The sequence below is a fragment of the Homarus americanus genome, unplaced genomic scaffold (assembly GCF_018991925.1).
Source record: "Homarus americanus isolate GMGI-L3 unplaced genomic scaffold, GMGI_Hamer_2.0 scaffold53233, whole genome shotgun sequence".
Lineage (NCBI taxonomy): Eukaryota > Metazoa > Arthropoda > Malacostraca > Decapoda > Nephropidae > Homarus > Homarus americanus.
In genome coordinates, this window is record NW_024751660.1 from 5,916,644 (window position 1) to 5,979,779 (window position 63,136).

The 63,136-nt window shown below is 42.4% G+C and overlaps 1 protein-coding gene across 1 annotated transcript; it reads right to left on the reverse strand.

Moving 5' to 3' along the window:
* Window positions 1–32,313: 32,313 nt before the first annotated feature.
* LOC121854783 (lachesin-like) lies at window positions 32,314–60,685 on the reverse strand. The gene is given in 11 exon segments (XM_042349559.1): window positions 32,314–34,272; window positions 35,001–35,066; window positions 36,293–36,367; window positions 40,305–40,373; window positions 41,469–41,621; window positions 42,156–42,296; window positions 42,621–42,749; window positions 57,479–57,637; window positions 57,946–58,113; window positions 58,116–58,151; window positions 60,576–60,685. Coding segments are annotated over 11 exon segments (1,191 nt in total). The 5' UTR covers window position 60,685; the 3' UTR covers window positions 32,314–34,186.
* Window positions 60,686–63,136: the final 2,451 nt, after the last annotated feature.

Sequence of the window (63,136 nt, forward strand, 5' to 3'; positions counted from 1 at the left end):
TATTGGGTTTCCCGCCAAGATAGCATTGTGTCTCGCGCCAAAATGAGGAGCTTTGTTTCCATGTAATTAAGATGTGTTGCGCGCCATAATAAGCATTGTTGTCTCCGCCATAATGAAGAGAATAATGTCCAGTTTAATTGGTTGTCACACTCGTTTACTTTGTTTTATTATTCTACATTGTTTATCATGTTTGTGTCTTATTGTCTTCTTTATCACGGATTGTTTATGTGTTAGGGTTATTGAATTAAGACTTTGTGTTATATTTCAGGTTTTTGGGAATTGATTTTTGGGGTTTTTGTTTCATGTATTTTATTGAGGGATAATTTTCTCTGTCTTCCTCTCCCTTCTGTCCTTCCTCTTCCCTCTCTCCCTCCTTCCTCCCTTCTCTCCCCCTCACTCTTCCCCCACCTTCCTCTCCAAAGCAACGAAGAGATTGACCAACACTGTTACGCTTCCCTGAGACTACTATCTTCTCTGTGTATGTATGTATGTATGTATGTATGTATGTATGTATGTATGTATAAACCATAATTCAGTGTAAAGCGCAATAGTTCACGCGATACCTTCAAACGACTAAAACACACACACACACACACACACACACACACACACACACACACACACAACACACACACTATCTGTTCTTCATCTTTATCCATTAAGTATCAAATATATAAACTAAAATAATATATCCAATGTTTTATTATCCTGACCAGATCAATCACTCAAACACACCTCCAACACCTTATCCAGTAACCAACACTATCCAAAACATTAACCTAACTCCATCTTTTACTCATTTTCACCCCTTAGTCATCTCTCTAAGTGAAAGTAAAATCTCATTAAATCAGTGGTGATCCCTATTTGGTAACTATTCATCAGCTGATTGAGTGAGTGGGGGAAGAGAGGTGGGGGAGGGGGGTAGAGGTAAAGGTGTGTAAAGGTGTTGGTGGTTAGACGCGGGGAAAAACCTGGGCTAGGTGATCGCACTTAATCGCTCCCTCCAGGTGAGACTGTTACCGTTTGGGGCAATTTTGTAGCACATGAGGGGACCTTAACTCACCGCTGAGAGGAATGGCTAGTTGTGGGAAGGAGAGGAAGGGAAGGAAGAGGAGAGGAGGAAGAGGGAAGAGGGGAGAAAGAGGAAGAAAGGAAGAAGGAGAGAAGAGAGGAATGGGGAAAAGACGAGTGGAGGAAGGGAAGAGAAGGATGAAAGGAACGAAAGGAGGGAGGAGAGATGAAAGAGGACGAGGAAGGGAAGGAGGAGAAGTGGAGGGAGGAGAGGATGGAGGAGAAGGGGAAAAGACGAGGGGAATAGAGGAGGGAAGAAGAGGGGAAGAGAGCAAGTACGGTGTTCTGCATTGTAGTGAGAGAGGATGGTGAAAAATCGTACGTGCTTTTCTGAATTAAAACAGAGAGAGAGACAGAGAGAGACAAGAAAGACAGACAGACCAGAAACAAATATAAACACTTAAAAATAAACAAAGAAAAATAGACATCCATAAAGACAAATAAAAAAATAGACTGAGAAACAATTAAAAAATAAATATAAAATAAACATACAATAACAACCTAACCATCACTCCTTAGATCATAACCAAAAAAATAAAAAAACGTGATTTATTACCAAGAGAAAAAAAATATATATTCGTAAAAAAAAAAAATTGTCCAGTAAAGTCATTAATATAAATGAAGTTTTAAAATTCAATTATCATAATCAAATCATTTTACACAGACAGTAGAAAGTCGTATTTTTATCATAAAGCTTTTTGACAAGTTTTTCATTAAGCTTTTCCTCATCTGTTAATACCAGAGAAACTTTTCATTTTTAAGCTTTGATGATATTTTTGGATGTTATTTGCTTTTTCTCTAATGTATTTTAGTAAATTTTGTTGGGTAAAAATATGTTTTAAGTGGATATATGTTTGTATGTATGTATGTATGTATGCATGCACGTAAGTACAGTATGTATGTATGTATGCATGTATGTATGTATGTATCCATGTGTGCATGTACAGTATGTATGTATGTATGCATGTGTGTATGTATGTATGTATGTATGTATGTATGTATGTATGTATGTATGTATGTACAGTATGTATGTATGTATGTATGTATGTATGTATGTATGTATGTATGTATGTATGTACAGTATGTATGTATCTGTGTGTGTATGTATGTATGTATGTATGTATGTATGTATGTATGTATGTACAGTATGTATGTATCTGTGTGTGTATGTATGTATGTATATTCTAAGTATGTTTATAAGATATATCTTAATAGCTACATGACCCACAGCGTTTAAACTTGGTATATACAGTCACCATGGCAACCTCTTCGGCGTCCATACAGTATATATTCAATGTCAAAAGATCAAGCTTCAAGGTCGCATAAGACTGAAAAATGTTATGCAAGCTTACCTGAAGATTAGCCACTCCAAGATTATTTTTACCTGATTTGGAGGTTAGCTTAGGTTAGGTTAGGTTAGGTTAGGTTAGTTAGGTTAGGTTAGGTTAGGTTAGGTTTTAAAGTGTTTAATCATCACACTATATTACCTGTGGGTGCCTAATCTTCAGGTGATGCACTATACATCTCCCAGTAAACACCATAAAACACTATAAAGGCACACCATCAAAATAAGTCACTTGCATTATAGTGTATTAAGAATCATCATCTGGCTAGTAAAAAAATCTCTCTCAGTAAACGAGTCAGTCAGTAACACAGTGTTGACAAAAACTACTTCCTTTGATATGAGTGAATACCAACTCTCTATACTTTGACTTTTTCATACTTTAATATACTGATATATATTTTTACTCTCATCAAAAGAACGATCTATTAATACTCGATTTTAGTCTGTGAAATTTAATTGTAAGAGGACTGGTATTTATGTTTTAATTTGGAATAGATAAAGGTGTGAAAAAATTAGGTTAGGTTATTTTTTTGGGGTGGTGTGTTGGTTGGGGTAGGGGTGATGGATAGGGGTTGGGAGGTGGGGGGGGTGAGGGGTATTTGAACGAATAATTATGGAAACTTGGATGAAAAATGTGGTATTGATTTATAATGTTATTGTGTAAAAGAGAGAAATAAAGGCTAATAAATAAGGAATAAGGAGAGAAGGATTTAGATAAGAGAAAATAATGAAAACACACACACACACACACACACACACACACACACACACACACACACACACATAACTTTAGACGAGGATGAAACTTGTCTCGTTCTGATCTTCAGGATAGGCAACCCATCCCACAAATTCACCCACAGAGTATTAACCTCCCAGATTAACTAAGTTGGAGCATAACGCACCTTTAATTAGAAAACGTGACCCCCCACCCTCTCCCCCACCTCTCCCCACCCCTCTCCCACCCTCTCCCTCCCCACCCTCCTTCCTATATCAGAGGGTGTGTTCAACGATACAACGGTTAGAACACATGGTTGGGATGTATGGCTGGGATGTATGGTTGGGTATGTGGCTGGGATGTATTGGCTGGGATGTGGCTGGGATGTATGGCTGGGATGTATGGCTGGGATGTGGCTGAGATGTATGGCTGGGATGTATGGTTGGGATGTATGGCTGGGTATGTATGGTTGGGTGTATGCTGGATGTATGGGATTATGGCTGGGATGTATGGCTGGGATGTATGGCTGGGATGTATGGCTGGGATGTATGGCTGGGATGTATGGTTGGGATGGGATGTATGGCTGGGATGTATGGCTGGGATGTATGGCTGGGATGTATGGCTGGGATGTATGGGATGTATGGCTGGGTAACAAAGGTAGCAATCTAGATGTCAGAGGATTGGCGACCATAGCTCTCCACTGCCAAGATTTTTAACCTCTCTCTACTAATCTTTCTATGATGCCGTGATGATGATGGTGTAGTGATGATGATGGTGTAGTGATGATGATGGTGTAGTGATGATGATGGTGTAGTGATGATGATGGTGTAGTGATGATGATGGTGTAGTGATGATGATGGTGTAGTGATGATGATGGTGTAGTGATGATGATGGTGTAGTGATGATGATGTTAATGGTGAGTTGGTGATGGGGTGTGGTGATGGTAATGGTATGTATGATGGAGATGGTTTAGTGATGGTGAATAGGTGGTGATAGTGATGGTAATAGTATGGTGACGGTGATGTTAATGGTGATGGTATTGTTATGGTTATAGTGTATACAATAGGCAATACACGGCTAATATACACCATACACAACCAGAATACATAACAGAAACTGACGGGTGATGAGGGGTGGTGACGGGTGATGAGGGGTGGTGAGGGGTGGTGAGGGTGGGAGATGGAGTAATAACCCCCTCCCCCCCTGCTGTGTTATGAGGGGGATAAACCCACCTTATTACTATTTAACGTTCTGGTGAAATTAAGGGGAGGTGGGGGAGGTGGGGGGGGGAGTAAGGGGAGGTGGGGGAAATAGGGAGAATGTGGCACTTCCTCACCACACTACTCTCCCCCTTTATCTCTCCTCTCCCTTTCCTTTTTATCCCACTTTTCCCTCTCTCTCCCTTCTTTTCCTCTTAATCTCACTCTCCTCTCTATCTCCCCTCCCCCTTTCCTCTCATTCACAAGCTCCCTCCTTCTCAGCACCATCCATCTCACCTACACCTCTCCCCTCTTCCCTCTCCCCTCTCTCCTTGCTCTCCCTCTCCCTCGGGACCCGTCAGCCACCTCAGGGAAGCCATAAGGCATTAGATAAGCAGTAAAGAGATGGGGAAGTCGACCTAATGTCATCGCTTGTCCCTCCATTATAGACGAGGGAGGGGGAGGGAGGTTGAATAGTCCCTTTGATTTCCTCCTCTACTCTTCCTACCCCTTAGTTCCCTTACTTATTACTCCAACTCCCTTCCCCTACTTTCCCTTATAACCTTACGTCTTCCTAGTTCCCTTCCTTATCACTGTAACTTCATCCCCTATTCTCCCTTCCCGTCCTCATTCCCTCCCTTACCACTCAAACGCCTTCCTTTGCCTTACCTTCTCCCTACCTTTCTAATTTCCTCACTTACAACCCTCCTCCCTCCCTCCCTCCCTCCCTCCCTCCCCCCTCTCCCTTCTTCTTCACCCTCTGCCTTAAGTACAGTGTTATGTATGTGATCTATGAATGAAGACAAAATTTAACTTCACACGAACAGATACACATCCTACCCACGAACCGTTACCATGGCAGGATAAAAAATATCAAATTAGTTACCCCTGAAAACTGTCTTGTGTCACCGTTTTCTTTAACTCCCTAAAAAAAACTGTTACCATGGCAACACTTTGGTCAGTTTGGGAGCGATTTGGAAACTGGACCTTTACAACTGTTGATCAAGTTTAACAAGTTTGGTGGTAATACACAAACCGATTTTCGTGTTATTCTGAAGACAGACAGACAGACAGACAGACAGACAGACAGGAACAAAAACTCCACCCCAACAAAAACTATTCCATTTTAGTTCCCCTTTAAAAGAAAAACGGAAACAAGTTTTCTGTGATGAGTATTTACTGTGTTGTTCCGGAGGTTCGCTTATATATTAATTACTTATGAACACCAAACTAGAAACAGGATCTAGAGAAATGACAATTACAGTGAGAGAGATTAGAGACACAGCCATGAGACAGAGAGAGAGATAGAGATAGACAGATGGACCGTCTCAAATCCTGTCTTCAAGATTACAAGCTTCAAACCTATGAAAGCTTGAGCGATCCGACACTGTTTCTGAGACAATGAAAGGGATTCGAAACAGCTTGTGACTCGAGGAGGGAATTGAAACAGTTTGGGACTTTGTGATGATATATACCTGAGGAATGGTCTTTGATATATACCTGAGGAATGGTCTTTGATATATACCATGAAGCTCACTGTTCTCTCATGGTCTACAACTGGATATACATCTATACTTAGTCCATATTTTGGAATTTTAGGGAGAATATACCGTGTTAATATATCTACAAACACATTAAAACACCTTTACAAACACACACATACACACCTTACAAATACGCACCAACACCTATAAATTCCCTTCACAAATTCAAACGCTGAATGAATCTTTGACGTGAAAATTCGAATACATTATGAAAGAGATATATAGTGGCTCGAACAAGTCTGGAATAGACCTCAAAATGGGCTTTGAGTACACCTTAAAGGGGAGGGAACAGGTCAGAGGAAGGATATTTGTCTTATGGGATATTCGAAGCTGGTTTAAATATTCGAAACATATTGGTAAGGGAAGCAGTTTGAGTATTTAGTTGAAGCAAAGTGATGAGTATTCCCAAAATATTGAGTATTAATTTGAGGTATTTGATAAATATTCAAAATAGGGTGAATATTTCAATAGATTTTATAAGTATTCAAAGCAAAATTATAAGTACCCGAAATAGGACGAGTATTCGAAGCAGGGTGAATATCGGAAGCATTACGAATATTCCAATAGGATTGTTATTTGCCGCTACGGGATATTGACTTGATATTTATAGTAAAATTTACATATAATTCCATTTAGATAAGGAATTATTGTAATTATTTCTCTCTAGTTTTATATACACATACAAACATTTATACATATATACGTCGACTATGTATCTGTGTATGTATAATCTCAACTTTACGGTAACTCCTATATCTATCATCATAGTGAGTCTGTCGTAGTGATCAGAGAATAATGATAGAGACGCAAATACTTATGGTAACTTGCGGGATTTTTTGACCTGTTATTGTTTCTGCAGTACGATCATTTGGGCTTGGTATCGCTGCCACCGTCAAAGGAAAACAATAATTTGGGTCAATCTATGGTATAAAAGATTATGGTGTATGTTGTATTGGTAGTTTATATAAGAATAATAATGCTTAAATGGAATAAAAATCTTCTGCCAGACGTATAAATCAGGTGTAAGAACAGAGTGTAAGAACGATATGTTGTGCTAAACGTCTCTGCCAGGCGTATGATCCAGATACAGTGTTATTGACATATTGGTCCGAATGAACCTCTAAATTATCCCCCAAGACAACTGCTAGACGGAGGAGCCAATCATAATGTCGGTCTACAGGAAACTAAACACAGATAAGCTTCTCATTGGACTGAACACCACTGGCTGAAGCAGACCCTGACGTACCACAAATTGGCCTCAGAAAAATATAAATCAAAACATCTTTGCCGGCAGCCACCTGGATGAACGATAAGTTGGGCCCGAAAAACGTCCACTGCTGCCAGACCACCTTTCTCCCTCCCTCCCTTACCTCCCTCATCCTTCCCTCCCCCCACCCTTCATCTCTCCGCATCCCCTCCTTCACCTCCACTCATCCCTCCTTCATCTCCTTCATCCTCACCTCCCTTGACCTCCTTCCTCTCATCCCTCACCTCCACCCTCCATCCCTCACCCTCACCACCTCCCTCACCCAGTCTCCCTCACCACCCTCACCTTATCTCCAGCAAGTCGTCCCTTAAGCAGAAGTTCCTGGCAATATGGCACAATAATCCAGTTGGTAAAAATGGCCTTGTCTGTTTGATCCAGAACTGTTAAATGACGAGGCGTAGGTAAACATAGCCAGCTCCTCTCTCTCCCTCTCTCCTCTCCTCTCCTCTCCTCTCCTCTCCTCTCCTCTCGTCTCCTCTCCTATCTTTTGGTTTTTATTTGCTTTCACCTTCACTTTCTCCTCTTCTCATCTATTTTGCTTCGTAAGTCATTTGTTTTCATCCCTTTCTATCCTTCTGTTTGCCTTTCTCTCACTTTCACTAAGTCTCCCAAGCACACTCACTCCCTCTCTGTATCTCTCACTCCTCCCCTCTTACTTCATTCCTCTTTATCTCCCTTCTCTATCCCTCTCTTTTTACTCCCCTCTCACCCGTCTCATTCCCTCTCCTCTCCCACAAATGCCTTACTTCACACCTCATCTCTCACCATATAATCCCTCTCCCTTTCCCATCCCTCTTGCCTTATTCATCTCCCCCCTCTCATCCCCCCTCTCATCCTCCTTTAACTTCGCTATCACACGCCCCTCCCATTGACCTGTTCCTTGATAAGAGTCAGCGAATCAGGGAGACGTGAGCTTCTCTCTCCCTCTCTCCCTCTCTCCCCCTCTCCCCACCCTCCCTGCTTCTTCCTCTTCTCTCCTTAACGTTCTCCTCCCCTCTCTCTAGGTCTCCTAAGGTCTTCCCTTCCCTCTAGTACACCTCTTCCCTCTCTCTCTCTATCTCTCTCTTTCATTCCCTATTCTCTCTCCCTCCCACACTCCCCACTCTCCAAACTCTCCCTCACACTCCCTTATACTCCCTCACTCACTATTCTCCCTCACTCTCCCTATTTTCCCTCACTCTCCCCTCCCCCTCTCCCTCTCCCAGATGTGTGGCGGAAACTCTTGTCTTTATCAGGGATTTGTGAGCGTCTGGATGACTCTCTCTCTCTCTCTCTCTCTCTCTCTCTCTCTCTCTCTACCTTCTTTCATTCATTTCCTGGTTACTTTTTTCCATAGATATTTCTCCTTTAATTACTTCCTATGGGGATGGGAGGGAGGGGGAGGGAGGGAGATGGGAGAGGATAGTAGAGTGGAATGGAAGAGGAGGGGAGAGAGAAGAAAGAGGGGGTAGTGGAGATGAAGGGAAAGAGAGATAGAGGATACGAGGAAGGGAAAGGAGGGGAAGAGAAATAATGGGGGACAAGAGGAGCTGGGAGACGAAGGAACTGGGAGAGACAGGGGGAGACAAGGGAGGAGACAAGGGAGAGGGGAGACAAGGGAGGGGGTGACAAGGGAGGGGAGACAAAGGGGGGAAGGGACAAGGAGAGACAAGGGGAGGGGTGACAAGGGAGGGGGAGACAAGGGAGGGGTGACAAGGGAGGAGACAAGGGGGGGGAAGGATCTACTTAACTAGAAATAAAAAGCCAATAAGAGTATTCATCAAGACACTATCAGATGACACAAGACGCCAGACAGACAGACAGACAGACAGATAGACAGACAGACAGACAGACAGAGTTTCCTAGATAACACTGACCCGTCATCTCCAGGCTCTTCTTAGGATGGGTAAAGAGAGAGAGAGAGAGATTCATAGATAAGATAAAGCTGTCAACACAATATTTTTCTCACGGAGGTCAAAAGAGAGAGAGAGCCTTGAACAGTGAGGAAGAGAGAGAAAGAAGGTGAGAGAAGAAAGAAATGAGAGAGAGAGAGAGAGAGACAAAGAAAGAAATGAGAGAGAGAGAACTTTACAATTAATCACAGAATAAAATAAGAAATCAACCGCTAAAAATAAACTCCTAAATAAACCCGCCCTTATTATAAGTTAGCGTAAAACGTAAACAAACCCGCGAACTATAGACGCACGACTCTCCTCATCCCGCCACCCTCAGACAAACAAAAGTGAAACGGGTGTTACCAGTGGGTTGTCGTAGCCAATCCCTTCCCCTGTGACGATCAAGGGGATCCGACACGCTCTGATCAGCACTTATTGCTCGGGAAACAAAAGAAGATCACACTTGACGTTTTTCGAATGATTCTTCTTCCCCGTCTTGGTTGCTCGTTTTCTCTGCTTTAAGGGAGACATTCGTTTGTTTGTTTTGACTCCGCCCGCTTGTCGTATTTGGTTTGTGTTTTTTATATATCAACACACACACACACACACATACGATACCTATAGTGTAAATATACGTAAAATACCACTACTGTTACCACTATTACCACAATCACCTACCGCCATCACCACCACCACCACCTACCAGCACCTACCACCACCACCACTATCGCCACCACCATTACAGCTTGACTAACGGCCCTAGTGCTTAAGCCTCCATAGCTCTGTGGTAATCGACATTTTCTCTCTCTCTCTCTCTCTCTCTCTCTCTCTCTCTCTCTCTCCCTCTCTCTCTCTACGAAGGAGGAATACAGGAAGAGGAGATAAAAAGCAACAGTCCGGTTAGGTCAAGATAGTGAGAGTTTTTTTTTTACCTCCCATGTCAAATAAGGTGTTAAGGGGCTGACCTGACCCTTGACCTGTGATATACACGAGGCGGGGGTACTGAGAGAGACAGAGAGAGAGAGAGCAGGGGGTGGTGATGACACATACACACACACACATCCTCAATTTCTCCTTGTCTCTCATACACACATTCTCTCTCTCTCTCACTTTTTTCATCTTTCTCCTTCCCCTACACGCACATGTCATCCATCTCTCTCTCTCTCTCTCTCTCTCTCTCTCTCTCTCCCCCGTCCTGTCCCACAATCTGCTTCAACTCAACAGGCAAGAGCGTTGTTGATGGCCCTAAGCCCAAGTATGACACACCATTACCATATTAACTCCATTACCTGAGACTTAGGCTACTCTGGCGAAGGATTGGATTCCCTCTCGTAATACTTCCCGATCCTCTTTCGTCTGTCTGTTCAGAAAAACACTGGATTTGTAGAGTTTATATATTTTTTTTATTATTATTGTTTAAGTGTTTTGATGCTACTTGGTAAGGTGTTTTATACTTTATTGATTACATTGGATGGAAATATAGGGGATTTAAGTGTTTATAGTCGATATTGAACGTAGAAGTGGATTTTATTTACCTGGTGATCCGGTATTACACTCACCCGCCATACTTTTTTTTTTTTACCTTTCCCAGCGGTAAAATCAGGTAGCCCTTCACAGCCCGGTGAACTAGAGGTCTCTTGGGTGTGAACGAACGACCCTAAGGAAAGAATGTGAACGTTGTATCCACTTGACCACCACACCACCTTAAGATCGATTCTACTCGTGCTTGACTTTGAACATAATGTTTTGATATCGTTCAAGTCCATCTAGATACCTCATCTGATTTGTCTTTTGTTATGGATGGAAAACCTTCGAATAATAACTTTATTATTTCGATGCTCTCTTATTTAAACTCTATTCTATACCTTATTGTTTTCATGTTGTTGTTGTAATCTACGCAGTGAGTCATTACTAAGTTTGTTTTATTACATATTTATAAACTACTTTGGTCCAATATTGTTTTGATCGAGTCTTTAATACAGTACCTCAGCAGAAAGGGTTTTAGAAATTGTTTGGTTTTGTCACTTATACTCCGCCTGATCTTCTTTTGTCTTAATGAAGAGTAAGTATTGTGATGTAAAATTAAATTATACTCGGTTATGATATTTGTCGAAGTATTTATAAGCTCTCTCTCTCTCTCTCTCTCTCTCTCTCTCTCTCTCTCTCTCTCTCTCTCTATCCTCTATCTCTCTCTCTCCTCTGTCCATGGCCAATACCCTGCGTCCCTCCCTATCCCTGACCCCCTCACCTCCTCCATCCTCCATCCCTGCCCCTCAACAACCCCATTAACCCTGCCCCCACCTAAGTAACTTAGAGCTCGGACGGGTTCCATAATAGGCGCGATCCGATTATTTTAACAAGGATTTAAGGACTTGGGTGATGCATCAGTGTTTTTTTTTCAGGTCTACTTTTCTACGAACATCTACAAGCGGTTTCCAATACTCTCAAGGTCTTGTTGTTGATATAAACACCCCCGATAGTCTTTTGTTTTGAAGGACAACCCAGTGTTTTATTTATTTATTTTGTTTATAATTCGATTGCATCTATAAACTACGCTTCGCTCAATGCTACAAGGGTAATTATTCAATATGTAAATAAGGAAAAAAGTATTTAGGGGTGTTTTTCTTTTTATTTAGCCTATAAGACATGCTTCGTGAACTGTGTAAATAACATTCTCTGTGATGTATTTACCAGCGCTCCGATTTTCATTATTTTTTTTTATTGAGGTTAAAGTTCGTCTATATTTATTTTCGTTTACGTCATCTATAGTATAAGTAACTAAATCTTATCCAAACAGACGTCGGTTTTGATTTATGAGAAATATAAAACTTATCTTTTAATACGAAACACCAGATTAACATAAGCTTAAACTTATCACCAGAAAGGCTTTATTTCGCAGATATGTAATAAGCTTAGTCATCAATACCTAAAATCAGTTTGTGTTAGGTGCCAAGTTGAAAATCTGATCCTCTTTTGTTTGTCCATCCCGGGGAATCCAAGTCACGGTGTCTATAATTCATGTATAGCCAAGTGTGAGCTGAAGCGCTTTTATTTATCCTTCATTTGTCACATATTTATCAAGTTAATCGGATCTTCCTATACGAGAATTTAATGCATCTATTACCGATTCCCGGATGTAAATATTTATTTTTAGAGAATTTATTGCAGTTGATGTTTATTTACGATAACCCAGGAATAATCTTTAACAGAATTTAGTGTCGTTAATTAAAGCACAGGTAGTTCTTTAAGCTACACCAATGCTCCACTAATATTTCATGCTCCATTAAGGTTCCAGTGAAATGATGGGTGTTTCATTAGAGGTTCAGTAATCAACCGATGCTCCATTAATAATCTAGGCTTCACTAATGCTCCACTGATACTCTAGGCTCCACTAGTGCTCAACTATTGCTCTTGGCTTCACTGAGGCTCCACTATTACTCTAAGCTCCACCAATGCTCCACCAATGCTCCACCAATTCTCTAAGCTTCATCAATAATCCACTGACACCATTACACTCCACCAATGCTCCACTACTACTCTAACCTCCATTAATACTTCACTAATACTCTAGGCTCCACTAAGGCTCCGCACCCCATTAATGCTCCACGCTCCGGGTTTCTTCATGAGAGGAAGATGGTGAGGCTGCAGAGTTATGGCCGGCAGCCGGAAGTGACGGAGGAAGATACTAGAGTGCTCCCTCCCTCCTTCCCTCCCTCACTTCCCTCCTTCCCTCCTACATTCCCTCCCTCAATCCTTCCCACTTCCCCCAACCTCCCCCCAATCTTTCCCTCTTCCCTCCCCCTCTCCCTCTCCCACCTCATTCCCACTTACCCCTACCTGCCTCTAATCTTTCCCTCCCTCCCTCCCTCAATCGTTCTCCCTCCCTCCCTGCCACCGTTCTACCCTCCTCCATCCATCACTGTACACGTCCCATTAAACATTTACCTGTACACGTCATATCAACATTCCTTTCTTAACACCTGAGCAATATGTTTAGTACGGATCACTTCCATAAACATTACTTTAAACATCAATAAACATTCAGACACATCATAACACGTCATCACTCGTCACACACACGCAACACGTCATCACTCGTCACACACATCACAACACGTCATCACTCGTCACACACACAACACGTCATCACTCGTCACACATCACAACACGTCATCACTCGTCACACACATCACACACACGTCATCACTCGTCACACATACACGTCATCACTCGTCACACACATCACAACACGTCATCACTCGTCACACACACAACACGTCATCACTCGTCACACATCACAACACGTCATCACGTCATCACATCACGCTCAAGCTAAACATTATCTATCCCACTTCTTCCTCTTCTCCTAATTCCTCTTTCCTCCTTCTCTTGTCCCCCTCTCCCTCCTTCCATCCCCCCTTCCCCTTTCTATCCCTTCCCCTGTGTCTCTTCCCATTCTCCCCTCAAGCATTCTCCTCACCTACCTCCCTCTCCTTACTCAATCCTTTCATTCTTAACTCCTCTCCCTCCCACCTCGACCCACCTCTCCTCCCCCTCCCACCACGACCCACCCTCCTCTCCCCTCCCACCTCGACCCACCCTCCTCTCCCCTCCCACCTCCACCACGACCCACTCCCACCCCCCCTCCCCCTCCACCCGACCCCCCCCTCCCCCCTCCCCCCTCCTCCTCCCCTCCCCACCCTACCAAAACATTCATTCGGTGTAATAAAGATTCAGCTCCCAATAAAACACCATGTTATACCCCCAGAGTATATCAAGGTACAGGTTATATCCCCTCGTATAATGTGCTTCGTTTTACTACCCAGTGGTCCATTAAAACAGGTCATGTTATGTGGTTTAGTGTTTTAAACCAGCCCTCAGGTATATGGGACGCTTGGTTGATTTGAAGGCTGTGTGTGTGTGTGTGTGTGTGTGTGTGTGTGTGTGTGTGTGTGTGTGTGTGATAGCTGTTTGGCTTTTTGTGATCTCTCGAGTGCGGTAACAGACAGACAGACAGACAGACAGACAGACAGACAGACAGACAGACAGATAGACAGACACAGACAGGTAGAGAGAGAGAGAGAGAGAGAGAGAGAGAGAGAGAGAGAATAACTTTTAATCACTAATTTAGTTACAAGAAATTAGTCATTCTATTCCAATCCTCTCTTTCTCCTCCATTCCTCTCTCTCTCTCTCTCTCCCCTCTCTCCTCTCTATCCATCTCTCTCCATCCCTCCCTTCCCCCTCTCTATCTCCTCCCCTATCTCTTTCCATTCCCTACCCTTCTCTTTCTCCCCTCTCTCTCTCACCCCTACCCCTCTCCACCCTCTCCTCACCCCCTCCTCCCTCCATCTATACACACACACTACAATGATGCAAATTACAATCGTTACCATTTGAATTTATTCCACGTTAGAACAAACTCCGTAACGCTATTGTAACACTCCAGACCAGAAAAAATGTACTCCTGTGTACTCTGTGGAAATGTACACCCGCCTAGTATGTACATTTTAATCGTATCCTGAATTCTATCCGAGACTAGACTAGCTGAAGAGAGACAGTCACTTAAACCGAGAGAGACAGAGAGACAGTCACAGGGAGATCGTTGTACACTAACAGACAAAGAGACAGTCATATAATTAGACAGGTGTGACAATAAACACGACAGGTGAGACAGAGTTAGGGTCAGTCTGTCAATGTTATACTTTCACTGTCGATATGTTTTAAGAATTTGGTTAGGTTAGGTTAGGTTAGGTTAGGTTAGGTTAGTGTTTGGTTAGGTTAGGTTAGGTTAGGTTAGGTTAGTGTTTGGTTAAGTTGTTAGGTTAGGTTAGGTTGTGATTAGGTTAGGTTAGGTTAGATTAGGTTAGGTTGGTGTTTGGTTAAGTTAGGTTAGGTTAGGTTAGGTTAGTGTTTGGTTAAGTTAGGCTTATATCTACTTTCTCTCTCTCTCTCTTTCTCTCTCTCTCTGCATCATTTTCGTCAATCTCTACTCTCTTATTCTCCGTTATTCCCGTCTCCTCCACCTCCTCATTCACTCTCCGTGTCTGGTTGACTGTGAACCTTCAACAAGCAGGAAGTTAATGACGTTAAGAAGTGTTATTGAGTTATCTTTTAATTTATGCTTTTCATGCAAATACCTTCCCCAAAAATGACACGCCATAATTGATGTTTATATTGATATTTTGATGCAATAATGTGCAATACTTTGGCTGTTGAACTTATTGCAATATGCTAATAGATGTAATTTAGCTTAATTTTCGATATAATTAGATTTCAATATGTAATTCATTTGAGCTGTTCGTTGAATTGTTGTCCTGTTGAATTTATTTAATTAATTTAATGGCTTTTAATTGTGATATTAGTAAATGATCGTGTGCTGAGAGACAGACAGACAGACAGACAGACAGACAGACAGAATGAGTGACACTTAGAAATTAAAAACATCTAGAGTTTTTAGTTAATGGTTGCAGGCTGAGAGACAGACAGACAGACAGACAGACAGAATGAGTGACACTTAGAAATTAAAAACATCTGGAGTTTTTAGTTAATGGTTGCGAGCTGAGAGACAGACAGACAGACAGACAGACAGAAAATAAACACCGTACTTATAAATATAAAAAAAATCAACGCCAACTTAAGTCACTCTGTCCTTACCGAAACTCTCCACGATAGTTGAATAAAAATTGTACGATCATTTTATTTACTCCACAAACACTGAAAAACCCGCCTTGACAAAGCACCAGCTGGGGGGGGGGGGTAAACTCTCACGTAGAATGATATATTAGAGAATGGCGACACGTGGCGGGGTATAAAGGAGGCAATATTGCTAAAATGAGTCTTCCTTTACGTATAACAAACGCTTCTTCATTACCAACCTTAGGCTATCAGCTGATGCTACCGTGTTGTTGGTGGGGCCGCTCAGTGAGGATGGGGGCCACTCACTAGAAATGGGTCACTCAGTAAGCATAAGTCACTAGGGATGGGCCACTCAGTAGACATAAGTCACTAGGGATGGGGCCACTCACTAAGCACATGTTACTTACAGATAGGTCACTCAATAGGTATAGTTCATTCAATGATGGGCCACTTACTAGGCACATGTCACTTGCATATCGGCCACTCACTAGACATAATTCACTCAACGATGGGCCACTCACAAGGCATAATTCACTCAACGATGGGCCACTTATTAGGAACATGTCACTTACATATCGGCCATTCACTAGACATAATTCACTCAACGATGGGCCACTCACTAGGCATAATTCACTCCAACGATGGGCCACTCACAAGAAGACCACCAACGATGGGCCACTCACAAGGCATAATTCAGTCAACGATGGGCCACCACAAAGCATAATTCACTTAACAATGGGCCACCACAAAGCATAATTGTTCACTTAACAATGGGCCACTCACAAGGCATCCACTCAACGATGGGCCACCATCAGGCATAATACACTTAACGATGGGCCACCACTCAGGCATAATTCAGTCAACGATGGCCACTCACAGCGCATAATTCACTTAACGATGGGCCACCACAAGGCATAATCCACTTAACGATGGGCCACCACTAGGCATAATACACTTAACGATGGGGCCACCACTAGCATAATTCAGTCAACGATGGGCCACCTACAAGGCATAATTCATCAACGATGGGCCACTCACAAGTACATAATTCACTTAACGATGGCCACTCAATAAGGCATAATTCACTTAACGATGGGCCACCACAAGGCATAATTCATCTAACGATGGCCACTCACAAGGCATAATTCACTCAACGATGGGCCACTCACAAGGCATAATTCACTCAACGATGGGCCACTCACTAGGCATAATACACTTAACGATGGGCCACTCACTAGGCATAATTCAGTCAACGATGGGCCACTCACAAGGCATAATTCACTTAACGATGGGCCACTTACTAAGGATAAGAAAGTCAATAAAAAAAGTCACTTCTACACCCAATGGTTACTTAAGTTCTTCTATTTATCAAGCTTAAGTAATGAATTGAGTCGGAACAGGACTATTCATATCTACTTAATGAACTTCAAAGACAACCTTATAAACTTTACAAACTTAAAAGATCAAAAAAAAAACACACAGAGTTTTTCTTCCCGAGTTAAAACTAAAAAACAAAAGAAATTCGAATTTACTTCTCAAAGTCAAAAGTGTCAAACAAAGCAAGACTAGTGTGTGTCATGACCGCCATCAAGGGAGTAGAGGGAGTGGGAGGGAGTAGAGGGAGTGGGAGGGAGAGTGGGGTGAAGACTGTACATGAACCAGGCAGTAACATCGACTCGGAGCTGCTTCTATCACCGCGTTTTATATCCATGTGTCTCGTATATAACACTTTTATGTCACGCTGTCTCTCCAATGCAGGTCCTTACAACCAGTCGTACGCCTTCTTCGGGAGGGGTGAGGAGGGGTGAAGGGAGGGGTGAGGAGGGGTGAGGGGAGGGACAGAGGTCTTATAATGTAAACACAACCTATTATATATATACTCCCCACTCCCTATTAGTGTGATGGGAGGAAAGTGTCAAGCCACAGGGGGATGGATGGTAGCTTAAGGTAGGGTTATTTCTATGGGGTTTTCGACTTTGTGTGTGTTTGTACTGTAGGTTTGTGTTATTCCTTTATTTCCATCCAGTGATATATTCCTGAGAGATATGCCTTCCTCCTCCTCCTCCTTCCTCCTCTCCTTCCTCCTTCCTCCTTCCTTCCTCTTCCTCCCTGACCCCTCCGTAACCGTTTATGCGTGACGTTAACTGCGGCAAACGGGACTTGACGCTAGCCTCCTCCGGCACCAAAAACAGAACTATGGGAAGAGATAAAGGGTAGGGGGTGGGGATTGTTGGGTCCTCCTCCTGCCATCATCTCCCCCTCCCCTTACCTCCTCCTACCCCTACAACCACCTATCCCTCCCTCTACCACAACCTCCCTCTACCGCAACCTCCCTCTACCACATCCTCCCCCTACCGTCATCATCTCCACAAGATTTTCCGCATTTGCTTTTTCTTCCCTCAAATTTTGCGCTGCCAAAGTTTGATGCTTCTGGTCCGGAGTCTTATTTATAATATTGTGTTGACTTCCTCCTGGACCTTGTGGGAGAGAGAGAGAGAGAGAGAGAGAGAGAGAGAGAGAGGTTGGTAGGTGGAGGGGTGGGTGTGGATGAGTGAGTGGGTAGGAAGGTGAAGCAGTGAGTTAATAGGTAGATAGGTGGTTGGATAGGTGGGTGGATGGTAGTGTGGATGGGTAGGTGGTTTGGTTGGTTAGGTGGATGGCTTGTTGGGTAAGTGGATGGCTGGGTTGGTGGATGACTGGGTAGGTAGGTGAGTGGGTCGGTGGGTAGGTAGGCAGGTAGGTAGGTAGGTAGGTAGGTGGGTGGTGGGTAAGGGTTGAAGAGCTCAAGAGGAAAGGAGGTGGGTTGGGGGGGGGGGAGTAGAAAATTTACATACTGTGTACAGGTTCAAGGAAGTGTGTTTGATTATTGTTAAAACACAAGACAATGGGCTAATTATGGGTGACACAGCTGACGAGGATAACTACCACAACCACGACAACCACGACAATAACCAAGACAACCACGACAACCACGACAACCACGATAACTACAGCAACAACCACAACAACTACAGTAACAACCACATCAATCACGGCAGGAACCACGACAACGATAACCACGATAACTACAGCAACAACTACAGTAACAACCACATCAACCACGGCAGCAACCACGACAACGACTCACCACGAGACCCCAGCGCTAATGGCCCAGCTTGTCTTCACATTAGCATTTTGATATAGATTTCGACTCCGTGGGAAGGAAGGATTATGATGAGGCTGTCCTGTGCGTGTGGCAGCCTCATACACAGTCATACATTATACACAGTCATACATTATACACAGTCATACATACACATAATACTCATACGTGGACGGTAAGATGATCATAATACCAAATGTCTCTCTTACAATGTCCTTGTTATGTTTCATTCTCTTTAATATCTCTTAAATATCTCTCTTAGTGACGGTGGGAAATGTCTTTAGGGAGAATATCTCTTTTGTCTTAGGCTCGTTGTGAGAGATACCACCTCCTTATTCTCTGCTCTCTCTCTCTCTCTCTCTCTCTCTCTCTCTCTCTCTCTCTCTCTCTCTCTCAACACTCGTTAGAGAGGAACACAACACTCAGGACATAGGCATCAGCTATTGTCCAAAGTTTAATTGTAAATTCACTAGTTTTGTAAAGGTTCATCAATACTTATTATGTAGTTTGATAAGTAGTTTTTGTAGTGTTTTAGATTAATGTGTAGTTTCTGTATTTTTTTTTTAAGGGTTTGATAAGTTTGCACTGGGTCACGATAAGTTAGGTTAGGTTAGGTTAGGTTAGGTTAGGTTAGGTTAGGTTAGGTTAGGTTTAGGTTAGGTTAGGTTAGGTTAGGTTAGGTTAGGTTAGGTTTAGGTTAGGTTAGGTTAGGTTAGACCATAACATAACATAACATAACATAACTCCTTCATATATAATGTTAAAACGTTAAATCACCAGGTGAAATAAACTAAGGTGGTTAGGTTAGGTTAGGTTAGGTTAGGTTAGGTTTAGGTTAGGTTAGGTTAGGTTAGACCATAACATAACATAACATAACATAACTCCTTCATATATAATGTTAAAACGTTAAATCACCAGGTGAAATAAACTAAGGTGGTTATTCTTCATGTGATCGGAAACAAAACAAAATAAAATATTCGGACTGTAAGAGAAAGAACTAGTATTAACCTTAGAAGTTTTTACAAACAAAATGACGGGAAAATTCTACATCAAAATACCGTTTGGAGTTGAAATTTCACCCCAATACGACCTCAAACACGACCTCAAACACGACCCCAAACACCGCCATTGCCAGTACACTATTCCCCATCTGCTTAGCCGTAAACACATCTTAACCTCCGTTTTCTTCCATCCCTGTAATAAAAAACGGCAAAAAACGAGGGTAAACTCAAGTAAAGAGAAAAATACTTTAAGACCTTCACAGCTTCTTGACGGACTCTCTGGTGTTTCTGAGCCCGCCGCTGGAATATACGTCTTTTACCTTCGTCGGTTTGAATTCTTTATCACGAGGATATTTGGAACAGGAGGGTAAACTTCAGGAACGTCTTACTCCACCATAAAAACACCGCAGTATCCCCTTGGATCTCTCAGCCTTCGTGCATGTACTCCCAGGATCAATTCGAGGCGGTGTAGGACCTATTTAAACTCTCCTAGGAGCTCTTGAAAGCCTCTGGGGATTATTAAACCCTCCTGGGGAACCTATTTCACACCCCTAGGACCTAACAAAGCCTTCCTAGGACCTTGTTAAGTCCCAGGGCTTTGGATCTACAAAATCTCCTTAGACCTATTGAAGTTTTCCAGGGTTCTACCGAAGTCTTTATCAAGGTCGCTATTGGAAATAAAAAACATAACAGAACCCTCTTCAAATTCTACCCGAGTTCTGTCCGTGTTTTCTAGAGCCTCTTTAGGATCCCTCTAGTGGTGTTAAATCAAGAGCTACAACAGGTTCTCCTTGACCATCTCCAAACTCCTCAGAGTCTCTCACGTTCCAACAGACTTGCCCAGCTCCTTTTGGATTCTTCAGGTTCTTGACGATCGCTTCTTAATGGACTCTGAAGGCACCTCACTCTTCTAAATTGCCTCTAAAAGGACTTTGGAGGCACCACACTCCTCAAACTGCGTCTAAAAGGACTTTGAAGGTACCTCACCCCTCTAAACCACATCTAAACCGAATTTGAAGGGATCACACTCCTCTAAACAGGGACTCAAATCCCCATGAGCAATGTCCAAGTACTCCTCCGGGGGCTGGGGCGTCTCCGTCAAGCAGGTCGCCGGGGGAGAGTCGTGAATGCGCGACCTGGGTTTATTGGTCGTAACGCGCGGCCTCCAGGACACTGCCGACGCTTCATTACATACAGGGGCGTCACTCCGTCAGGGAGGACACGCCTGGGAGGAGGGAGGCGAGGAGGGAGGGAAGCAAGTAGGGAGGGAGGCGAGGATGGGGGGACGCGAGGAAGGGGGAGGGGAGAAAGGGAGACGGAGGTGGGTGATAGAGAAGGAGGGTGAAGGAAAAGGGAGGGCAGGAGAGGAAAGGGTGAGGGAGGGGAGAAGAGGGAAGATGGTGAGAGGATGGGGAGTGAGAGAGAAACGGGGGCGAAAGAATAAGGAGAATTCAGTAGAAGAGATGGGAGAGGGGGAGGTGAGTAGGAAAGGAAAGGAGGAGAGAGAGGGAGAGGGAGGAGGTGGTGGTAGGTAAAGGAGGAAGAAGAGAATAAGAATAAGGGTGGAAAGGATATGAAGAGTGAATAGGGGGGAAAGGGGAAAAGGAAGTAAGGGTAGTGAGGGTAGAAGAAAGGGAGTGGAAGGGAAAAGAAGGAAGTGGATGGAATGGAAGTCATCTCACACCTTTCCTTTTCACTCATATCACTTTATTCTTATTTTCCTATTCTTCCATTACGTTTTCTGTTCGTTTGTCAATTATTCCTTCTTTAATCTTTCATTACATAGTTACGATTGTTGGGATCGATTCCGGGGCTTTAACTTTTACTAGTCGAGTCCTGGACCACTACGCCATTAAACTATATAAACCTTCATCTAATTTTTCTTTTTTTTCTACTGCTCACAAAACAATAACTCACAAACAACAATCTTACTCACAAACATCAAGTAATCCCATAAACTTCTCAGGAGATTGACTCATAAATCCCCCTCCTCCCCCCCCCCCTCACACTATCCTCTCGTCTCCCAGTTTCTTTCGGGGATTACAGCACCTCGTTAGTGGGATTACCTGTTCCTTCGGCCGCCTCACCTTTGCTAGGACATGGGGAAAATAAATCCCTCGTATCCGGATTAACGAGGTAGAAGTAAAATCCCAGTTTTAACCTTGTTGGATTTATTGTATATTTCCTCCTTTGGAATTATGATTAGGTCTTTGTTAGGTCTGTCTGTCTGTCTCTCTCTCTCTCTCTCTCTCTCTCTCTCTCTCTCTCTCTCTCTCTCTCTCTCTCTCTCTCTCTCTCTCTCTCTCTCACAACATGTAACTATTAATACAAATACAACAGTACAACGCGATACAATGACATACAACAATAAAATGCCAGATAATGTATAGAAATTTAGCAAATACAATAGGAAGCAATATACGAAAATATATCAAAATACACGAGGCACAATACACTATAATACATGAAAATACGCAATTTAATCCAACTTAATGCAACACAAAACTACTTAAGCATAACACAACACAATGCAACAACACAACACAGCTGCGCTAGCCACAGCACAACACAACACACAACGCAACATAACACCCCTTACAATGCAGCACAACACAACACAACTGGCAGCTTACAACACAACACAACACAACGCAACATAACACAACACAGTACAGCATAACATAACACAACACAACATAGCACAGCACAACACAACTGTACATACAACACAACACAATATAATACAACACAACACAATATAATACAACACAACACAACACAATATAATACAACACAACTCAACACAACACAACACAACACAATATAATACAACACAACACAACACAACACAAAAACACTACAACACAAAAAATATCCCATCCACTCAACGTAAAAATTTTCTCTTTCCGGATAAAAGAAACAAAAATAAAATCGAATAAAAAAAATATACAACAGGAACCAAAAACCCTGCAGCCTTTGACACTCCCATACCTCGGCACTCAACCCTCCCTCTCCGTGTCGGGTGTCAAGGCGCTCGTAGGTGTACATGACACAGTAACACACTTGATTCCTGTGTGACACTTGAGACGGAACAAAACTCTCGAGCAGTTGCCGGTCTTCTGTTTGGTAGTGAGAGGGGGAGGAGGGGGAGTGGGGAGGTGGGGAGAAGGTAATAGGAAGGTGGGGGAAAATGGGGGTTTTTGAGGTGAGAAGTGAAAGGAGAATAGAAAGGGGAAAGGGAATAGGGAAGGAGTGATGGAGGGAGGGTTAAGGAAGGAGAGGAGAGAAGAGTAGGTGAGAAAATAGGGAAGTCTGTATTTGGTAAGGGGGAGAGGGGGAAGGGAGGGAGAGCTGGGGGGAATAACGAAAGGATGGGGGAATATAAGGGAGAAGAAGAGAGAACAATGAGCACAATTTCAACATTTTATACAGCACCTTACGTTACAGTTGAAGAGAATTTTGGTAATCGAGTGCACAGTGCCCCCTCCCCAAAAAAAAACAACTACCCCCTTTGTATACCTTTAACCTATGGGAGCCGGACGTGACGTAGGTACAAAGGTCGTAGTGTGAGACCATAAGGGAGGCTAGTGTGTTTACAACTTTCCCCAGTCTTGAAAAAATATTGTTCTGTTTTTCACTTGTCATATAGACGAAGTTAATGAGTTGTTGTGGAGGATAGACACACACACACACACACACACACACACACACACACACACACACACACACACACACACACACCATCTGTGAGGGAATTACTACGCCACATCAGGCCCCTTATAACACCACCTGTGAGGGAATTACTACACCACATCAGGCCCCTTATAACACCACCTGTGAGGGAATTACTACGCCACATCAGGCCCCTTATAACACCATCTGTGAGGGAATTACTACACCACATGTCCCTCATACAACATCTGTGAGGGAATTACTACACCACATCAGGCCCCACATACAACATCTGTGAGGGAATTACTACACCACATCAGGCCCCTCATAACAACATCTGTGAGGGAATTACTACACCACATCAGGCCCCTCATAACACCATCTATGAGGGAATTACTACACCACGTCAAGCCCCTCACAACACCACCTGTGAGGGAACTAGTACTCCACGTGATGCCCCTCATAACGCCATCTGTGAGGGAGTTACTACACTACGTGTCTGCTGTTCAACACCTCAGCTCACATGATCAACGTGTGTAAACATTAATCTGTATGTTCACTGTATGTTCCTTCACCTTCCTCTAATGAAGGCTTTTGTTAAGCCACCAATGTATGTAATAAGTCATTTATGTCCAATGTATATTTTCAGCCTTCGGGCTGCAGAACTTTTTCAATAAACCGTTTATTATTATTATTTATTATTTACACACACACACACACACACACACACACACACACACACACACACACACACACACACCTTGGGATCAACAGACAACCAGGATATCACTTATTTAGAACGTAGACAAAATAACTAGAACACATTCAATTCAAAGTTTTTAATGGTTAAAACTCTCCCGGTGGCTCCTGCTGAACTATTGAACGAATCCAGACGAACTTACCACAGAAAAAAATATAGTGTTTATGGTTTTTTATACATGTGATTAGTGTCTTGAAAGGCATGAATTAGCATAGAAAAGAATAGTCGACGAATCCATTATTGAAAAGCTGTGTGTGTGTGTGTGTGTGTGTGTGTGTGTGTGTGTGTGTGTGTGTGTGTGTGTGTGTTTTCATGTTGTTATGTCCAAACTTCCACTCATTTGTTCGTTTATTTAGCGACCGTCCGACAGCTTCTCTATCTATCTATCTATCTTTCTATCTATCTATCTATCTATACAACACCACAGAGGCCAGCTAGAAAACCACAGAGGCCAGCGAGAACACCACAGAAGCCAGCTAGAACACCACAGAGGCCAGGTAGAACACCACAGAGGCCAGCTAGAACACCACAGAGGCCAGCTAGAACACCACAGAGGCCAGCTAGAACACCGTGTTGATATCTCTGGGTTGGTCCGCCCGCCGTCCCCTGTTATATACCGTCCGTAATTGAGTTTTGCGGACGCGGGAGTGGACGCTCGTCGACCGTCATGGCCAAGTGGCGTCCATGGCTGCCTGCTGTACCAACACATAGCCAGAGTCCCCTGGCATTTCTTCATTAGAATGGCTTTGGGTACGTCGTAAGTCGCAGATGTCTGGCTACACTACAACAGAGAGGGATGTTACCAGATAAAAGTTGAGATTATTAATTAAGAGACTCGATTTTAATAGTGAATGAAAGGTTTTTTTTTTTTTGATGCCATGGCTGTCTGGCTATACTGCACCAGAGACGGATGTTACCAGATAAAACTTATGATTATTATTTAAGAGACTCGATTTTAATACTGTGTGTAAGGCTTTGTGGGTGCATTGGGTGTCTGGCTATAATGCTTCAGAGTGGGGTGTTACCAGATAAAAGTCGAGATTATTAATTTAGAGAATCGTTTGCAATGTTGAACGTGAATACAACACTACATACATATAGATTCTAAAAAGTCTGCAAGAAAGGTTAGCAATGTCATGGTTGTCTGGCTAAATTGTGTCATTCTTTAAGGGATTATGTTACCAGATAAAAATCAACATTAATATTTACAGAACCTGGTTTTAATACTGCGTACGAGTCTTATAATGCCATGGGTTTCTGGCTACGTTGATTCAGATAGAGAAGCAATGTTACCAAATAAAGAAGCGGTACTTGTGAACACGAATCCACACTACTGTCTGTGGCGAACAACACTACACAAGCTGGTAACATTGTTTCAACCCCTCTCACTAATACGGAAGGTTCCTGCTGTGTGTGTGTGTGTGTGTGAGTGTTTATCTATGTGTGTGTCAGTTTATCTGTCTGTGCGTCTCGTCTGTCTGTCTGTCTGTTTGTCACATCCACTGTCTACGTATTGTCACTCAAGGGACTAGAAATATGATCGATACAGTATGATACGGTCAATGGTAGCAGAAACAACAGCAACAATAACAGCAATAACAACAACAACACCACCACCAACAACAACAACAACACCACCACCACCACCAACAACACCACCACCAATTAAATGAAGAAGGAAAGGAGCAATAATCATAAACAAGGGCTGGCACCATAACCTCACTCCCCACTCACCACAAAACACAAGGCCAGTGAGCATACATCTTGCCGGCACTGCTTTTAAGAGACCTCCCTCCCCCACTTCCACACCTCACCGAACACCAAAACTCTCTCACCTGGAGGCATAAATCATTAAAAAATTGCTCCGAGAATCCTACAAATCTGTCGTTTAATCTTTCTTTTTTTTTCTCATTTTTTGTCTCATATTGGATATATTTTATTAGGGGTCTTATATTCTCCTCGTGGTCATTGGTTCTCGAGCTCGACCAAGTGGCTCTCTAGTGGTCTTAAGCGGCGTAATGTTGCCCACTGTGTTATGAGAGGGTCGTGACGTGTGTGTGTGTGTGTGTGTGTGTCATTACTTTCTTGACTTTTTGGCTGATTCTGATTAATTTGCATAACTAACATTATTAATAGCATAACTACCCCTTCCCTCCTCCGCACACAACAACACTGCCACTACCACCAACCCCCTTACCCCCACCACCACCATCACCACCACCATCACCCCCACCATCACCCCCACCACCACCATCACCCCCACCACCACCATTTCCACCCCCCACCTCACAAACACCATCACCCCACCATCACCACCTCCCCCACCATCACCACCACCACCACCCCCACCCACCCACCATCACCACCACCACTCACACTCCCCACCACCCCACCATCACCACAACCATCACCCCCACCATCACTCACCACCCTCACCACACCCCCACCACCCCACCATCACCACACCACCATCACCCCCCAACCATCACCGCCTCCCTCACCACCCCACCACCCACCATCACCACCACCACCACCCCACCATCACCACCTCCCTCACCACCCCTGCACCCCAACATCACCACCACCATCACCCCCACCACCACCCCCACCACCACCATCACCCCCATCACCACCATCGCCACCCCCACCACCCCACCATCACCACCACCATCACACCCCACCCCACCCCACCACACCCCACCACCACCACCCCACACCACCCCACCACACCCACCCCACCCCAACCACCACCCCACCCCACCACCCCACCACCCACCACAACCATCACCCCCACCACCATCACTCCCCATCACACCCACCATCACCCCACCCCACCACCACCCCACCCATCACACCCACCATCACCCCCACCACATCACTCCCCCCCACCCACTCCCACCATCACCACCACACCCACCATCACCACAACCATCACCCCTGCACCATCACTCCCCCACCATCACTCCCACCATCACCACCACCCCACCATCACAACCATCACTCTTAACACCCTAACCATCAATATCACCACCCCCACCATCACCAACAGTAGGGAGGGCACAGTGGTCGTCGACAATGGCAACACTTCACACTATAACCAAATATTTGCTCAGCTCTCAGTCGTCACCCCAAGTGTAGAGCAGCTGAAGGTAGAGCAACACACGGTTAATCTTGTGGCTTTACGATGCATTTTGGCAGCGGGTGCATCCTTCCATCCTACTGGGTCTAATGTAAACAATCCTTCCATCCTAATGGCCTATGTAAACAAGAGCATCCTTCCATCCTAATGGCCTATGTAAATAAAAGCATCCTTCCATCCTACGGGGTCTATGTCAACATTATAGGATGAAACTAATTAACAGCACTCGAAAGTCATCCTCCATCCCATCCTGAGGGGCGTGACCTTTGACCTGACCACAGCTAGAGTGTATCATGATCAACGCCTCCACCTAGTCTGCTTTTGATAACAGACAGACAGACAGATTGATGACAGACAGACAGACAGACAGACAGACACACAGACAGACACACCAGATAGACAGACAGACAGAGAGACAGACAGATAGATGACAGACAGACAGACAGACAGACACACAGACAGACACACCAGATAGATTGATGACACACACACACACACAGACAGACAGACAGACAGAGAGACAAACAGATAGATGACAGACAGACAGACAGACAGATAGATAGACAGATGAATATTTCGAACCAACAGACTAATAGATAAGACGATTGAAAGGACAGAAAGAGGAGAAATAGACAGACGTACAAACAAATAAACAGAGAGAATGTCAGACGTTTAGACAGACAGATAGGCAAAAATGAATATAGGTAGACAGGCAGACAGACATTCTCACAGACAGACATACAGATAACACACAAAGATATCAAATGTCTCCCTCCCTCCCTCCCTCCCTCCCTCCTTCTTCCTTCTTCCCTCCCTCCTTTCTCCATCCTCCTCCCTCCTCACCATCCTTCCCTCCCTCACCCTCAAATACAACGCACCATTAGCGGGTCCCAACTAAGTCACATCTGTTGTAATCACCTCCACCATCAACAAACATAAGGGTACCAGGTTTATCGTTCTGTGGCCCGGGAAAAAATACACAACACCAATACAAATAAATAGACAATGTGAACTCTGATTTGTATTGTATATTTCACAGGTAATACACGGTGAGGTGATGATTACCTTGATGTGAGTAATTAGGTGAAAGTGTTCATCTATTTTACGGTATTAAATTGAGAGGTGGGAGGGGTGGGAGGGGATGGAAGGGGATGGAAGGGGAGGGGGAGATAATATGAGGGTCGAGTGATAGTGTTGAATGTGTGTTTATGTGTATATATATTGAGACTTTTTTAATTTAATGGATATAGTTATGAAATTATAAAGCACACACACGCACACACACACACACACGCTCATCATCTTCTCAAATAAATAATTAAAGTTAAGTAGCTGAACCAAAAACCTTATTAAGAAATAATTATCCACGAAAGACTTTATTGAGAAAATATCCCTTAATACAACCACAGGATAGAGTGAGTAGAGACGACCCACTCCATGAATGTTATACGTAACATAGGAGCTTTTAGTAAGGAGGATTTCAACTCATAGATGGCGTTGGTGTTCCCAGTCTGTGTCGTCTGTATGAGGTAATTTGGGGTTTTGTTTATGTTTTGTCGAACTAACCCAACGAATTCATGAACCAATGAAAAGGGACAACGAACCCAAATAATTTTTAAAACGATAAGGTAACGAACCCAATCATTATTAAAAGTAAGCACAACGAACCCCTTATCTTTAAAACGAAATGATAACGAACTCAAGAACCCAACGAAGCTCAGAAATTAAAAAAAAAGAACAATGATATAATATTCGTCTTAGTTTCGAACGCCTCAAAATATTAACGAATCATTTACCGAATCAACCAAGAAGAATACGGTCTAGATTCCATTACTATTTCTTCTAAAAACATAAAAACAAATTTCTCACATAAACTTACAGCTAAGAAACAGTAACAATTTCTCACTACATAACTCGTGGGAGATGTGTATAAAATACTGCTCAGTCTTAACCAACACCGATCCATCCAGCTTAGAAAACAAACTTGAAAGATTAAGTTGACCTCACGTACTGTACCTATGGAAGTGTTGAAATAGTAGTAATAGTAGTAGTAGTAGTAGTAGTAGTAGTAGTATTGTCACTAACTCACTTTGAACACACCAGGGGTTTGTTTCAGCTGTATAGAAGACCAAGCACTTACCCCATGAAACAGTAGCACTTATGGTCCCCAGGTTCCAGTAATGAAGGTCTTTCCTCGATTCCTGAGCCAGTAATGAAGGTCTTTCCTCGATTCCTGAGCCACACATCATTCCCTTTGAGACTCGGAGCACAAAAGGATGCTGTCACAGAGATCGTTTACCAGGCTAACATACCTGTACACACGTCATCACACGGTCCGCACCTGTACACACACCACCACACCTCTTCACACACACACACACCTTCACATCTGTACAGTGCCCACCTCTCTCTTTGTTTCACTCCCCCACAGGCTTCGAAGCTTCGTTAGTTTGAGATACATGAACCATAAGCTTCAAATCAGAAAACCAATATAGATGTTTTTATTAAGTGACGACAAATTAAGAGTAGTTTCATCAAGGCTTACGTGTTCCATGGGAGATTAAAAATTGTTATAAGTAATTAATGACTTTACCTGTGTAAGTGTATTAATACTTTACCTGTATAAGTGTATTAATATATTATAATTGCATAGAGGTGTATCAGTATATCATAACAAACAACAAGTGTATTTAGTATATTATGAATACAGCGATACTTTTTTTTGTTTTGCCTTAGTGTTTATTAATGTCATTGTACCGTGATGAAACTAGTCATTGTGCGGTGCTTAATTACCCTCGTAGATGAAACACTTAAGTAAATGAACACAAATAATGAATCTGTTTTCGTCTTTTGATGTCATTATTTTTGTTTCTTTATTATTATTATTATTATTATTATTATTATTATTATTATTATTATTATTATTATTATTATTATTATTATTATTATTATTATTATTGTTGTTGCTGTTGTTATCATTATGATATGTACTGTAGTTACCTTTAAATATCGTGGCTTGCATCAAATCTACTTCATCAAAGTTGCTCCATAGGTCAAAGTTCCTCCATAGGCCAAATTAACTCCATAGGCCAAAGTTCCTCCATAGGCCAAAGTAGCTCCATAGGTCAAAGTTCCTCCATAGGTAAAATTAACTCCATAGGTCAAAGTAACTCCGTTGGTCAAATTAACTCCATAGGTCAAAGTTATTCCGTTGGTCACATTATCTTCATTAAGGAATAAAAAGCAAAACCATGAAGTAAGTTCTTAGGGTTTATTGATTACATACACTTGTTTACAATATTTACACAATAAATGAAAACAATAAACAAATTCCATACATTGTTATAATATTTCTTTTATTTATCATCTCTTTACATAAATCTTCCAAGTTTTAGATACAAATGAGAACATGTGACCAGCTGCCTACACCTGTCAACACCTGTCAACACCTGTTAATACCTGTCAACACCTGTCAACAGTTTCCCAGCGGCCAACACCTATAAACACCCTCCCAGCTATTAACACCTGTCAACACCTGCTTATCTAACACCTGTCAACACCCTCCCAGCTACTAACACCTGTCAACGCCTGCTTATCTAACACCTGTCAACGCCCTCCCAGCTACTAACACCTGTCAACACCTGCTTATCTAACACCTGTCAACACCCTCCCAGCTACTAACACCTACCAACACCTGCTTATCTAACACCTGTCAACACCCTCCCAGCAACCTACACCTGTCAAGCCCTACCCAGCTACCAACACCTGCTGATCAAACACCTGTGCCCGCTATATCGTGATCGAGGAGAGTCATTCTTTGATCAGTGAGAGTAAACAGCGCTGCTTAATCTGATCATCACAAACTCACTGTCGATAAACTGATCAGGAAACTTACTTTTCTGATCACAACAAAGACCGATCCATTAATTTGATCATGGGAGGATTAAATCTTGATCAAGTCACATAATTTCCTGATCGCTAGATGGAATCAGAAGAAGTTGATCAGAAAAAGTTGATCAAAAAGCCTTATATCCTGATCATTATAAGCCCAAATGAATGTCTATTGGGGAACTTTGATCACTGATTGTGTAAAATGATCAAGGAATTCACGCTTAGGCATTATAGGTTAGTTTGATCACAGCACAATCTGATCATGGGGATATTCCTGATCAATAAATAGATCAGGTCGAGGATTCAGGCATAACTCTTTAATCCTAAGACCGAATCATTGCCTCGGATTAGGACCACATCTGAATCACTAATCCTTATAACCTAATCACATCCACTGATTAGGATAGACAGACACAGAACCAAAGAGAGAGAGAGAGAGAGAGAGAGACAGAGAGAGAGAGAGAGAGAGAGAGAGAGAGAGAGAGAGAGAGAGAGAGAGAGAGAGAGAGAGAGAGAGAGAGAGAGAGGGGGTGAGAAAAACAAAGAAAAGAAGGAGAGAAAAACAGAAAATGAACAGAAAAAGAGAGAGAGAGAAAGATAAACAACGAGAGATAAAGACAGCGAGAAAGAAAGAGAGATAGATACAGACAATACAAAAGAGAGAGAGAGAGAGAGAGAGAGAGAGAGAGAGAGAGAGAGAGAGAGAGAGAGAGAGAGCCTCCACTTCGCTAGACACAGGTGTTGTTCTCCTCTAAGTTCTAATTTCGTTTCACCTCAGCACCACCACCTGAACCACGACTCACGGGTCTCTCTCTCACACAGTATAAATATAATGCTAATATGTTCCTTTAAGTAGCAGTAGTAGTAGTAGCAGTAGTAGTAGTAGTAGCAGTAACAGTAGTAGTAGTAGTAGCAGTAGTAGTAGTAGCAGTAGCAGTAGCAGTAGTAGTAGTAGTAGTAGTAGCATCAGTAGTAGTAGTAGTAGCAATAATAATAATAATAATAATAATAATAATAATAATAATAATAATAATAATAATAATAATAATAATAATAATAATAATAATAATAATAATAATAATAATTAATAATAAGCAATGCAGATCAAATTAGTTTTTTTATATTATACATAGAATTAATATAATAATCCTAGGTCACCTGCAATATCTGTTAAATCATAGGTAATTAGAGGTAAAGGTGAAGTAATTATCGTCTCAATTATAGGTATGAATTATCACCGTTATCATCATCATATCGTTCATTGTCATCATCATAATCAATATTTTTTCTTCATATCCATACCATCATCATCATCATCATCATCATCATCATCATCATATCTCATATTCTACAATGAATTGATAAACTCCTGTCTCAATAAAAATAACAATATTAACAATGCAATAATAACCACGGTAACAATAATAATACAATGATAATACAATGATAATGATGATAATGATGATAATGATGATAATGATGACAATAACATTAGCTCGGGGTGAAGGAGGCTAGGGAGGGGGTCGGCATCAGGAAAATGGTCTTTACGCTTCAGTACCATAAGGGTGACGAGGTAGTGATGGCTGTCTCCTTCACTATATATATACACCTATCTTCCCTCAACGCTGGTGCTCACACTATCTTCTCTGAGCACGGAGGTACACACACACACACACACAGACACACACACACACACACACACACACGTTCGTTTGGCAAGACTGTCTTTAACATAATATTTATTTATTTTCTTCTCTCACTTCACAAACTCACTAAACTACTATAGGCCACTACACTAAGCTACTATATACAATAACATTCACCTCTAACTACCTGTAACACCCATTAACACACCTGTGGTATATGTCAGACCAAGCAACTGGGGGGAGGGGGGTAGGGGGAAGAGGGTGGGGGGGGGGGGGACTACTGTGTACAAATTACAAAACGCTATTTACATTAGGATCACCACAGAACAAGTAGTCGGTCACCCCTGGGTACATAAATTACCTATTATAATCCTTAATGACCCTCAAGATGTGAATAGTTATCTCTCTGTAGAAACTTATTTTTTCTTTAGGAGGTGGGGGAGGGCTGGGAATTTCTTCTATAAGTAAAGTAGAAAGGAAGAAATTAATCACTTATACAGTTTCTCTCGTCACCATTACTTGAAGAAAAAACACTTTAGTCTTCCCTCTGTCTTGGTTCGTTTTCTTTTTTTCTTTTCTTTTTTCCTATTGAAGAAAATTTTGCAAGTTTTTTCTCTATTTTCACTTGATACAATTTATGATATGATTTGTTTACGTCGGATAATTTGTTCTCTCTAAATAATCATCGGTCTATCGCTCACCAATATGTTACTTATCAACACAATGTTCCTCCATTATGTCAAGACACTCATTCCTACCTGTCTATTAACTAATCACTATATAACTTCCTCCTATATAACAATATATCCCATTTAAGATTCAACATATGGCACAATATCGATAAAAACGGGTCTTTATATCAATCTAGCCTCCTGATTGGTCGGATGGTTATTACGTCACTTGTTTTCAGTCCAGAATGATGTCAATTGTTTGTAAATTATTGTTTCATTCACATTATGTTCCTCGCCGTTTTTTGATTGGCTGGTTGATAGCCAATGAGGTCATTTGTTTACACCATATTGCGTCACCCACAGATGTTCTCGTCGTATCTGATTGGCTAGATGATAAACCAAGATACGCCAATAAGACCATCTGTTTACATCTGTTACGTCACTCGTAGATGCCTTCATCGTTTCTGGTTGACTGGAATGTGATCAGTGACGTCAGTGACAGAAGTGAAGTCGTGGAGAGACGCCCATCAGGAGCACGGAGGAGGGGGAAGAGGAAGAGGAAGGGGAAGAGTACACGTGAGGGAGAGGAGTGTCGGGTGATGCTGTGTGTTTCAGAAGATGATGTACCCGACGAAGAATGAGGCACCCACCGCCGTCAGGAGAGGGAAGACGCTCGCCCACGGCACTCTACGAGATCCTGCCGAAGGGATAAACAAGAGATCAAATATTACCCGGGGAAGCTGTGAGGTGAGAGATGTTTGTGTGTGTGTGTGTGTTTACCTACTACAGGAGTGTTTGTTGTTTGTGATACGTGAGGATGATGGCTGAGAGAGAGAGAGAGAGAGAGATGTATCGTGTGGTCTCTATGTATTCATCTCTCGCAGCTTATGCTAAATACATGTAAATTTCTCATATTTTCAATCGAGAAAAACAACTTTGAATATTATATTTTTACTAGGTCAAGATGCTAAACTAACCCATGACATCAAATGTACCCATGAAGTCACACTAACACACCAATGACAGCACAGTGTACCCATAACGTCACATTAACCCACCAATGACATCAAATGTACCCATAACGTCACACTGAACCACCAATGACAACACAGTGTACTCATAACGCCACATTAACCCACCAATGACATTAAATGTACCCAAAACGTCACATTAACCCACCAATGACAGCACAGTGTACCCATAACGTCACGTTAAACCCACCAATGACAACACAGTGTACTCTTAACGTCACATTAACCCACCAATGACATTAAATGTACCCAAAACGTCACACTAACCCACCAATGACATCACAGTATACCCGTGACGTCAGGTTAACCCACCAATGGCATTACAGTATACCCGTGACGTCAGATTAACCCACCAATGACATGACAGTATACCCGTGACGTAATAAACACTCACCTAAGTTCTGGCCAACAGCAGGCAGGTTGATGGTCATATCTTGGGTCACCTCCAGATCTTCCTCCTCTGTAAGACACAAAGTTAAGTCACTCTATGTCTGGGTGATACTTGTGGGTGATACTTGTGGGTGATACTTGTGGGTGATACTTGAGGGTGATACTTGTGGGTGATACTTGTGGGTGATACTTGTGGGTGATACTTGTGGGTGATACTTGAGGGTGATACTTGTGGGTGATACTTGAGGGTGATACTTGTGGGTGATACTTGTGGGTGATACTTGAGGGTAACTAGATGAAGAGCCTTGTCTCATCTTACTCAAGGGGTTAAGTCATTGTACTCAAGGGGCTAAGTCATAGTACTCAAGGGGTTAATTCATCATACTTAACAGATTAAGTCAGTACTCAAGATATTAAGACACTCCTTGAATACGATGACTTAACCCAATGAGTAAAATTGACTTAATCCCTTGAGTATGATGACTTAACCCCTTGTGTATGATGACTTAACCCCTTGAGTATGATGACTTAACCCCTTGAGTATGATGACTTAACCTCTTGAGTATGATGACTTAACCCCTTGAGTATGATGACTTAACCCCTTGAGTATGATGACTTAAACCCTTGAGTACGATGACTTAACCCCTTGAGTACGATGACTTAACCCCTTGAGTACTCTGGGGGAATGAGTGGGGTGAATAGGGTAGGGGGTAGAGAGGGGTGGGGGTTGAGAGGGGGGTAGGCGTACAGGGGGGGAGGGGGGTGGTTATGGGTAGGAAAGGGGATGAATTATATGATCAAGTTCCTTTTTATAAATTACATGAAATATTTTTTTTTTCATTAGTAAGATAAGGAGAAAGCAAACGAGAAAGTACAATTAGAAAGTTTAGACTCACTACTTTTTCTCGCAGTCAAAGGGAAAGGCATTTTAAAACTAATAAAAAAATAAGATATATTCTACACCAAGGGAATTAAATTTATTCTTATTTCTACGTATTTTCATTTTTTTTCTTATAAAACCATAAATAAATCCGTAATCTGTTGACTTATAATCTGTAATATAAATAAACGAAATATTACGTAATTATTGAACAAACTACAAAATTATAAATAACTAAAAATATTATTAAAGTAAACAATAGGCAAAACTGAAGAAAGAAAACAAACAATAAAAGCCAGAATAGCAATAAAAAATATTAAAGCGAAAATAAAAAAATAAAAAATTAATGAAACTCAGTCAAAATAATAGGGGGGAACATTTCTAACCAATGAGAACTCCGTATTAAGATGACCTACCTCCGTTCTGACCACTCACAGCCAGAGGATTGGGTCGCTTGCGCGTTCGATTCTCTGATTTGTCCCAGATCTGGTCTGTTCACGAGAAGAACAAGGGAACAAAGTCACGACTCATTGAACACAGGAAATAAAGTCATAATTCATTGAACTTAGGGGAAAAAAGTCATAACTCATTGAACTTAGGGAATAAAGTGATTACTTCATTGAACAAATAACTAGAAATGAGATATCTCAACAAAATTGTTTGAGATGTTGCTGAACGAAAATGAACAAAAGCGGTTATGTACTGATAAAATGAACATAACTGTCACTTATTGAACAATTGAAGAACATTGTTACTGATAGAACAAATGAACATAAGTGTCACTTATTGAACAAAAGAACAAACTGACTTTTTTAAACACAAACAAAATTACGAATTATTGAACAGATGAACAAATTTGTTACTTACTGAACAATTTACTACAATTGTTATCCATATTGAAAAAATGAACAGAACTATCTCTTATGAAACACGTGAATAAAAATGTATCTTATTGAACAAGTGAACAAAACTATGACTTAATGAACAAATGAACAAAAACAGACTTATTAAACACATGAACAGGACGGTATAATTGTAGACATAATAAGACTCCCCCCTATGTGCTATAAGCCCTGGAAAATTAATGGTATTATAGTAACTAATAAATAGCTATAAGGCTCCGTGTCTATAATTCTTAATAGCTATAGTGCTCCGTGTCTATAATTCTTAATAGCTATAGTGCTCCGTGTCTATAATTCTTAATAGCTATAATGCTCCGTGTCTATAATTCTTAATAGCTATAATGCTCCGTGTCTATAATTCTTAATAGCTATAATGCTCCGTGTCTATAATTCTTAATGGCTATAATGCTCCGTGTCTATAATTCTTAATAGCTATAATGCTCCGTGTCTATAATTCTTAATAGCTATAATGCTCCGTGTCTATAATTCTTAATAGCTATAGTGCTCCGTGTCTATAATTCTTAATAGCTATAATGCTCCGTGTTTATAATTCTTAATAGCTATAATGCTCCGTGTCTATAATTCTTAATATATAATGCTCCGTGTCTATAATTCTTAATAGCTATAATGCTCCGTGTCTATAATTCTTAATGGCTATAATGCTCCGTGTCTATAATTCTTAATAACTATAATGCTCCGTGTTTATAATTCTTAATAGCTATAATGCTCCGTGTCTATAATTCTTAATGGCTATAATGCTCCGTTTCTATAATTCTCAATAGCTATAATGCTCCGTGTCTATAATCTTAATAGCTATAATGCTCCATGCCTATAATTCTTAATGGCTATAATGCTCCGTTTCTATAATTCTCAATAGCTATAATGCTCCGTGTCTATAATTCTTAATAGTTATAATGCTCCGTGTCTTTAGTCTTCAATAGCTATAATGCTCCGTGTCTATAATCCTCAATATCTATAATGTTCCGTGTCTATAATTCTTAATAGCTATAATGCTCCGTGTCTATAATCCTCAATAGCTATAATGCTCCGTGTCTATAATCCTTAATAGCAATAATTCTCCGTGTCTATAATTCTTAATAGTTGTAATGTTCCGCGTCTATAATTCTTAATAGCTATAATGCTCCGTGTTTATAATTCTTAATAGCTATAATGCTCCGTGTCTATAATTCTTAATGGCTATAATGCTCCGTTTCTATAATTTCAATAGCTATAATGTCCGTGTCTATAATCCTTAATAGCTACAATGTTCATGCCTATAATTCTTAATGGCTATAATGCTCCGTTTCTATAATTCTCAATAGCTATAATGCTCCGTGTCTATAATTCTTAATAGTTATAATGCTCCGTGTCTTTAGTCTTCAATAGCTATAATGCTCCGTGTCTATAATCCTCAATATCTATAATGTTCCGTGTCTATAATTCTTAATAGCTATAATGCTCCGTGTCTATAATCCTCAATAGCTATAATGCTCCGTGTCTATAATCCTTAATAGCAATAATTCTCCGTGTCTATAATTCTTAATAGTTGTAATGTTCCGCGTCTATAATTCTTAATAGCTATAATGCTCCGTGTTTATAATTCTTAATAGCTATAATGCTCCGTGTCTATAATTCTTAATGGCTATAATGCTCCGTTTCTATAATTCTCAATAGCTATAAAGCTCCGTGTCTATAATCCTTAATAGCTACAATGCTCCATGCCTATAATTCTTAATGGCTATAATGCTCCGTTTCTATAATTCTCAATAGCTATAATGCTCCGTGTCTATAATTCTTAATAGTTATAATGCTCCGTGTCTTTAGTCTTCAATAGCTATAATGCTCCGTGTCTATAATCCTCAATATCTATAATGTTCCGTGTCTATAATTCTTAATAGCTATAATGCTCCGTGTCTATAATCCTCAATATCTATAATGTTCCGTGTCTATAATTCTTAATAGCTATAATGCTCCGTGTCTATAATTCTTAATAGTTATAATGCTCCGTGTCTTTAGTCTTCAATAGCTATAATGCTCCGTGTCTATAATTCTTAATAGTTATAATGTTCCGCGTCTATAATTCTTAATAGCTATAATGCTCCGTGTCTATAATCCTTAATAGCTATAATGCTCCGTGTAAAATTATCAATAATAACTATAAGGCTTCGTGTCTATAATGCTCAATAAATATAATGCTCTTCATATAAGATATAATAATTATATTCACATATAAAGTCTTATACATTAAACATCTCAAATAATAAGACTAATAAGACTAAGAGACTGAAGATATATAAAAGTCTAAATCCATAAGACTTAAGTTATAAAGTTATGCAAATATTAAAAAAAATATTATACATGAAAATAAAACTATAGAACCTTAACTATAAACTATAAGACTTCAAATGTAAAACTATACAGCTATAAACATATATAAGGCTTTTAATCATCACACTACAATATATAAAGCTATTGAATTATAAGCCTTTAAAGCTATAATAACCCTTTGTAAAAATATAGATTCATAATACTTAAGCACTATAGTATTGTAAGATTATAATATAAATCTTTAAGCCTTTATACCTATTATATGTCTTTAAAACCCTTGAACAATAAATATATACTACTCGAGAGTTATAAGCCTTTTTAGTCATAAGGGTATAATGATAATACTCGAGCCTAAAAGCCTTTATATCAGTTACTCTTTATGATTATAAGACTCTAATCCTATCAACTGTGCGCCAATATATCTATACGCTATAAGACTTTAAAACCCAAAGCATTTTAAGCAATAATACTCTAATCTATAAGACTTTCAACCTAATCACTATAAAATCATGTTACTACTACGACATTATTATGCTATACACTATATCTATAAGACTATAGGTGTGAAACTTATAAAAAAAGAGTTTATGAACCAAAGAACAGGGGTGATAAAGGCAGGTTGAGGGATAATTGATAAATAGACAGAAAAGGATGGCAGAGACAGACAGACAGGCATACAGAAACAGAGAGAGAGAGAGAGAGAGAGAGAGAGAGAGAGAGAAAGAGACAGACAGACAGACAGACAGAAACCTAATATAAGCCTTCAAAAATATGCATAATATAAAGTAAATAATAAAAAAAATATTAAAATCAAAACAAAATCAAAACAAAATATAAACAAAAATAAACAAACAAACAAACACACAAACACATTGGGAAGCGACCAGGTCAAGCCAACAGAGATATGACGTCACATGCAGGAGGTCAAAAAATATAAAGACGATAAGTTGTGAAATTTTGGATGAGATCAGAGGTCACTAGTCACGGGTCAGAGGTCACGGATCAGTGGTAACAGTTCACAAGTCACAGGTCACAAATCATGGGGTCAGAGTTCACACGTTAAAGGTCACAAGTCAGAGTTCACAGGTCACATATCACAGCTCACAAATCACAAGTTACAGATCACATACCACAGGTCACAAATAACATATCACAGGTCAGAGGTCACAGGTCAAAAAACAAACATCAACAAACTTACTATTGATCTGTTCAAACATCTCTGCTTCCGTAGTGAGTGGGAGAACCGTGGTGGGTGGGGGCCCAGAGTCTGTGGGAGGAGAGACAATGATGAGAAAGATGGTGAGAGAGAGAGAGAGAGAGAGAGAGAGAGAGAGACAGAGACGGCAATAACACACTACATTATTTATCAACTCACATTATAGGGATAAATTTATGAAGTAGATTCTATGGCTCGAACTAAAAGGTAGATTCTAATAGGTAGTTAAGTATATTAGACAGTTAATGGTAGGTTTTTGTATACAATATTTACTGGTAGATTATATATATATTTTATAACATGTAAATTATTGGTAGGATTAGGTTGATTATCAAATAGGTATATCATAGGGCAGGTAGATAATAAGTAGGTTCATAGGACAGGTAGATTCGAAGGTGATTCCAAAATAGGTAGATTGTAATACAGGTGAAACGAGGATATTCTCAGTAGATTTTATAATTAGTAGTCACAAAGTAGACTCTATAATAAGTAAGCTTAAATAAACACTAGAGAAAGTAGTTATCATAAAGTGAATAGAAAGTACAAAACCACAATTTTAAAAAAAGTAGAAGACCCAATAAATACGAATCCAAAGTAGATACCCCAAACTAAGAAGAGAAAGTAGAAACCCCAAACTAAGAAGAGAAAGTAGAAACCCCAAACTAAGAATAGAAAGTAGAAACCCCAAACTAAGAATAGAAAGTCGAAACCCCAAACTAAGAAGAGAAAGTAGAAACCCCAAACTAAGAAGAGAAAGTAGATACCCCAAACTAAGAATAGAAAGTAGAAACCCCAAACTATAGAATAAGAAGAGAAAGTAGAAACCCCAAACTAAGAATAGAAAGTAGAAACCCCAAACTAAGAATAGAAAGTCGAAACCCCAAACTAAGAAGAGAAAGTAGAAACCCCAAACTAAGAAGAGAAAGTAGATACCCCAAACTAAGAATAGAAAGTAGAAACCCCAAACTATGAATAGAAAGTCGAAAAACACCTCAGGATTAAAAATAAGTAAAAAAAAAAACACAATAAAGAAAAAATTAAACCCCACAAAAAACACAAGTCTAAAAAAAAAAAATTAAACCTCAATTAAAACAACACATAAACCCCACTACTTTAAGCAGGTACAAGGGGTTTAAAATCACTTACTATAGATCTTGATTGTACCATCTGTCTCTCCTCTAGGATTCTTAGCCACACAACGGTAGGTTCCGAAGTCGTCATGGGTCAGGTACCGCACCGTTAATAACATGTGGATCTTGTACTCCGGGTTACCTATGCGGTTCTCAATGTGGTATTTCTCTGGTGGGGAGGAAGAGGGTGGTTGGTCAGAGGTTGGTAGGGGAAAATAGGGAAAATTTGGGAGAAACGGGGAAATTTTGGGGAAGAAGGTGGAAGGTGGGGAAAATTAGGTAGAAAGTAGGGATATTTGGGGAAGAGTAGGTGGAAAGTAGGGGGAATTGGTGAAAATTTGGGAAAAATGGGTGAAAAGTAGATGGAAAGTATGGAAAGAGGGTGGAAAGTAGGGAAAAGGGAAGGGAAGTAGGGATAAAGGAAGGAGAGTAAGGGATTTAGTAAAAAGTAGTGGAAAGGAAGGGAAAGATAGTTAAAAATAGTTAAAAGTAGTGGAAAGTACTGCCGAGAGAACAATGAAAAAGTCATTATTAATAAGATATTGAAAGGCTGGGAAAATAATTAAAAAGTAGTGACTCATGAGTAGTTAAAAAGTAAGGAAAAGTAGTAAGCATTTAAAAGTAACCGAACCTTAACAAACACCTAACTACCATCATCAACCACCTAACTACCATCATCAACTACCTAACTACTTTCACCTACCAGAATCGTAGATCATGTTGCCGTCTCCCCGCGTCCAATAGTTCAAAGAAGTCGGATGAGCCTCAGTAAAGCATTCCAACACTACCGTCTTGCCTGTAGCCGCCCCTATCAGCTGATGAGGAATCCACAACATGGGCGGAACTGATCATGGGGGGAGAAGAGAAAAACATGGGTTGGGGGGGTTAGTTGGGGGGGGGAACATGGGTGAGATAAAGTGATAAAGAATGGAAATGGGTGGAACTAGATGATAGAGGGTAAAAATGGGGAAAATTGGTGTAAATGGGGGTGAGTTAGGTGATAGGGTTAGATAAATAGGCTTTGATGGGTAGATAAATGAGTGGTGGTTAGAGAAATGGGTGATGCTGATGGAGAAATGGGTAATGGGGGTTAGGTTAGAGAGAGAGAGAGAGAGAGAGAGAGAGAGAGAGAGAGAGAGAGAGAGAGAGAGAGAGAGAGCTAACTCACAATCGACGCTGACGAGTATTCTCTTGCTCACTGTTGGAGGATGACCATTGGAGGCGATACACAGGTAGGCTCCCATATCCATCCTGCTTACTTTACTGAGTCGTAGCACCTCGCCCTCAAACTCCAACACTGTGGGAGAGAAAGAGGGAGAATGAGTGAGAGTCCAGCACTGTGAGGGAGAGATTAAGAGTGAGAAAATGAGGGACTCTTTAGTGAGAGACAGTGTGGGAGAGGGTGAGAGACCTGTATGGCTCACTAAATTCTCCCCCCCTTAAGTAATGTTATTTTTCCCTCTCTAAAGCTGCGTTCATAATCGACCTAAAACTCCCTGGGAAAAAAAAAAGTAAATAAAAATAAATGAAAGAAAAAATTGTTATCTGATTAAAATACAGTTTATTTACGGAGTATTGTGAGGAAATAGATTGGAAGTAATTCGACACGGCCACACCCAGACACACTCCGCCTATGATGTGAAATAGAGGAGAAAAAGGAAAAAAATATAATATCAGAGAGTGAAAAATGCCCGCGGGAAATCCCCTTCGCCTCTTTGGTTGACGATTTATGTTTCCGTCTTTTTCCCATATAACACAACCTTCTAAACTTAATACACATCTCCACAACCACCAACAACACTCCTACAACCCTCTACAATAACCACAACCTCTTCAGACTACCGTATACGAGGGATAATCATGTAAAATCACTGATCATTTCTCCACGTGTGATAAAAAAAAATCAGATTAGAAAAATAAACAAGTAATCAACCATATGGCAACACTGCGGAGGAAATTGCCACCTTGTGGGTCTGTCATTTGTTATAGAGCGTTGTTATTTTCCCCGTTATTGTTATGGCGTTGATTTGGGAATGACGTTATTTATTTTTCAAGCACTGGTTATTTATTTTGTAAGTAGACGAGAGATGGGTGTGTTGGTCTCCCGGACGCCTGGGTAAAACTGGTCATTTGTCTGCTGTGAGGTACTGTTGTATAGTCCTTTGTAGTGTGTGTGTGTGTGTGTGTGTGTGTGTGTGTGTGTGTGTGTGTGTGTGTACTCTACCACTTCAAGATATAAATAACAACAAACCACCATCAACCCTATTATGTTTCCATCTCATAACGACCACCTACCTATAACAGACACCAAAACCTCTCACTCACACACACACACACACACACACACACACACACACACACACAGAGAAGCTAGAACCAACACACACACCAATGCAGGTAAAGCAAAAGCAAAGCATAAAAGCATAAAAAAACGATAAATCTCAAGAAAAAAAGATGAAATTGGCCTTAACAAGCGGTTGTGTTGAACTGACCCCCCATCCATCACCATCCCTAACACAGGCAGTCACTCACACACACCCAGATTACAGAGTCTTCATCACAAACGACTATTATTTTCACATTTGTTAACCTTAAGCACAGGAGTGATGGTAGCGGGCAGGAATAGACCCAGTGAGAGAGGAAAAAAAACCCAGATTGGTTGAGAAACAGGAGTGTGTTGGGTTATACTGCAGGTAGTTAAGTCACCCCTTCAAAAAAAATATATATTTACGTTTTCTTTTATAAAACTTCGAAAATATAATGTTGACATATATATATATTTTCAATAATAATGATAATAATAGTAATGAACACAATAGTCTTAATACTACTACTACTACCACTACTACTACTACTACTAATAATAATAATAATGATGACAGCTATGCATAAACTTACATTAACAATAAAGGAATCCGTCAAACTACTACAATTTGCATCTAGTTAAGTTACTCTTTGAAGGAGGTGTTTAAACATTCAATTATCTCTACTAATTTAATTATTTCCTCTCACAGACCAAGGCGAGGGAGGAGGCAATGGAGGGGTAGAGAAAGAAGAAGCAGAAGCAAGAGAAGAGTGATGGAGAGAAGGTAGAGGAAGTGTGAGAGGAAGAGAGGGGGGTGGGAGAGGGGGAGTCCGCCTGTTGGTCACTGCTACAAAACAACTCTATTTTTCCTCTGATCTGTTGCAGACGATATTGTGTGTGTTGGGGGTGTGGGGGAGGGTGTGTGTGGGGGGGTGTGTGTGGGGGGGGTGTGTGTGGGGGAAGGGTGTGTGGGGGAGTGGTGTGTGTGTGGGGAGGGTGTGTGTGGGGGAGGGTGTGTGTGTTGGGGGTGGGGGAGGGTGTGGGGGAGGTGTGTGTGGGGGTGTGTGTGGGGGTGTGTGGGAGGTGTGTAGGGGAGGGTGTGTGTGGGGGTGGGGTGCTGGGGGTGGGGAGGGTGTGTGTGTGGGGAGGGTGTGTGGGGAGGGTGTATGTGTGTGGAGGTGTGGGGGGGTGTGTGTGGTGGGTGTGGTGTGGGGGGGTGTGGGGTGGCGGGTGTGTGGGGTGTGTGGGGGAAGGGTGTGTGTGGGGGGTGTGGGGGTGTGGGGGTGTGGGGGGGGTGGGGTGAGGGTGTGGTGGTGTGGGGAGGGTGTGTGTGTGGGGGAGGTGTGTGGAGGGGTGTGTGTGGTGGGGGAGGGTGTGTGTGTGGGGGAGGGGTGCTTGTGGGGGGAGGGTGTGTGTGGGGGTGTGTGTGGGGAGGGGTGTGGCTGTGGGGAGGGTGTGTGTGGGGAGGTGTGTGTGGGGGGAGGGTGTGGGTGGGAGGGTGTGTGTGTGGGGGAGGGTGTGTGTGTGGGGGGAGGGTGTGTGTGGAGGGTGTGTGGGGGAGGGTGGGGAGGGTGTGTGTGTGGGGGAGGTGGTGGGGAGGGTGTGTGTGGGGAGGGTGTGTGTGGGGAGGGTGTGTGTTTTATTATGAATGAGAATATATAAGCAAACCAATAAAGAAACATTAAAGATAAAAACAAACAGAACGAAAACGGAAGGAAAGAAATTTAAGAAAAAAAAAACATTAAACATTTCTTCCGGAACGTCACTGACACATTTACCATCCACCAATCACAGCTCTTTTTTGCTCTGATTCTTAATTCTTACTGGTTAATATTTACATTCAGGAAAACCCAACCGTGTTATACCTTTCACCAATTAAAACTATCCCTGTCTTGATCCTTTATTTTTAATTGGTCAGTATTTCCACACGGAACGATATGTCCACCAATCACCTCTCTCTCAGTACTATTGCTGGTTCTAATTGGTTAATATTTATGACTTTTACTTTCCCAACAATAAAAACCCACCCGGTACTAACCCTTTAATTCTAATTGGTTAACACCTACGAAAAACCTTACCCTCCACCAATCCAAATCCACCCAGCACTCATCCTTTAATTCTAATTGGTTAACACCTACCAAAAACAAAAAATTCCTCTCCACCAATCAAAACACACCCAGCACTCATCCTTTAATTGTAATTGGTTCATATTTACACCTACGTAATGGTTTAGTCGTTCCCGCTACAGGCAAACCATCAATGGGCCGTAATTCTGGCGTTATCACCAATAGCTGAGTATAGCTTGTGAGTCATGGCTTAATAAAATGAAAAGACTGTGTTTGACTCCGACACGACAGAGAAAAACTTCAATGTTTGGTCTCTCTATAGCGGCGTGTGCAATATGAGCACTCGTGATGGGTGACGGGGGTGCTCTCTCTCTCTCTCTCTCTCTCTCTCTCTCTCTCTCTCAGGTCTGTGTATATATACCTATCTATTAATACGATCACACACACACACACACACACACACACACCATCAACATTCAACAATATTTTTCACCCTTCGACTAGTTTGAAATAAGACACAATTTCCTTGATAACTACCATAGGGGTCGTTAGGGTGGCTTGTTCCATCACCTGAGTTGGTCATTAGCCACCAGTTAATGGCAGGTAATGTAGGTTTTTCCGTGTAATTAAGATGGTATCAGGTCATGTGGGGGGGTCGTTAAGTGACCTCTCCCATGGCAGTGGTTTATAGGTCATCTGTAAAGTGTGTTGTTGTTGTAAAGTGTGTGTGTGTGTGTGTGTGTGTGTGGGTGCGTGTGGGTGTGTGTGTGTTGGTAGTATTTATAAGTAACTCTATCACACACTAACACACTCTAACACACTCCCAGGTGTTTGTGTTGTGGATCTCTCTCTCTCTCTCTCTCTCTCTCTCTCTCTCTCTCTCTCTCTCCCCTCTCTCAAACCTCCCCTCCCTTCCACTCTCCTTCCACCCTTCCTTCCTTCCCTCCCTTACTCCTATTTCTGTTCACCCTTCCTTTTCTCTCCGTCTCTCTCTCCCTCCACCCATCTTTCCTCGCCTCTATACCTCTCTCCTTTTATCACTACCTCCCTTCCTTCCCCTCCCCTACCTCTTTTCCTCCTTCTTTTACTATCTTCCCACTCCGTTCCTGCTTCCTTACTCCCCTCCTATCCCCTCCCTGTTTTCCCCCCCTTTCTACTAGTCCCCTCCTCCTTCCCTCTCTCTCACCCTCCCTCTCTCTCCCTTCCTAAGACTTGATAGATTATGACATATTGGCGAATCATGTTATTATATATCCGTTCAAGTATACTACAATGGCTCTTGATATAACCTTCATATATCCCCCTTCTATAATAGACCTAAGAGTATATTATAGTAGTGGTATAATTGATATCAGTTACTATATAAATGACCTATAACTATCTTATCTACGTATTTAATAGTCTCTTCAATATAACACTATAGTAAAGAATTTTCCTATATTAGGTACTGATATGATGGATATATTAGTATACTCTGTAATATAAGTGATATATGTCATTCAGATATAATGTGTAATGGTGGTTATGGTGAGGTTATGGTGTGTATGGTGGTAGTCATGGTGAGGTTGTGGAATCCATGGTGTGTATGGTGCAATAACAATGCTTTAACTCTCAGTGTAAAGCTGTTTGATTTCCATAGTATGGTGGAAGGTATGGTAGTTATGGTGGAAGGTATGGTGGTTATTGTGAAGGGTATGGTAGTTATGGTGGAAGGTATGGTAGTTATGGTGAAGGGTATGATAGTATGGTGAAGGGTATGATGGTATGGTGAAGGGTATGGTAGTCATGGTGATTGGTAGAGTGAAAGATTTAACAGTATGGTAGAATGATAGTGAAGCGTATGGCAGTGTGGTAGAATCATGGAAAAGAATATGGTAGTCGTGGTGAAGGGTATGGTAGAATCATGGCAGTGAACATGGTGGTGGGAGGGAGGAAGAGTAATATAGACGACTTATATGGACCAATAGAGGCGAGTTATGGTGGAGAATATGGTTTGTAATATAGTGAAGTTATGGCAGACTTATGGTTGGTCCTATACGAGCATTATGGTGAATTTATGGTAGTGATGTGATAGTGCTCTGGGTAGGAGACTAATAACCAAGATTTAATAGATATGATCACTAGGTTATTAACGTCTAAGTTATTATTATTGTTTATTTTTTCTCAAGTTATCAATGTCTAAATGATAACATGTACGAGAGAGTTAACGAGGCAGTGGTGTAGTGTACCCCACCATCACCCAGGTCATACTGCCTCCTCCTCCTCCTGGTCACCCCTACTTATGTACCCGTAAGAGCTAACATGAACGTATTATTGGAACCTCAGTTGTGGTTTGTATGTGGTAATTTAAGTTCTTCAAAATTATTCCTGTTTTCTATGTAAAATTTAATGTGTATCTTTAATAATCGTCATTTTATGGTCATATGTAGGGGTTTAAAGTCTTGTTTACACACACACACACACACACACACACACACACACACACACACACACACACACACACTGTAAACCCGTGCTCTGACCTCATTTGAGCACCTAACTTTACAATTGGGGAACTGAAAACTGTCGAGTACAGTGCCGGTCATAGGCGACAAAAAGGCTTACTCTACAATGTGCTGCATTTACGCTACCCCTAAATGGGTCTACGCTACCCCTAACTGGGTCTACGCTGCCCCTAAATGGGTCTACAGGCGTAAGGGAAGCCCACTTTCTCTCGTCCAGATTACTCCGCCTGTTGGTGCGTCGCTGAGCCATTAGAATTTGCGTATCCATTAATGGTGTTTTGTTATTGGTCCATTGGAGGGGGCGTTTACGGCGGTGGGGGGTGGGTGGGGGGGTGGGGTGTGGGAAGAGGGGATGGTGGGTAAGACAGCAGGATGGTGAGGATAGGGGATGGAGGGAATGCTAGGAAGGGGTGGTGGGAGAGGAGAGAAAGGGTAAAGGGAAGGGAAAGCTAAACAATCCATAAAAAGCTATAAATTCCTTAAAGCTTCCATAAATAACATTATAAAAGCTAAAACTATCGACTTACCGATCACAGCTATAAGAAAGTTATTCCTTAAAGTTATTAACGTATCTTATACCCGATTGCCTTAAAAATTAACCAATCACCTGACGTCAATAAAAAAAATTAACCAATCACCTGACGTCAATAAAAAAAATTAACCAATCACCTGACGTCAATAAAAACAATTAACCAATCACCTGACGTCAATAAAAAAATTAACCAATCACCTGACGTCAATAAAAAAAATTAACCAATCACCTGACGTCAATAAAAAATAAAACAAAATAAAATACACAAAGCTAGACAAAAAAAACAGAGGCTCAGCTAAAACACGAGAAGCTAATTACTGAACGATAGCTTCTTAAGAAATTGTGTCAGGGAAGTGAGTAAAAATATATTTATTTATCAAAACAGACAGACAGACAGACAGACAGACAGACAGAAAAGTATATATATATGACTATTCTAAATCTCGGCTATGTTAGTTTGCTAGACAGGTTAGGTTCGGTTAAGCCAGGTTAAGTTAGGTTAGTTAGAAGAAGTTAGAAGTTAGGTTAGGTTAAGTTAGGTTAAGTCAGGTTCGTGTAAGTTATGGTATAGTTAAGCTAGTATTGGTTGGGTTAGGTTAAGTTAGGTTAAGTCAGGTTCGTGTAAGTTATGGTTTAGTTAAGCTAGTATTGGTTAGGTTAGGTTAAGTTAGGTTAAGTCAGGTTCGTGTAAGTTATGGTATAGTTAAGCTAGTATTGGTTAGGTTAGGTTAAGTTAGGTTAGGTTAAGTTGGCATGTGAGTATTTAATCACCAGGTAAAATAAACTGAAGGAATCTTATCTTCATGTGGTCCAGATTTCTTTAAGAGAATTACCTTCGTTGTCAATTTCCTCCTCACGAGTCTATCTTAAAAGAACGGCCTTAGTAAATCCCTCTTACGGTGGCGAGAAACAATCACTTCTTGTAAGACGTATGTGTCGGGGCATTAAGTCACAGAGAGAGAGAGAGAGAGAGAGAGAGAGAGAGAGAGAGAGAGAGAGAGAGAGAGAGAGAGAGAGAGAGAGAGAGAGTCCTAACACACATTTCATTATTTACAAAGGACGGAAGTGTTTTAACTGAAGCACTCATTGACGTAAAGCACCACAACAAACACAACACCACAACTGTACAACACCATAACACCATACCACCCAACCACAACACCATAATACAAAGCCAGAACAGTACCTCAACACCATAAGAACACACAGGCACAATACCACACCACCACATCACACCACAGTACCCCACTATCCCAACACTGTAAGAACATACCTCCTCAACACCACCACAACACCACCACAACACCACCACAACGCCACCACACCACCCCAACACCACCACAACACCACAACACCACAACACAACACCACAACACCACCCCAACACCACCACACCACCACCCTAACACCACCACAACACCACCACAACACCAACACCACACAACACCACCACACCACCCCAACACCACCCCAACACCACCCCACACTCACCACCACCACCACACCACCACAACACCACCCTAACACCACCCCAACACCACCCCAACACCACCCCAACACCACCCCAACACCACCACCACCCCAACACCACAACAATAACACATTTAAACGCACGACAAATCTCCCTACAAAGAAACGCCACAATGGAGACTGAACGATAGCCAAGAGCAAGGTATAATGGCCTGTCAAATCACTCGCCATAAAGGTGATTATAGCCTGCAGGTGGAGTGCTACTGACCATCGTTGCCACCTCGGGCGAGAGATCTCTTAGTCGATGGCCGCTAATGTGGTAATAAATCTGTTACAAAATTTCCAAGTGACTGCAAGGACAAGTGGTCATGGAAGGAGGGAGAGAAGGAGGGAAGGAGGGAGGGAAGCATGGTTGGTTAGGAGGAGGAAGGAATGAGGGAGGGAAAGAAGGATGGAGGGAGGCATGGCTGGTTAGGGTGAGGGAGGGATGGAGGGACCGATGGAGAGATGGAGGGAGGGAAGGAAGGAGAGGGAGGGAAGGAAGGAGAGGGAGGGAGGGAGGGATAGGGGGAAGGAATGGAGAGAGAGAGAAATACGATGAGAGGGAGTAAGCGAATTAGAGTGTGTTATATAGGAAGGAATTAAGAGTGCGTATGGTACTGTATTATGACCTATGGAACGTAATAGGGAAGGAGACGGAAAATAGGCATAAATAGCTAATTGGGATGAATAGATAATGGTAATTGTTTAGTATTACACACCTTCACCTCTACCACACACCTTCACCTCTACCACACACCTTCACCTCTACCACACACCTTCACCTCTACCACACCATCACCACACCTCTCTCCACACATACACCTTCCTCCTACCACACCTCCTCCACACAGCAGCACCATCACTACCACACACTCTCATCACTACCACAACACACCTTCCTCACTACCACACACCCCCCTACACACACCATCAACTCTCATCACACCACCTTCTCACTATCACACACCTTCACCTCTACCACACAGCGGCACCATCACTACCACACCCCCAACCCTCACTATCACACACCTTCACCCTACCACCACACTCTCACCACACACCTTCCTCCTACCACACCTCATCCTACCACACACCTTCTCCTACCACACACTCTCATCACTACCACACACCTTCACCACTACCACCACCATCACTACCACTCTCATCACTACCACACCCTTCACCACTACCACACAGCGGCACCTACATACTCATCACTACACACACCTTCCCTATCACACACCTCACCACTACCACACACACCAGAACAAACCCCTACAACCACAACAACTACCCACCACAGTACCACAACCACTCCATCCAAACGAATGAGTGTAAGAGAATTTGGTAGAGATGCACAATATAGAGCAAGTGGTTTATTCCACTCGGCGATAGAGATAAAAGTCTTAGCAGGGGGGGGAAGGAGATGGGGGAGAGAGGAGGTGAGGGAGAGGAAGGGTGTTGAAATTCAGAGGTTGTAGAGGAATGGATAGAGAGAGAGATGGCGGGCTATTGTGAGGCACCAGGGGATATTCTCCAATCACGACTTACAGATTTTTGGAAGGCAGGCGAGAATGGAGTGCGTTTCTTTGTGAGGAACGATGGTATTGCAAATGCGCAGCGGCCTGGCGTTCACTTGTGGATCACGGAGAGGCGGTGACGTTTATCTTGGAGGCGGTATGTGTGTGTGTGTGTGTGTGTGTGTGTGTGTGTGTGTGTGTGTGTGTGTGGGCTGGGGTATGTGTGTGTGTGGGTGTGTGGGTGTGTGGGTGGGTGTGTGTGGTTGTGTGTGTGTGGGTAGGGTTGTGTGTGTGTGTGTGTGTGTGTGGGTGGGGTGTGGTGGGGTGTGTGTGTGTGTGTGTGTGTGTGTGTGTGTGTGTGTGTGTGTGTGGGTGTGTGTGTGTGTGTGTGTGAGAAAGGTTTGACAGAAATTTTGACATTTAGCAGGAGGCAGGGAAGGAGCAGAAGGGGAAGGAGGAGAAAGGAGGGAAGGAGGGAGAGAAGGTGGGAGAGAAGGAAAGAGAAGGAGGAAGGGAGGGAAGGAAATGGTTATAGCAGACAGATAGAGACAGAAAAACAGACAGACAGATAGACAAATGGACAGAGAAAGCAAGAGATAAACGAAAAGAGACAGACAGACAGACAGACAGACAGAGACAGACAGAATTTGGAAGATGACAGAAAAATACAATAACAACATTAATAGAAACAACAAAACAACAAACAACAAAATATCATATCTTAATTTCATCCCATAGTCTAAAAATCTCAACCAAATAATGGGGTCAAAAGAGTGCTAAACCTCGGGGTGGATCATAAGCACCACATTCCCTATATAAGCGAATATATGGCTAGACCTAAGGGTAATCTTGTACCACCCACCCTCCTCCTAGGCCTCCCACCTCCCCCTCCCTAGCGTCCGTAGTAGTATTTTGAGCAGTTGTTGAGGTGGGGTGGGGTAGTGGGGAGGGGTCGTAACTCACAAACCTGCACTACCAAGTTTGGGTGGCAGCTGTAATGTGCTGGCTCCTCTCTCTCTCTCATCTGTCAATTATTATCCTTTCTTCTCCTTCTCTTTCCTTTTGTTCTCTCACACCTTCTTTGTGGTGGTATTAGTAATGTGGTGGTTGTGGTAGTGGTGTGGTGGTTGTGGTAGTAGTGTAGTGGTTGTGGTAGTAGTGTGGTAGTTTGTGGTAGTAGTGTGGTGGTGTGGTGTGTGTGTGTGTGTGTGTGTGTGTGTGTGTGTGTGTGTGTGTGTGTGTGTGTGTGTGTGTGTGTGTGTGTGTGTAGTTCTCTGCTTTTCAAGAAGCTGTTCTATATCTCCTGTATGTCTTGTTTACACACACACACACACACACACACACACACACACACACACACACACGTATATAAAACTATGAACATATTTTCCTGATTGAAATTCCAGCAACATTAATTAAAACAGAAAGAGCAAATAAAAACATCTCACTATTTCCCTCAACCAGTCATGAGGTTTATTAGGTTAGGTTAGGTTAGGTTAGGTTAGGTTAGGTTAGGTTAGGTTAAGTTTGGGTTGGGTTTTGGTTAGGTTGGGTTAGGTTAAGTTTTGGGTTGGGTCTCTCTCTCTCTCTGTCTCTCTCTCTCTCTCTCTCTCTCTCTCTCAATGCAAATCCTCACCTCTCACCTTTCAATTTTCCTGCCTCCCCACCTTCCCAACCCCCACCATCACACACTCCAGCATGGTGAGACATAAACTGTGTCTTATGTATCTCGTAGTGTTGATATGCTTCAGGTGAGGTGAGACATCTAATAACTACAGAAAAATGTGACATATTAATATTTCTCAGGTGTTGGCTGACGTCATCTTCCTCACTGATACCTTTTGTGGGCTTTTTTTCCCCTTGGCTTTCTTATGGGGATTTTGTTGTTGTTATTTTTATATTTTTTTTTATCTTATTTTTATATTATTTTTTTTTATTATTTGTATATTATTTTGATTTTATTTGGAGCATTTTATTTTATTTTTTTAATTTGCTGATTTTTTTTTCTCTAAACCCATGATGTGTCTTACCCATGATGTCTCTCACCCATGATGTCTCTCACCCATGATGTCTCTCACCCATCATGTCTCTCACCCATCATGTCTCTCACCCATGATGTCTCTCACCCATGATGTCTCTCACCCATGATGTCTCTCACCCATGATGTCTCTCACCCATGATGTCTCTCACCCATGATGTCTCTCACCCATGATGTCTTTCACCCATGATCTACCTGAGCCATTTTTACCTCACGAATGTCTCACCCATTTTATCTCACCCATGTCTCACCCATGTCTCACCCATGTCTCAACCATTTCCTCTCACTCATGACACCTAACCCATTTTCTCTCAGCCATGGAATACATTACCCATAAGCCATCACAAACTTATGATGAGTTTCCCTTGTGTGAAAATCTTGAAGAAATAAAGTTTGATAAACATGTCCTTGTGAGAGAGAGAGAGAGAGAGAGAGAGAGAGAGAGAGAGAGAGAGAGAGAGAGAGAGTAAATGGAGAAACACGGGGAGGAATGATAAGGTATGCTTCTCTCTCTCTCTCTCTCTCTGTTCCTTTTTAATGTCTGTCTGTCTGTCTGCGTCTATTCTAACCTAACCTAACCTAACCTAACCTAACCTAACCTAACCTAAACTAATCTAATCTAACCTAACCTAACCTAACCTAACCTAACCTAACCTAATCTAACCCCAGCAACGAACAAAATCATAGACGATAAATTATTTTAAAGTCACATAATAAAAAAAAAATTAAAAAAAGTTTAGTTTTAAAAGTAATAATTTTTTGGGTCATAATTCAGGTTAAACAGGCGGTAACGACCAGCCATTCATCCTTCCCTAATGCCTTACGTTTAACTAATGGCTGGTTCTAACTAGTAGTTGGCTCGTTAAGCTGCTAATTCACTAGTTTTCCTCACCCTACACGGCAAATGAGGGTATTGTAATCGTTTCTTATGGATGTGTGATGGGGAGTAGGGGGGAGGGGGGGTGGGAGGGGAGGGGTGGAGGGGAGGGGGTGGAGGGGAGGGGGGGTGAGGGAGGGGAGGGGGAGGGGGGGTGGAGGGAGGGGGAGGGGGAGGGGGGAAGGGGGCAGGGGAGGGGAGGGGTGAGGGGAGGGGAGGGGAGGGGGAGGAGGAAGGGGGGTGAGGTTGTTGGTCTGGTGAAGGTGTGTGTGTGTGTGTTTTGAAAGGCTGTTTGAGTATGTGTGTGTGTGTTTTCCATGTGTAAATGTTGTTAGGTTAGGTTAGGTTAGGTTAGGGTGTGTGTTTCTGCACTTAATTTGTATGACCATTGACCATACATGTAAGAGTTATATGTATATTAACTAAAGCAAAAAATACCCCACAACACACACCAACACACCCACACACACCCACACACACACACACACACACACCCACAACACACACCAACACACCCACACACACACACACACACCCACACACACACACACACACACACACACACACCTACATCCCACACTCCTCCCACCTACACATTAAATTAACACCTCAACACCCTCACATCCCCACATCACACCCTCTCCCCCACACCCCCTCCCACACCTCCCACACACCTCCTACACCCCGCAGAGAGGAAACATATCAAGATACACCTAAAATGAGAAACTTGCCAAACAATTTTTTAATATCAGTCTCATTCACAAGAATCAGCCCGACAGGACGTAATTCTGTCGGGCTCAGAAATTACTCCTCTTATGAGTTTTGAAGTTATGAGTTGTGAGTCCACCTGTTGTGTGTGTGTGTGTGTGTGTGTGTGTGTGTGTGTGTGTGTCCCTTCTCGTATCCTCCTCCTCTCCTCCCACCTCCAAACCAGCCTCCTCCTTCCCCTCCAACTGGGCCAACCTCCTCCTCCTCCTCCTCCTCCTCCTCCTCCTCTTCCTCCTCCCCCAGGAATAAATTATACACATCAAAACATCGATAAGAGAAGATTTATTCCTCCTCCCTTAAAAAAAATCGCCAAATAGGATTTATTCCAGAGCGTTGGAAGTAATTTACAAAGAGGATGAATTAAATGGAGAAAAAAAAATTCACACACATACGAAAACAACAAAAACACGATTAAATAACTAAATTAAACACAGGATTTCCAAACACAAAGAAGTATTTTATTATGTTTTTTTACGTTACATAAGATGACGTAGGGGGAAAAAGCATAAGAATTAGTAGTTATAATCATATACATATATACATTACACATGAATGCACATACAAACATACATGCACACACACATAAATACACATACACGTACGTACACACACACACACACACACAGGATTTAATACACACAAAAATAAAAGACAAATTTAATACACCAAAAATAAAAGACAAATGAAATAAAAAAACAAAAAACACTCGCAATACAGACTGAAATACTCGAGGGAAATGTAGAACTTGAAGGCCTTAACAAAACAAGAAACACACACACACACACACACACACACACACACACACACACACACACACACACACACACACACACACACACACGACGAAAAAAAACACAACCACACAAGGAGAGAAGAAGAAGGAAGAGAAAATAACAGTCGGGATAAAACTCGGGGCCAGAAAATAAAACACGGTCACATGGGTCGGTGAGGCGGGCTACGACGGTCAAATAAACGCCGGATGAGGACCGTCACTCCGGCACTCCCTGGCACTCCCTGGCACTTCCCTTTTGACACTCCCTGATCCTCTTCCTCCACCACATCACCACCCATGACACTCCACCAAAACCACTGTGTCAGGATCAAGCTGTTTTGGATCCTCTCTCGATCAACATGATAGAGTTGATGCCGTAGCTAAACTCGCGTCTACCAATGACACTGTTGATTACAATTTAAGTCTACCAAACAGAGCCTTAAAAACTGTAATCAGTAAATAATGTTGATTTGACGCAAGCAGACAAGTGTAAACAGGCACTAGTCAATCTATTGTTTGCCATGATGAGATGTATCAAGTGAAACATGTATATGGAGCAAGTAACAAGATCACTAGATTACAAGATGTTGTAACCGCTAGATTAAGGTTAGGATATAAGTACCTCTGGCAGTATGTCCCTCAGGTAGATGTGAACAAACTAAATGTAAAGTATGCGGCCAGACATATGGCCACACACTCTAACACTGTGGCCAGACATATGGCCACACACCCCAACACTACGTCCTCGACTGTGTGAAGATAGAACCTTTCAGGGACAGGTCCAAGCACACTGTGTGTGAAATGGCACAGCAGTTTATCTCTGATGGCAAGATAGCTGATAAACGAAAGCTATATCCACATTTCCCAATAATAATTAAGTCAATTTCTATGTAGCGACCTAAACAATGTACTGGAAATACCCTGTAGCCCTCAACGCCACAATAACCTCGCCACTGGGGTCTGATAAACACCCTAGTGACCTCTGCTATCCTATTTGAACTACCACTGACAGGATGACTATGGAGTGCACAACAAACTAGCAAAATTCGGTTTCCTCCCCACACCACCACCTGTGACCCCCTCTATGACCCTCTTGACCCAATCTGCGACCCTTGTGACCTCAGAACCATACCTGTAGTAGACTTGTTCACCGTGATGTGTTGCCCGTCCTCTCTCTTCCAGGTCACTGTGGGTTTGGGTGACCCTCTGGCACGACATCGCAGCTTGATGTCGTTCCCCTCCTGGGCTATGACGTCACCAGAACTCTCTTGGTCAACGATGTCCGGCGGCACTAACGGGTAGGGAAGAGGTCAAAGGTCAATAGAGATGGAGGTAGGTTATCATATCATCTATCTATCTATCTTCTACCAATACCACATCATCATACCCACCCTCACACAAACACCCTCACACCAACACTCACCAACACTCACCAACACCCTCTCACCAACACCCTCACACCAACACCCCTCTCACCAATACTCACCAACACTCACCAACACTCACCACACACCCTCACACCAACACTCACCAACACCAACACCCTCACACCAACACCCTCACACCAACACTCACCAACACCCTCTCACCAACACTCACCAACAACAGTAAGGTAGCCAGCAATCGTCATGGCAGCAGCGGTGTTAATTTGACACATATACTTCCCAGTGTCCGTCTCTCTCACATCCTTTATATGGAGGTAAAAGGTCTTCTGGTGTTTGTCGCGGCTGACGGTGATTCTCTCGTTCCGGGTGATGACGTGGGTGGTACAGTCAGGATAGTGGAGTTCTCATAATGTATCCATGCTACAGGGGACAATCAGGTGAGTATAGTGATGATAATTATGATGTTAATAGATAATAATAGATAATAATAATAATAATATGTCGTTATTTAGTTATTCTTCGTTTTTGGGTTGGGTTGTTGCTGGGTTGGACAAGGTTGGGTTGGGTTGAAGCAGGTTGGAGTATTATTTGTTGGTTGGGCTGGTTGGGTTAGGTTGGGTTGGTTGGTTGTTGGCATTGGCTTGGCTTGGGCTGGGTTGGCTGGGTTGGGTTGGCTTGGTTGGCTTGGGTTGGGCTTGGGTTTCACCATCAAACACCTCCAGATGAATTAGGACAATGATACACCTCACTGTACAACACTTTAAAGAACTTACCTCACCTCCTACACCACCTCCAGCACCCCCCTCCAGCACCTCCCACCTCCACCACCTCCACCTCTCCCCTCCTCCCCCTCCCAGCACCCCCTCCCTCTCCACACCTCCACCCTCTCCCTCCAGCACCCCTCCTCCACCTCCACCACCTCCACCTCCTTCCTCCAGCACCTCCTCCCCAGCACCTCCTCCTCCACCACCTCCACCCTCCCCCTCCAGCACCCCTCTCCCCTCCCTCCAGCACCTCCTCCTCCAGCACCTCCTCCAGCACCTCCTCCTCCAGCACCTCCCTACTCCAGCACCTCCATCCCTCCAGCACCTCCACCTCCAGCACCTCTCCTCCAGCACCTCCCTACTCCAGCACCTCCTCCTCCAGCACCTCACCCCCCTCCTCCAGCACCCTCCCCACCACCTCCACCTCCCCTCCCTCCAGCACCCCCTCCTCCACCACCTCCACCTCTCCCTCCAGCACCTCTTCCACCACCTCCACCTCTTCCTCCACCACCCCTCTTCTCCTCCCAGCACCTCCTCCCCAGCACCCCCCTCCTCCAGCACCTCCTCCTCCAGCACCTCCTACTCCAGCACCTCCTACTCCAGCACCTCCTCCTCCACCTCCTCCTCCACACGTCTACAGGGAGGGTCACCGTGCCTCGTTTACGGGTTTAATGGTTCACAAGGTGCTATAACTACCTCCCAGCTGCTTGTAACTGAGTATAACTGCAGCTGTAACGTCCTAAACTTTCAACAACTCAAATCCCTTAGTTGCCTTAGTGCATCCAAACCTTTATGTGGTATAATGTGGATATTTTTCAATGTTAGTGGATTGTGGAACGAGGCTGGCCGTCCCAAGGACCACCAAGGCGTGAATTTGTTTAAGGTGTAAAAGCCGTCGCCAACACAACAACCACACCCTGAGTTAACGAATTGCATGACCCAGTGTCAAGGAATAGTCCGAGAAGACCGGACAACTCGCTAACTGCACTGGCTAACCATTACCCCGGAACAGGTACCCAATTACTGCTGGGTAGACAGAGGCAAATGATGTAAAGAAACTTGCCCATAGTTTCACCCTGCCCGGGTCTACTCCCTCACTCCTTCACTCTCTCTCCCTCACTCCTCTCCTTCACTCTTTTCCTTTATTCCTCTCCCTCACTCCTCTCGTTCAATCTCTCCCTCACTCCTCTCCTTCACTCTTTTTCTTTATTCCTCTCCCTCACTCCTCTCGTTCAATCTCTCCCTCACTCCTCTCCTTCACTCTTTTCCTTTATTCCTCTCCCTCACTCCTCTCGTTCAATCTCTCCCTCCTCCTCTCCTTCACTCTTTTCCTTTATTCCTCTCCCCCTCCTCTCGTTCAATCTCTCCCTCACTCCTCTCCTTCACTCTTTTCCTTTATTCCTCTCCCTCACTCCTCTCGTTCAATCTCTCCCTCGCTCCTCTCCTTCACTATTTTCCTTTATTCCTCTCCCTCACTCCTCTCGTTCAATCTCTCCCTCGCTCCTCTCCTTCACTATTTTCCTTTATTCCTCTCCCTCACTCCTCTCGTTCAATCTCTCCCTCACTCCTCTCCTTCACTCTTTTCCTTTATTCCTCCCCCTCACTCCTCTCGTTCAATCTCTCCCTCGCTTCTCTCCATCACTTTCCTTAACCCCATCTCTTCACTCTCTATGCATGTTCTTGTTCTTTTTTGCTTGTTCTTCTTGATTTTGTTGTGTTTTTTGGTGTTGTTGTTCTGCTTCTTCTTCTTTTTCTTTTAATTACCATCATTACAATTATTTTCAATATCATTACAACTCCTATTATCATTATTATAAATATTTTCATTATTATTTCTCTATAATATCTAATACGATTTATACGTCCTTCTATTGTATCAAAATAATTACTAAATATTTATAAAAAAAAAACATTAGTAGCTTAAGTCAAGTAAATTCACGTAATATCATAAACACACAAATTTATATCTATAAACAAAAATTATATAAACTGAAAACTGACATAGAATAAATATGTTTACACTATAGGTCATAATAGTGCTAAACAACTAGGTAGGAGGTGAGGTAGAGATGGTTGAAACTTACCTTATGTGAGCCTAAGTTGTCAACCCTGCAGGAGAAGCGAACGTTCCTGCCCTCTGAGACCGTCTGGTTCTGGATGTCGGCAAGAAAGACTGGCTCTCTTGTCATGACCCCTGGAGAGAGAGAGAGACGGATATATTATGATAGTTAGATACGTAAAACACACACACACACACACAGTAACCCTCCTACCTACCCGTCCAATAAAATAACCCACCTAGTCTAACACCCCCCTAACCCACCTACCCACCCAGCACGGCAACCCACCCCTCATCTTCACATGTGTAAATTTCCTGTTTTCTTTTACACTCGGCTGTAAATCTGAGGCTGCTTGCTGACGGCTCGTTGTAAATCGTACTAAGTGTGTCGTTAAGCGGTTGGCAGCGAACACACGGCAGCCAACAGTCACAAATTGCGTCTTAAGTCGTAGCGCATTACCACCCCTTTCCTTAACTGGTTAAAACTCCCAGCCTAGGAAATGGGTGGTGATGGGTGGTGGTGATGGATGGTGATGGGTGTTGATGGTTATGTGTGGTGGTGAATTGATGGATGGGTGGTGATGGGTGGTGGTGATGGATGGTGATGGATGGTGGTGATGGGTGGTGGTGATGGGTGGTGGTGTTAGGATGGCGAAGGTGTGGTGAGTGTGTGGCGAGCGGATGATGCCAGCTGGGGAGATTATTGGTGTACATAACAGCAAGCACACTGGAAGGGGTGGTGGGAGGTAATGCTTGCGGTCACTATAAGACACTGCCGCTATATGAATGCTTGCGGTCACTGTGCCAGAGGTTTTATGACAGTGCTTGCTTTCATTATATTAGACATAACATTGCGTTCACTAGAAAACAAAAGATTGCTTGCGTTCACCACAAAAAAAACAGCTTGCGTTCACCACATAAGACTGGTTGCATGCACTACAACAGACAAAAGATTACTTGTGTTCACTATAAATTAATTGCGTTCATTACAGCAGGAAGGTTCAAGCACTACTGAAAGGCTTAAGTCCTTAATAAGCATCGTCTATTACATTTACTACGTTGTGTCCTCAATGAACAATGTCCACAGTAGCCAACGAGAGCAGATGTGTCCACAATAAGCGATATCCATAGGCCTCAGAGAACATGTCAGAGTTGTGCCCTCGCCAAACTCGAGCCTAACAAAGACACCGTTGAATACAATTTGGGTCTGTCAAAAAGAACCCTTAAAACTGTAATTAGGAAGGAACTTATTGATGAATTTGACGCAAGCAGACAAGGGCAAACAGGAAATAGTCAATCCATTGTTTACCATGATGAGATGTATCAAGTGAAACATGTATATGGAACAAGTAACAAGATCACTAGATTACAAAATGTTGTAACCGCTAGACTAATGTTGGGATATCAGTACCTTTGGCAGTATATTCCTCAAGCAGATGTGAACAAAACTAAAAGTAAAGTGTGTGGCCAGACATATGGTCACACACTCCAACACTGTGGCCACACTCTCCAACGCTACGTCCTTGACTGTGTGAAGATAGAATCTTTTAGGGACAGGTCCAAGCACACTGTGTGTGAAATGGAACAGCACTTTATCTCTGATGACAAGATAGCCGACACATTGAGACAGTATCCACTTTTTTGCACATAATAGCTTAGTCAATTCCTATAGAACCAAACACACAATGTGCTTGAATACTTCTCACGCAAATGTGAATAACAAAGTGTGCGGCCAGACATACTGCCTCACACTCCTGCGGCCAGACATACTGCCTCACACTCCTGCGGCCAGACATACTGCCTCACACTCCTGCGGCCAGACATACTGCCTCACAGACATACTGCTGCGGCCAGACATACTGCCTCACACTCCTGCGGCCAGACATACTGCCTCACACTCCTGCGGCCAGACATACTGCCTCACACTCCTGCGGCCAGACATACTGCCTCACACTCCTGCGGCCAGACATACTGCCTCACACTCCTGCGGCCAGACATACTGCCTCACACTCCTGCGGCCAGACATACTGCCTCACACTCAGGCAGTTGTTAATGCGTCATCATCTGTGTACAGAACTAAACAAACAATGTTTATTAAATATTCTACAACATTCAATACCATAATATCCTGACCACTGGGGACTGCTATACACACCCCTTGTGACCTCTACTCTGTAATCCTTTTGAGCTACCGCTCACAGGATGAGTATGGGGTGCACAATAAACTAGTCCGCAATAACTAGATATCTTATGAACAAATGTCCTTTATGCCTTAAATTTGCTCATGTCCTAAAATACAGTGTCCACAACAAGAGAGTTTGTGTCCAACTATAAAATGTCCGTAGTTAGGACGGTGTTCTTTAAAAGCTCTTCTGTCCCGTATAAATGGTGTGCTAAATAAACTCCCGCCCCGTATATCACGTGTAAGAGTGATGATGTCCCAATTAAGACGCTGATACAATAAGCACAGTGCCTTTTAAGAGTACACGTGTCCCGTATAAGCAATGACCACTATGATGGTGCCAATAACATGGTAAAGAGTGAGGCTGAGGGGGAGGGGGTAGGAAGAGGAGAGGGAGAAA